At 38.8% G+C, this 67602-nt stretch overlaps 2 protein-coding genes and 1 pseudogene across 6 annotated transcripts in view; 2 read left to right on the forward strand and 1 right to left on the reverse strand.

The window, feature by feature from the left end:
• LOC144636712 (uncharacterized) overlaps positions 1–7323 on the forward strand; it is a 7896-nt pseudogene extending 573 nt beyond the window's left edge. Inside the window, exon 2 of the transcript XR_013567594.1 lies at positions 5622–7323. The product of XR_013567594.1 is annotated as an uncharacterized LOC144636712 (transcript). The remainder of the gene's footprint in view (positions 1–5621) is intronic.
• Positions 7324–27625: 20302 nt separating this feature from the next.
• Positions 27626–36802, reverse strand: LOC144636702 (uncharacterized). Of its 4 annotated transcripts, none has more exons than XM_078495892.1 (9): positions 36727–36802; positions 36523–36594; positions 36188–36332; positions 35032–35628; positions 33471–33580; positions 33182–33346; positions 31937–32095; positions 29154–29266; positions 27626–28100 (listed from the first exon to the last, which is right to left on the reverse strand). In XM_078495892.1, exons 2-9 carry the CDS (start codon positions 36523–36525, stop codon positions 27716–27718), a joined length of 1677 nt encoding a protein of 558 aa, XP_078352018.1. In that variant the 5' UTR covers positions 36526–36594; positions 36727–36802; the 3' UTR covers positions 27626–27715. The 4 variants fall into 4 exon arrangements, with proteins under 4 accessions (XP_078352018.1, XP_078352019.1, XP_078352016.1 ...); XM_078495893.1 differs by having other exon boundaries at positions 36723–36780; XM_078495890.1 differs by having other exon boundaries at positions 36523–36800.
• Positions 36803–36900: 98 nt separating this feature from the next.
• On the forward strand, positions 36901–57939 carry LOC144636700 (striatin-like). Its single transcript, XM_078495888.1, has 16 exons — positions 36901–37391; positions 39322–39425; positions 41380–41538; positions 42425–42685; positions 48358–48572; positions 49419–49622; positions 50256–50281; positions 50766–50850; positions 51523–51827; positions 52124–52179; positions 52667–52783; positions 53087–53134; positions 53894–54015; positions 55376–55543; positions 56454–56597; positions 57518–57939. Exons 1-16 carry the CDS (start codon positions 37227–37229, stop codon positions 57670–57672), a joined length of 2334 nt encoding a protein of 777 aa, XP_078352014.1. The 5' UTR covers positions 36901–37226; the 3' UTR covers positions 57673–57939.
• The last annotated feature ends 9663 nt before the right edge of the window (positions 57940–67602 follow it).

Genomic DNA, 67602 nt, shown 5'->3' on the forward strand with positions numbered 1-67602 from the left:
AAGATGCACCAAAGCAGAATTTTAACTGTTCATTGAAAGTTTATGTCAAGTATTAAGAAAACTCAGTCTTCGGGGAAGTCTCTTAGTAGTACTTAAGTCAATAAGCGAACGTTCCAGTGCTGCCTCCTCAATGTCCTTAACATCGGCAAATGGCTCAGTCGCCCGAGATTGGGTGGGGGTGGGCCTGGGGCTTATTAACTTTTCCTACCTACAGGGTGGGCACTTATTCGAGGTGGGTGCCTATTCGAGGTTGGGCGCTTAATCGCATAAATACGGTATGCCTTAGTTGGGCTGGCTAAAGTTACTTCCACAATAGCATGAATTTCAGTGAACAGGCCAGTTAAGAGTCAAAGCTCACCAGTTAGAGCACTTGATAGAGTGGAAGTTGAAAAGGATGTTTGTACTACTCGATTTGTATTGAGCTTATTTGAAGAATATGCTGAACCAATCAAAACACCGTAAATTTTTCAATAAGAGGTGGAGGAACATGAAAATTGTGTGATTTCTTTCTATTGTTGTCAAGGTTTTCATGTGCGTACATACTGTATTGTGATTTTGTCCCTGCTACATGCCCTCTCATTGTGAACAACACATAATCTTGTCTTTGCAACTTGTCCCTGCAACGTGTCCCTGTGCACTTGGTAGCAGGTATTGTCACCCCATTACACAGTCGCCCCAAGTTACGTCATTCCAATCCAGGACACGTCGCTGAAGTTATGTCGACCCATTCACTAAAGTGATTTCGCCCCCAAACAAGTTGAGTCGCCCCTTAACTGAAGTATAGTCTCTCAGTGTTTGAAATACCTTATATCATGCCGAACTTGTGTAGGGAAATAAGCAACAGCAATCTTATACGAGTCAGTTGCATAAAGTGCTGTGGAAGTATTTTCTGTTTTTACTGCGGGGTTGGTTTTATTATTATTATTATTATTATTATTATTATTATTATCTGGATGTTATTCAGATAAAAAGTGATGTTTGAACCCGGGGAAGGGGGGACTCCTAGGATATGAAAGGAGCGGGATGCTCTTTGGAAATTTTGAAAAAATAAAACCTAAAAGAGACCAATTTGGGTGTCGCTCAAGCTTTTCTTGACCCCGAAAAGATACCAAAAGCTAAGAATAGAATTTTTATGACAACTTCATCTCGATTTGAGTGTGTACCGCAAATTTTGCAGTCGTTAAGAATTCATATATTCAATCTATTGTTCTAGCTCATAACATATTCCCGCCGAGTAGTTTGCCAAGAATTTGGCATATTTCCGAAGAGCCTAAAGAGCGCAAACGCTTTGATGTAGGTGAGACTTTTTCCTTTTGTTTTGGGAAGTTCATTAAAACCTTTGGGACTAACTTGCCGCTTAAATGATTCTGAAATGTCACTGTTTAGCGTGCCGCAAGCCGGCGACAAGAAGCGAACAACTTTTGCGGAGAGTTTAAAATGTGTATATCAAGTAGTATTTAAAACAATGTTGGCTTAGCATACACTGTAACAATCCCGTTGTTGTCATTGCTGAAATGCACTGGACCTCGCAAAATAAATTTAAAGTGCTGTACAACAACCTCAGACTCAAACAATCGTCTTGCTCGCAATTGCAAATGTAAACATCAATGCTGTCGCTTGTGTAAATGAAATTTTCTCGGGCGAAAATAACCTCGATTTCTTGTCCATACACTTTGAGGATTTTTTTCTGTGAATTGAGAAAAAAATTTCCCTGCTTGTTTCACGGATAATTTCAGTTCCTTTGTTTTAACTTATCAAAAGCAAAACTTAAAACTCGAATTTCTGAATTGTTGACTTCATATATCGGCGCGACAAAAAGTCGAGGAATGTTTTTGAACAAACTTCAAGATTTGACACGAAAAATTAAACACCACCTTTTATAGAAAAGCATCCGTATTAAATAATGCCAGGTAACAGTACTTGAAGAAAGTAACTACATGTATTAAAATGTGATAGGTTACGCTTTAGTTGTTTGTTTAACTGAAGCGCTCACGTCGATCTTTCGCCAAAAAATATTAAATCCGGTTGACTCAACTCCGGTTGCATACAGGTTTCCACTTTTGGATTAAATGTAGTACGCTCCAATCCTCTCCTTTTGCTTCATTTTGGTAGAAAAGTCCACACACTGGTGACAGACAGGAAACTGCGCACAACGCAGACAATGCGATCCACCGCCACCACCGAAGTCGCGCACGTGGGCCGACAACAAGGCGCACGGGGCCAAAATCTCAAACTACTTTGACAAGTTCATTCACACAACAGTAAACAAAAGGATACTAATTCAACTGCCCATTTCATAGTCGCTTAATTAAGCTATATTCCTTCTCCTTTGAAATCGGTTAAATGTCTTTCCTGTAAATATCGCACCTTTTTTCAAGTCTGACAAAACGAATGGTACCGAACACTCTTCAGCGCAATGTTCGTAAACACTGAAGGTATTCCCTGAAGGAATAAAACGGAGCCCTCAGGGTAAAAATGCCAGCGGCTTCGCCCATTTCTGAATGACACTCTCAAATCGTTGTGAAGTTGTAATGTTGTGCAGCCCTAAACAAGACTATTATGGCTAAAATATTGGTGTTCGCCCGTAACACCTTTAGTGAGACCAAAAATCTGAAATTAACACCCCTAAGCGAGATGACGAGCAGCCATGCCCCTTTCACATGCGAGTCCCCCCCCCCCCTCCAGGTGTTCTTACTAACTTACTATGTTTCGTCTTCACGATCTGAGTTTTAGGAACCACCGCACCCTTCTTTGTCTGTTGGTCACTAAAAATGGCTCTTTTAGGAGCTGACAAATCATGATCAACACAAGTTGTGTACTATTAAATAAAGATTGTTGTTATTTCTCTGCAGGGAAATATGGGCTATACACTCATTTCGATAATTTGATTAGTGAGATCAGAAAAACATCAAAATGATCAATGAAAAAATAAGAATCTGAAGCACGGTCAGTATTGAACTGCAGTAAACAAACATTAATTTATCCACAACACTTAACACAATTCAGACTTTCATAAGACATAAGATTGGAATTAAGTCATAGGTACAGTCGAACCCTGTTATTTCAAACTTAAGTCGAATTCCCTTGGATTTACCCTTATGTTCTTAGTCATTTACTATCAGCTATTTCAAACTTCCCGCTATTTCAAACTTTTCTTTCTTTCCCTAGACCAAAAATCAACCCCGTTAGTTTGAACTTGTCAAGAACAGAATACTTCAGGGCACAAATAGAAATGTATTGCATTTTATTTGAACTATAGTTGGCGACTTGACAATGCTTGACTTGCATGCAGTGTCCATGACTGCTAAGAAATTCCAAGAAACTGTTATTCAATGACACAACAATACTCACTACATGTTGTGAACTGTTCCTCCAGCTCATACTCATGTACAAGCCCTGCTCTCCCTATTCTGATCATTCGACATTGTATTAATGTTCAGTATTTTTTTGGTGAGATCTGTTTCTCTTTCTCTGATTCTCTTGTGTGACAGTTTGTTTGCTGCAGAGCAAACCAAGATTCAACAGAAAACAAGCCAGCTGTCTTTGATGTTCAATGAAAGAATTAATATTCAAAGATTTTTTGTAGCAAGAGCATTTGCTGATTTATCTGACATATAATCATTGTTATTTAATCAGTTTCTCTTTCTATACTGTATTTCATATAAAATAATTTTTGTTTCCCGGCTATTTTGAAACCCCGCTATTTCAAACTTTTTGCCGTTTCCCCTGGGACTTCGAAATAGTGGGTTCGATTGTATTTCAAGCACTGGAAAACTTTAGTTCAGTTAAGGGGCAACTGAAACGTGTTTGGGGCGACATCACTTTAGTGTTTAGGGCGATGTAACGTCAGTATTGGAGCGACGTGTCCTGGATTAGGGCGACATAACTTGGGGCAACTGTGCAATGGGGTGACATCACCTGCATCCCCCTTCATCATGTCCCCTCATGTTTAGATGTTATGGTTCAATTTTATCATTGGTTCCAATTTTTTTCCTTCTTTTTGGGTGTTGCAATGTATGATAATGAGTTTAAAACAAAGGAAGATAAAATTTGAACAAAGGATAAAATTGAACCACAACATAGACGATTTAAGTCTCCTCATGGGATGTCACCCAATGCACCCCCCCCCCCACGAAGTGGCTGCTCACATCTGAGCCACATTCCTTTCCTGAATTAGCCAAACACTGCTAGGGTACCATTTTTCAAGAACCCTCTTGCCCCAGACTTGTCTTTGAGACTCGTCCAATCAGAAACCATTTCTTGTCCCTGCATCATTAGGATTGGCAGCACTTTATGAAGCTTTTAACCTATTGTCATCAAAGTTCAAAATTTCCATTGTAATTTTAACAATTTTCGTCATGAAAGGAAGATCTTGTTAACTTTCTTACTGGATCTGGGATGTCTTTAATTTTTCAGGCTTTTCCCCTTGTAGTTCAGGCAGATAATTTCTGGCGGAGCTGGAAAGAGACAAATATGTCATCTGTGATACAACACATCTTGCAACAGTGATTTTAAAACAGCCTGACCTGCACAGGGCTTAAAATAATTCCTGAAGAGTCTCCGGACACAGTGACCGGCCAAATTCATTTAAGCTTGGTCATACCTTGTTTCTGCTCGGACAAAATTGCAACATGTAATATTTTTCCAATAATTATTACATATCTTGAGGGAAAAATTTAGGGCTCGAAAATGTGACCCACTGCATCCCTGGTGGCTAAAACTCCTGGTTTTATTGTTGCCAACTTGAATGTGGCAACTACATTTCTGTGTTAAGATGAGTAATGGCCATTTTCTCAGGAATTGTGTCTTTCCAGAAAAATATATATTTTTGGAAGATCTTTGCTTCTAAAACCTTCAAAATAAGATATGAAGTCATAGTGCTCCAATCCATTGTTTTGCTTTGCTGTAAAATACTCCATCACTTCGTGCCGTGGTGCAAATGGCTGACCGTTAATGCCTTGCAGGCATTGGGTGCGTCATGTATGCATATAATTGTGTTTCTTAAAATGGATCCTTCAGGATCCTTCATATTTGCAATCCCCAACATTAGGTACAAAGTTAGTTGCCACAAAATCGTATATAATGTGTTTGTTGTCTTTGTGTTGGTTGTAAGATTATTTTCTTTTTCTTTTTGAATATTTATGTATTTTTTGTCTCCAAAGGAAGAACAATTTAAGATTTGCATATAATTAATTATGCAAATTACCTTCGGCCAGCTACTCAGAGCTTTGGGCTAGTAAGATGAGATAAGAGCTTGACCTTTCTATTTTCGTCTCTTGTTGCCATTGAACTTGACCAAACCCAATGATTGCTAAATTGCAAGCAAAAACCAGGACTGATCAGATAGCTGAAAATGTCTTCTTTAATGTGGCTCAGTAATTTGGTTAGACAAGGCTTATCTTAATCAGTACCCCCCATCTTTTCAGAGCCCCTCTCCCCCTGATTTCGTCCACCATTTATGACAGTGGCTAAGTGACCACTTGCCTAAGCCCAGCTATATACTTCGTGTTGTACATTTGCTAACAGATTTGCATAGAATGTTTATTAATGAAATCAGCATTAATTACATGTTTTTTGATCAGTCAATCAACAAAGCATCTGTTTTGGTTATTTTCAGAAAGAAGGCTGTTAACTGGGTCATAGTGAAGGTGCTTATGGTGAACAAAGAGACTTTTCATTGAAGTGTACATGACATACAAGATGAGCTTGTTAGTGCATCACAGTAGAAGGATTGCTTTCATGTCCATTAGACAAACAACTAGAAGAGCATTCCCTTTTCTCACTTCCTTGGTTTTGAAGCACCAACTTGGCAAAACAGCAAAAAGCTCGTACAGCACTTTCTGCTTATCAAACCAAACAGCAATTCTCTCAGGAAAAGTGACGTAATGCAGCAGAAATGTTTTGTGTCACAGCTTAACCAGGAATTCACAGGTGTACCAGCTTCTTACGTGAGAGAAATGGAGCTTAACAAAGAGATATTGTCTAAACCAACGGTTCAGGAACAACTAGAATTTTACCAGTCTTGGAAAGATCGAGCCTCGCTGACCAATGCAATAACAATGCTTCATTACATCGCAAAGATTGTCCAGAAATACAGAGGCGAAAGACAGGTTTTGCAAAGAGAAAGAGAAAAATCCATGGATGGGCATAAAAGCGCGTACATTGAAATCCTGGATTTCATTTCTAATAACATTCTTGCGTGTAAAACTCAAGGACTGGCTAATGTGATGTGGTCTTTGGGGAAACTCAGAGAACAAGACCACTGCCTGGTCAAAGTCTGTGAAGATGAAATTCTTCTGCACGATCTTGCAGTGTTTCACCGAGCTGAGATCTGTCAGATTGTAATTGGATGTACTGAACTGGGACGGAAAGACTCAATGGTGTTCAAGCGAGTCGAAGAAGACATTTTGAATGGAACACTCTGGTTATCACGCTGCGAATCGCGTCAAATTGCTGGAATTCTCACGTCATTTGTGAAGATGGGTTGCGGTAGCATGGAATTCTTTAAAACATTAGAAGCTGACATTGTGCGAAGACGTTTCAGGTCTTTTCACAATGGACAGCTCACCCAGTTCTTGCGTTCATTTGCTATCAAGGGCATCTTCTCTGATCAATTATTCAACAGCGCCGAAGACGAGATTCTCCGACGTACACCATTTAAGCTTCTGAGAACCGAACTTTTTACAATTTTACGAGCATTTGCAATGGCAGGCAAAGGGAGTGAAGAGCTCTTTGCTGCTTTTGATGATGAAATAGTCACTAGAAGAGTCAAAGATTATTACTCGTCCCCTCTTTGTTGGATAATATGGGCGTTTGCCACAAGAGGTATGACACGTAGCAGGGTGTTCAGAACTGTAGCGCAAGAGATTTACCAGCGAGGTTTACATAACCTAGAAAATGGTGAACTGTCACTTTGCTTATATTCTTACGTGTTGTCAGAAATTCCTTGTCAGGCGTTTTTGAAGAAACTCGAAGCAGAGTTTATGTCCAGAGACTTAAAAAACTTTCAAAGTGTTCAATTGTGTCAAGTGGTTTGGTCTTGTACAAAAGCAGGATTATTAAACCCAAAGCTACTTCAAGATATGGAAGGCGAGATTTTACAGCAGATTTCTACACAGAACGAAGGAAGTGTAATTGTTGAAAGTTTTCTCAATGCTAAGATGGGAAGCAAAGAACAATTTTCTTATTTGCAAAAAATGTGTGCTCTATCATAGAGCGTAGTCTCTTTTGTTTGTATGTGGTTTTCTTCCCCAATTGGTCTTGCTTTGGTTTCAAATGATTTTCTTCGCTTAGTTCTCAATAAATGATTTCAATGAAAAAAAATAGGGCCCCAATGGGTCCATGTGTTTTGCTGCTAGAGCAAAGTCTTAGGGAACATGTTGATGAAAGACAAGTGAGTCGAGATTGAAATCCAACGTCTTTTATTGTCTGTCACTTGTGTGCAGGTTAATAATTGCACTATATTGTAGTCACTTTGTGTTAATTCAATCCTGATAATTTTACTGATCAATGTTATGTTGAAATCAAAGACAGCAAACATAATTTAATTACTAGTAAGTTAACGTAATGTCTGACATGATTGTCTCTTTGATAAACAACAGAAAGACGGCGTTGAACGTAACGCAAAGTTCATTTTGAAAGCGAAAGTTTACAAATAATTACTATCATTCGTCAGTCATCCCTTCACGCATGAACACTCGTCGAATTTCAGTGTCTTCACAACAAGATCGGAAGATCGATAAGGACCAATTTTTGATTCTGCGAAAGTTCGTTTTCTTAAAGTTTTAGAAATTTGTGAAGTTGGAGGATTCACTGAGGACTGCGTAGCCGAAGATGCAGTGGCTCGCTGGACATCAAATTCTATTTTTCACGGCGTTTAATTAATCTTCCGCACAAAATAAACATGTGGCGCCAGCGCGTCTGGCAGTCAAAAATTCATTTTTCAAAAAACTTTCCCGTTCCAGCTATTTTAGCGGGGCTTATACTATAGTACCTACCTGTCAGTCGTAGAAAAGCTGAAATTTAAGGATGAACTGTTTATTAAATGAAGACCGTATTATTTTTTAATAACTAGTAAACAAACTGGTCGCCACGCATTTAAACACGAACTGACGAATGTTGCATCTGATGCAGTGAATCTGGTGAATGAGAACTTCCTTTAATATTTCTTTGTTTTCGACGGTGTGCACCACTGAATAAGTTTCTTTCCCATTGTGATGTTACTAGTATTAATTCGTTTCTAGCTGTCTTTTATATAGCTCGAATACAGCTACAATTAGCGGTGCAGCCTACCAGCATGGTATATTCCTTTCCAGCTGTCTTTGCGTGACAAGTTACACGTTCATACATTTTATTTTAAAATATGAAGTTCAGAGTTAATACAGTACTAGTATGCTGTAGACAGTGTAGACAAGGTGAGGGTAAGTTTATTTTCAAAGCGAAAGTTTACAAACTGTGCACTAACCGGTCCTTTGGAGAAAATATTTATGACCTTCGGCGAGGTTCCAAGTCTTCGCTCTTTTCGTAAATGATGAAAACTGCAGAATAATTTTCTCATAAAACTGGAGTGGTCGCGCCACAGTTTGTTTTCTTTCCCAATGCGATATACTTTTAAATCGGTTTTCTGTTTTCCAACGTGTCCAACGTGGTTTGCGTTCGAATACTTTGGCCCGTAACTTCGAATGCGATCAGCGCTACGGTTCATTGGTTTCGATTTTGTTTGTTCATGGATTTGATTGACATCGGTAGTTCAGATTTCTCCTCTGTTACGGCACTTACACCTTACGGCACTTACCACCTTACGGCACAAACTTCAGCTCTCAATGTGTTTTGCTTGCAGCCATTGCGGCTGCAGCAAAACACAAAAAGTTGACATGCTTAAGTTTGCATCAAAGTAGCCTGTTCCAGGCTCTCGGTAGTTGAATGAAAACGAAAAACGCGGCCTTCGTCCCACTCGTTTTTTTCTCGCTCGTCTGCGTTTTTCTGTCTCCCTCAACTACCGAGTGCCTGGCTAACATCAAAGGAGTGCGCACAGCGAACTTGAGTCACACCAGCCTCGTTCCCAGGGACAGAAAGAAGAGAGACCCTGGGAACTGGGTTGGAGCGACACGCGCGGAACGTGTGTTTCAATCGCGCTCTTCTGAGAACAGTGTGTGTTTCTTCTATTTCTGTGCGCAATTTGCCTAGGATTTGCAACACTTTCCAGTGAGACAACTAACTGCAGTCGACACTTGACTACCAGGTCATTCCTTTTCGTACAACTCTTTCTTTTTAACCCCTAGCGATCACCACGTAACCGGATGTGGTCAGTTTTTTTTAATCCTTCCTTTGTGGATTTATACCAACAGAAACAAACACCATAGGAAGGTCGCTATATATTTTTTATAAACTTTCAGTTGTTGGTCAAGAACACTCCCAAAATGCATGAATATATGAAGTTACTATTCAACAAATGCGCGCGCTGCCCATACATGGTCAAATGTTATTGATATCTGTCATCCGTACATAACAGATATCGTGTGATATACGTAGGTTGCGAAGATTCTTTCGAAGCCTTGTAAAGCGCTGCATAATTACAGTTTTTCTATCTACAAAATGTGTTTCGTTGACAATATGTTGAATAATAAAACAATTATCCTGCTCAATCTTGCGGAATATATTGTCTGATTTTAGCAAACTCGGCCTACGGCCTCGTCGGCTAACTATCAGATGATATTCCGCGCGATTTCTCAGGATAATTGTTAAATATCAGCACAAATTTATTTTCCGTCGACTGTATGCTAGCTAAAATCATTTCAGCATACAAAATCTTTCTAAGAAAATCAGAAGTCGAAATAGTTCTTCTTTTGCCTCAAGCACGATGTGGCGAGAACACAATTGAAAGCGAAGAATGTAACTGATCATGCAATGCTTGCGAAATTGACCTATGGCCGTTTTTATACTAGAGACGTGTTACCCGTCTGGACGAGCTTCGGAAAAAAAAATTCTCTGTTTGTCAGGTTATGCGTCTCCAGTACAAAGACGGACACAAGACGAGTTACCCGTCAAGCCGAGCTACTTTTCGAAGTGCGTCTTGAAAGACGGATAACGAAACCTTGGAAGCTCTTCTAGACACGTAACACGTCTTGTGCCCGTCTTTTTACTGGAGACGCATAACCACACGAACAACGATTTTTTTTTGCCGAAGCTTGTCCAGAAACGTAAAAGTACGTCTCTAGTAATGAATCTAAGTGGTGGTATTTCAACACAAAGGCCCAAAATCGTCATTTTTAGTAGCTCCTGTAGTACTTTCTTATTCGATTCTTATGGACCTCGAGTGATAATAAGGATTAATCCACGTGATGGCGGATTTCCAAAAAGGCCCAAACTGTACATTTCAAGTCTCATCAAACTGTCCGATTTTGATGGATCTGCAGTGAAAATGAGCTTTAATCTATGTTGTGGTAGTTCAACACAAGGGCCAAAATTGTTAATTTCAGTGGCTCATGTACCACTTTCTTGGTCGATTCTTTTGGACCTAGAGTGTAAATAAGAATGAGGCCACGAGATGGCGGATTTCCAAAATGATCCAAACTGTACATTTCAAGTCTCAAACTGGCCGGTTTTCCTGGATCTGAAGTAAAAATAAGTTATAATCTACGTGGTGGTATTTCAAGACAAGGGCCTAAAATCGTCATTCTTAGTAGCTCCTGTAGCACTCCTATTCTTTCTTATGGTCCTTAACTTAAGTGCTACAGGAGCTACTGAGAATGACGATTTTAGGCCCTTGTCTTGAAATACCACCACATAGATTAAAGCTTATTTTAGATTTAGCAAAAGCGTCTAGTTTGAGACTTGAAAGATCTTGAAATGTACAGTTTGGGTCTTTTTGCAAATCCGCCATCACGTGGATTTATCCTAATTTTCATTTTTTTTTTCAGGGGCTCATGTAGCGTTTTCGTATTCGATTCTTTTGGACCTGGAGTGAAAATCAAGATGTATCCACGTAATGGCGGATGTGCAAAAGGACCAGAACTGTACATTTCAAGTCCCAAACTTGCCGGGTTTTCTGGATCAGGAGTAAACAAAGCTGTCATCTGCGTGGGGGTATTTCAACACAAGGGCCACAAAACGTCATTTTCAGTGCCTCATGTAGCGTTTTCGTATTCGATTATTTTGGACCTGGGGTGAAAATTGAAATGACTCCACGTGATGGCGGATGTGCAAAAAGATCCAAACTGTACATTTGTAATCCCAAAGTTGCCGGTTTTGCTGGATCTGGAGTAAAAATAAGCTTTCATCAACGTGGTGGTATTCGAAAACAAGGGCTCAAAATCGTCATTTTCAGTGCTTCGTGTAGAGTTTTCGTATTCGATTCTTCTGGAACTGGAGTGAAAATTAAGATGATTCCACGTGATGGCGGATGTGCAAAAAGATCCAAACTGTACATTTGAAATCCCAAACTTGCCGGTTTTGCTGGTTCTGGAGTAAAAATAAGCTTTCATCTGCGTGGGGGTATTTCAACACAAGGGCCACAAAAGGTCATTGTCAGTGCTTCGTGAAGCGTTTACGTATTCGATGCTTTTAGACCTGGAGTGAAAATTGAGATGAATCCACATGATGGCGGATGTGCAAAAAGATCCAAACTGTACATTTGTAATCTGAAAGTTGCCGGTTTTGCTGGATCTGGAGTAACAATAAGCTTTCATCAACGTGGTGGTATTCGAAAACAAGGGCTCAAAATTGTCCTTTTCAGTGCTTCGTGTAGCGTTTTCGTATTCGATTCTTCTGGAACTGGAGTGAAATTTAAGATGAATCCACTAGATGGCGGATGTGCAGAAAAGATCCAAACTGTACATTTGAAGTCTCAAACTTGCAGGTTTTGCTGGATCTGGAGTAAAAATAAGCTTTCATCAACGTGGTGGTATTTCAACTCAAGGGCCCAAAATCGTCATTTTCAGTATCTCATGTAGCGTTTTCGTATTCAATTCTTCTGGAACTGGAGAGAAATTAAGATGAGTCCACGTGATGGCGGATGTGCACAAAAGATCCAAACTGTACATTTGAAGTCCCAAAGTTGCCCGGTTTGCTGGATCTGGAGTAAAAAAAGCTTGCATCTGCGTGGTGGTATTGCAAACGAAGGGACCGAAATCGTCATTTTCATTACCTCATGTAGCGTTTTCGTTTTCGATTCTTTTGGAAGTGGGGTGAAAATTAAGATGAATCCCTTGATGGCGGATGTACAAAAAGATCCAAACTGTACATTTGAAGTCCCAAACTCGCAGGTTTTGCTGGATCTGGAGTAAAAATAAGCTTTCATCAACGTGGTGGTATTTCAACTCAAGGGCCCAAAATCGTCATTTTCAGTATCTCATGTAGCGTTCTCGTATTCGATTCTTCTGGAACTGTAAAGAAAATTAAGATGAATCCACGTGATGGCGGATGTGCACAAAAGATCCAAACTGTACATTTGAAGTCCCAAACGTGCAGGTTTTGCTGGATCTGGAGTAAAAATAAGCTTTCATCAACGTGGTGGTATTTCAACTCAAGAGCCCAAAATCGTCATTTTCAGTATCTCATGTAGCGTTATCGTATTTGATTCTTCTGGAACTGGAGTGAAACTTAAGATGAATCCACGTGATGGCAGATGTGCACAAAAGATCGAAACTGTACATTTCAAGTCCCAAAATTGCCGGTTTTGCTCCCCCTTGCAGCTGCGTGGAGGTATTTCAACCCAACGGCCCCAAAACGTCATTTTCAGTGCCTCATGTATCGTTTTCGTATTCGATTATTTTGGACGTGGAGTTAAAATTGAGATGAATCCACGTGATGGCGGATGTGCAAAAAGATCCAAACTGTACTTTTCAAGTCCCAAAGTTGCCGGTTTTGCTGGATCTGGAGTAAAAAAAGCTTTCATCTGCGTGGGGGTATTTCAACACAAGGGCCACAAAACGTCATTTTAAGTGCCTCATGTACCGTTTTCGTATTCGATTATGTTGGACCTGGAGTAGAAATTGAGATTATTCCACGTGATGGCGGATGTGCAAAAAGATCCAAACTGTACATTTGAAATCCCAAACTTGCCGGTTTTGCTGGTTCTGGAGTAAAAATAAGCTTTCATCTGCGTGGGGGTATTTCAACACAAGGGCCACAAAAGGTCATTGTCAGTGCTTCGTGAAGCGTTTACGTATTCGATGCTTTTAGACCTGGAGTAAAAATTGAGATGAATCCACGTGATGGCGGATGTGCAAAAAGATCCAAACTGTACATTTGTAATCCGAAAGTTGCCGGTTTTGCTGGATCTGGAGTAACAATAAGCTTTCATCAACGTGGTGGTATTCGAAAACAAGGGCTCAAAATTGACCTTTTCAGTGCTTCGTGTATCGTTTTCGTATTCGATTATTTTGGACGTGTAGTTAAAATTGAGATGAATCCACGTGATGGCGGATGTGCAAAAAGATCCAAACTGTACTTTTCAAGTCCCAAAGTTGCCGGTTTTGCTGGATCTGGAGTAAAAAAGCTTGCATCTGCGTGGTGGTATTGCAACAGAAGGGACCGAAATCGTCATTTTCATTACCTCATGTAGCGTTTTCGTTTTCGATTGTTTTGGAAGTGGGGTGAAAATTAAGATCAATCCCTTGATGGCAGATGTACAAAAAGATTTAAACTGTACATTTAAAGTCCCAAGCTTGCCGGGTTTGCTGGATCTGGAGTAAAAATAAGCTTTCATCAACGTGGCGGTATTTCAACTCAAGAGCCCAAAATCGTCATTTTAAGTATCTCATGTAGCGTTCTCGTATTCGATTCTTCTTTAACTGGAGTGAAAATTAAGATGATCCACGTGATGGCGGATGTGCACAAGAGATCCAAACTGTACATTTGAAGTCCCAAAGTTGCCAGTTTTACTGGATCTGGAGTAAAAATAAGCTTTCATCAACGTGGTGGTATTTCAACTCAAGAGCCCAAAATCGTCATTTTCAGTATCTCATGTAGCGTTTTCGTATTCGATTCTTCTAGAACTGGAGTGAAACTTAAGATGAATCCACGTGATGGCAGATGTGCACAAAAGATCGAAACTGTACATTTCAAGTCCCAAAATTGCCGGTTTTGCTCCCCCTTTCATCTGCGTGGGGGTATTTCAACACAAGGGCCACAAAACGTCGACATTTTCAGTGCCTCATGTATCGTTTTCTATTCGATTATTTTGGACCTGGGGTGAAAATTGAGATGACTCTACGTGATGGCGGATGTGCAAAAAGATCCAAACCGTACATTTGAAGTCCCAAACTTACCGGCTTTCCTGGATCTGTAGTAAAAATAAGCTTTCATCATCGTGGTGGTATTTCAACACAAGGGCCCAAAATCGTCATTTTCAGTATCACGTAGCGTTTTCATATTCGATTATTTTGAACGTGGAGTGAAAATTGAGATGAATCCACGTGATGGCGGATGTGCAAAAAGATCCAAACTGTACATTTGAAATCCCAAACTTGCCGGTTTTGCTGGTTCTGGAGTAAAAATAAGCTTTCATCAACGTGGTGGTATTTCAACACAAGGGCCCAAAATCGTGATTTTCACTATCTCATGTAGCGTTTTCGTATTCGATTATGTTGGACCTGGAGTAGAAATTGAGATGAATCCACGTGATGGCGGATTTGCAAAAAGATCCAAACTGTACATTTCAAGTCCCAAAGTTGCAGGTTTTGCTGGATCTGGAGTAAAAATAAGCTTTCATCAACGTGGTGGTATTTCAACTCAAGAGCCCAAAATCGTCATTTTCAGTATCTCATGTAGCGTTTTCGTATTCGATTCTTCTGGAACTGAAGTGAAAATTAAGATGAATCCACGTGATGGCGGATGTGCGAAAAGATCCAAACTGTACATTTGAAGTCCCAAACTTGCAGGTTTTGCTGGATCTGGAGTAAAAATAAGCTTTCATCAACGTGGTGGTATTTCAACAGAAGGGACCGAAATCGTCATTTTCATTACCTCACGTAGCGTTTTCGTTTTCGATTCTTTTGGAAGTGGGGTGAAAATTAAGATGAATCCCTTGATGGCGGATGTGCAAAAAGATCCAAAGTGTACATTTGAAGTCCCAAAATTGCAGGTTTTGCTGGATCTGGAGTAAAAATAAGCTTTCATCAACGTGGTGGTATTTCAACTCAAGGGCGCAAAATCGTCATTTTCAGTATCTCATGTAGCGTTTTCGTATTCGATTCTTCTGGAACTGGAGTGAAAATTAAGATGAATCCACTTGATGGCGGATGTGCACAAAAGATCCAAACTGTACATTTGAAGTCCCAAACTTGCAGGTTTTGCTGGATCTGGAGTAAAAATAAGCTTTCATCAACGTGGTGGTATTTCAACTCAAGGGCGCAAAATCGTCATTTTCAGTATCTCATGTAGCGTTTTCGTATTCGATTCTTCTGGAACTGGAGTGAAAATTAAGATGAATCCACTTGATGGCGGATGTGCACAAAAGATCCAAACTGTACATTTGAAGTCCCAAACTTGCAGGTGTTGCTGGATCTGGAGTAAAAATAAGCTTTCATCAACGTGGTGGTATTTCAACTCAAGGGCCCAAAATCGTCATTTTCAGTATCTCATGTAGCGTTTTCGTATTCGATTCTTCTGGAACTGGAGCGAAAATTAAGATGAATCCACGTGATGGCGGATGTGCACAAAAGATCCAAACTGTACATTTGAAGTCTCAAAGTTGCCGGTTTTGCTGGATCTGGAGTAAAAAAAGCATGCATCTGTGTGGTGGTATTGAAACAGAAGGGACCGAAATCGTCATTTTCATTACCTCATGTAGCGTTTTCGTTTTCGATTCTTCTGGAACTGGAGTGAAAATTAAGATAAATCTTTTGATGGTGGATGTACAAAAAGAGTTAAACTGTACATTTCAAGTCCCAAAGTTGCCGGTTTGCTTGATCTGGAGTAAAAATAACCTTTAATCAACGTGGTGGTATTTCAACTCAAGTGCCCTAAATCGTCATTTTCAGTATCTCATGTAGCGTTTTCGTATTCGATTCTTCTCGAACTGGAGTGAAAATTAAGATGAATCCACGTGATGGCGGATGTGCACAAAAGATCCAAACTGTACATTTGAAGTCCCAAACTTGCAGGTTTTGCTGGATCTGGAGTAAAAATAAGCTTTCATCAACGTGGTGGTATTTCAACTCAAGGGCCCAAAATCGTCATTTCAGTATCTCATGTAGCGTTTTCGTATTCGATTCTTCTGAAACTAGAGTGAAAATTAAGATGCAAGAATCCATGTGATGGCGGATGTGCACAAAAGATCCAAACTGTACATTTCAACTCCCAAACTTGCAGGTCTTGCTGGTTCTGGAGTAAAAATAAGCTTTCATCAACGTGGTGGTTTTTCAACTCAAGGGCCCAAAATCGTCATTTTTAGTATCTCATGTAGCGTTCTCGTATTCGATTCTTCTGGAACTGGAGTGAAAATTAAGATGAATCCACGTGATGGCGGATGTGCACAAAAGATCCAAACTGTACATTTGAAGTCCCAAACTTGCAGGTTTTACTGGATCTGGAGTAAAAATAAGCTTTCATCAACGTGGTGGTATTTCAACTCAAGGGCCCAAAATCGTCATTTTCAGTATCTCATGTAGCGTTTTCGTATTCGATTCTTGTGGAACTGGGGTGAAACTTAAGATGAATCCACGTGATGGCAGATGTGCACAAAAGATCGAAACTGTACATTTCAAGTCCCAATATTGCCGGTTTTGCTCCCCTTTGCATCTGCGTGGGAGTATTTCAACAGAAGGGCCCCAAAACGTCATATTCAGTGCCTCATGTATCGTTTTCGTATTCGATTATTTTGGACGTGGAGTTAAAATTGAGATGAATCCACGTGATGGCGGATGTGCAAAAAGATCCAAACTGTACTTTTCAAGTCCCAAAGTTGCCGGTTTTGCTGGATCTGGAGTAAATAAGAGCTTCCATCTGCGTGGGGGTATTTCAACACAAGGGCCACAAAACGTCATTTTCAGTGCCTCATGTAGTGTTTTCGTATTCGATTATTTTGGACCTGGGGTGAAAATTGAGATGACTCCACGTGATGGCGGATGTGCAAAAAGATCCAAACCGTACATTTGAAGTCCCAAACTTGCCGGCTTTCCTGGATCTGTAGTAAAAATAAGCTTTCATCATCGTGATGGTATTTCAACACAAGGGCCCAAAATCGTCATTTTCAGTATCTCATGTAGCGTTTTCGTATTCGATTATGTTGGACCTGGAGTAGAAATTGAGATGAATCCACGTGATGGTGGATGTGCAAAAAGATCCAAACTGTACATTTCAAGTCCCAAACTTGCAGGTTTTGCTGGATCTGGAGTAAAAATAAGCTTTCATCAACGTGGTGGTATTTCAACTCAAGGGCCCAAAATCGTCATTTTCAGTATCTCATGTAGCGTTCTCGTATTCGATTCTTCTGGAACTGGAGTGAAAATTAAGATGAATCCACGTGATGGCGGATGTGCACAAAAGATCCAAACTGTACATTTCAAGTAACAAACTTGCAGGTTTTACTGGATCTGGAGTAAAAATAAGCTTTCATCAACGTGGTGGTATTTCATCAGAAGGGACCGAAATCGTCATTTTCATTACCTCACGTAGCGTTTTCGTTTTCGATTCTTTTGGAAGTGGGGTGAAAATTAAGATGAATCCCTTGATGGCGGATGTACAAAAAGATTAACACTGTACAGTTAAAGTCCCAAACTTGCAGGTTTTGCTGGATCTGGAGTAAAAAAAGCATGCATCTGCGTGGTGGTATTGAAACAGAAGGGACCGAAATCGTCATTTTCAGTATCTGATGTAGCGTTTTCGTATTCAATTCTTCTGGAACTGGAGCGAAAATTAAGATGAATCCACGTGATGGCGGATGTGCACAAAAGATCCAAACTGTACATTTGAAGTCCCAAACTTGCAGGTTTTGCTGGATCTGGAGTAAAAAAAGCATGCATCTGCGTGGTGGTATTGAAACAGAAGGGACCGAAATCGTCATTTTCAGTATCTCATGTAGCGTTTTCGTATTCGATTCTTCTGGAACTGGAGCGAAAATTAAGATGAATCCACGTGATGGCGGATGTGCACAAAAGATCCAAACTGTACATTTGAAGTCTCAAAGTTGCCGGTTTTGCTGGATCTGGAGTAAAAAAAGCATGCATCTGCGTGGTGGTATTGAAACAGAAGGGACCGAAATCGTCATTTTCATTACCTCATGTAGCGTTTTCGTTTTCGATTCTTCTGGAACTGGAGCGAAAATTAAGATAAATCCCTTGATGGTGGATGTACAAAAAGAGTTAAACTGTACATTTCAAGTCCCAAAGTTGCCGGTTTGCTGGATCTGGAGTAAAAATAACCTTTAATCAACGTGGTGGTATTTCAACTCAAGTGCCCTAAATCGTCATTTTCAGTATCTCATGTAGCGTTTTCGTATTCGATTCTTCTGGAACTGGAGTGAAAATTAAGATGAATCCACGTGATGGCGGATGTGCACAAAAGATCCAAACTGTACATTTCAAGTCCCAAAGTTGCCGGTTTTGCTGGATCTGGAGTAAAAATAAGCTTTCATCAACGTGGTGGTTTTTCAACTCAAGGGCCCAAAATCGTCATTTTTAGTATCTCATGTAGCGTTTTCGTATTCGATTCTTCTGGAACTGGAGTGAAAATTAAGATGCAAGAATCCATGTGATGGCGGATGTGCACAAAAGATCCAAACTGTACATTTCAACTCCCAAACTTGCAGGTTTTGCTGGATCTGGAGTAAAAATAAGCTTTCATCAACGTGGTGGTATTTCAACTCAAGGGCCCTAAATCGTCATTTTCAGTATCTCATGTAGCGTTTTCGTATTCGATTCTTCTGAAACTGGAGTGAAAATTAAGATGAATCCACGTGATGGCAGATGTGCACAAAAGATCCAAACTGTACATTTCAAGTCCCAAAGTTGCCGGTTTTGCTGGATCTGGAGTAAAAATAAGCTTTAATCAACGTGGTGGTATTTCAACTCAAGGGTTCTAAATCGTCATTTTCAGTATCTCATGTAGCGTTTTCGTATTCGATTCTTCTGGAACTGGGGTGAAAATTAAGATGAATCCACGTGATGGCGGATGTGCACAAAAGATCCAAACTGTACATTTCAAGTCCCAAAGTTGCCGGTTTGCTGGATCTGGAGTAAAAATACGCTTTAATCAACGTGGTGGTATTTCAACTCAAGTGCCCTAAATCGTCATTTTCAGTATCTCATGTAGCGTTTTCGTATTCGATTCTTCTGAAACTGGAGTGAAAATTAAGATGCAAGAATCCACGTGATGGCGGATGTGCACAAAAGATCCAAACTGTACATTTCAAGTCCCAAAGTTGCCGGTTTTGCTGGATCTGGAGTAAAAATAAGCTTTCATCAACGTGGTGGTATTTCAACTCAAGGGCTCAAAAACGTCATTTTCAGTTTCTCATGTAGCGTTTTCGTATTCGATTCTTCTGGAACTGGAGTGAAAATTAAGATGCAAGAATCCACGTGATGGCGGATGTGCACAAAAGATCCAAACTGTACATGTCAAGTCTTAAAGTTGCCGGTTTTGCTGGATCTGGAGTAAAAATAAGCTTTCATCAACGTGGTGGTGTTTCAACTCAAGGGCCCAAAATCGCCATTTCAGTATCTCATGTAGCGTTTTCGTATTCGATTCTTCTGAAACTGGAGTTAAAATTAAGATGCAAGAATCCATGTGATGGCGGATGTGCACAAAAGATCCAAACTGTACATTTCAAGTCCCAAACTTGCAGGTTTTACTGGATCTGGAGTAAAAATAAGCTTTCATCAACGTGGTGGTATTTCAACTCAAGGGCCCAAAATCGTCATTTTCAGTATCTCATGTAGCGTTTTCGTATTCGATTCTTGTGGAACTGGGGTGAAACTTAAGATGAATCCACGTGATGGCAGATGTGCACAAAAGATCGAAACTGTACATTTCAAGTCCCAATATTGCCGGTTTTGCTCCCCTTTGCATCTGCGTGGGAGTATTTCAACAGAAGGGCCCCAAAACGTCATATTCAGTGCCTCATGTATCGTTTTCGTATTCGATTATTTTGGACGTGGAGTTAAAATTGAGATGAATCCACGTGATGGCGGATGTGCAAAAAGATCCAAACTGTACTTTTCAAGTCCCAAAGTTGCCGGTTTTGCTGGATCTGGAGTAAATAAGAGCTTCCATCTGCGTGGGGGTATTTCAACACAAGGGCCACAAAACGTCATTTTCAGTGCCTCATGTAGTGTTTTCGTATTCGATTATTTTGGACCTGGGGTGAAAATTGAGATGACTCCACGTGATGGCGGATGTGCAAAAAGATCCAAACCGTACATTTGAAGTCCCAAACTTGCCGGCTTTCCTGGATCTGTAGTAAAAATAAGCTTTCATCATCGTGATGGTATTTCAACACAAGGGCCCAAAATCGTCATTTTCAGTATCTCATGTAGCGTTTTCGTATTCGATTATGTTGGACCTGGAGTAGAAATTGAGATGAATCCACGTGATGGTGGATGTGCAAAAAGATCCAAACTGTACATTTCAAGTCCCAAACTTGCAGGTTTTGCTGGATCTGGAGTAAAAATAAGCTTTCATCAACGTGGTGGTATTTCAACTCAAGGGCCCAAAATCGTCATTTTCAGTATCTCATGTAGCGTTCTCGTATTCGATTCTTCTGGAACTGGAGTGAAAATTAAGATGAATCCACGTGATGGCGGATGTGCACAAAAGATCCAAACTGTACATTTCAAGTAACAAACTTGCAGGTTTTACTGGATCTGGAGTAAAAATAAGCTTTCATCAACGTGGTGGTATTTCATCAGAAGGGACCGAAATCGTCATTTTCATTACCTCACGTAGCGTTTTCGTTTTCGATTCTTTTGGAAGTGGGGTGAAAATTAAGATGAATCCCTTGATGGCGGATGTACAAAAAGATTAACACTGTACAGTTAAAGTCCCAAACTTGCAGGTTTTGCTGGATCTGGAGTAAAAAAAGCATGCATCTGCGTGGTGGTATTGAAACAGAAGGGACCGAAATCGTCATTTTCAGTATCTGATGTAGCGTTTTCGTATTCAATTCTTCTGGAACTGGAGCGAAAATTAAGATGAATCCACGTGATGGCGGATGTGCACAAAAGATCCAAACTGTACATTTGAAGTCCCAAACTTGCAGGTTTTGCTGGATCTGGAGTAAAAAAAGCATGCATCTGCGTGGTGGTATTGAAACAGAAGGGACCGAAATCGTCATTTTCAGTATCTCATGTAGCGTTTTCGTATTCGATTCTTCTGGAACTGGAGCGAAAATTAAGATGAATCCACGTGATGGCGGATGTGCACAAAAGATCCAAACTGTACATTTGAAGTCTCAAAGTTGCCGGTTTTGCTGGATCTGGAGTAAAAAAAGCATGCATCTGCGTGGTGGTATTGAAACAGAAGGGACCGAAATCGTCATTTTCATTACCTCATGTAGCGTTTTCGTTTTCGATTCTTCTGGAACTGGAGCGAAAATTAAGATAAATCCCTTGATGGTGGATGTACAAAAAGAGTTAAACTGTACATTTCAAGTCCCAAAGTTGCCGGTTTGCTGGATCTGGAGTAAAAATAAGCTTTAATCAACGTGGTGGTATTTCAACTCAAGTGCCCTAAATCGTCATTTTCAGTATCTCATGTAGCGTTTTCGTATTCGATTCTTCTGGAACTGGAGTGAAAATTAAGATGAATCCACGTGATGGCGGATGTGCACAAAAGATCCAAACTGTACATTTCAAGTCCCAAAGTTGCCGGTTTTGCTGGATCTGGAGTAAAAATAAGCTTTCATCAACGTGGTGGTTTTTCAACTCAAGGGCCCAAAATCGTCATTTTTAGTATCTCATGTAGCGTTTTCGTATTCGATTCTTCTGGAACTGGAGTGAAAATTAAGATGCAAGAATCCATGTGATGGCGGATGTGCACAAAAGATCCAAACTGTACATTTCAACTCCCAAACTTGCAGGTTTTGCTGGATCTGGAGTGAAAATAAGCTTTCATCAACGTGGTGGTATTTCAACTCAAGGGCCCTAAATCGTCATTTTCAGTATCTCATGTAGCGTTTTCGTATTCGATTCTTCTGAAACTGGAGTGAAAATTAAGATGAATCCACGTGATGGCAGATGTGCACAAAAGATCCAAACTGTACATTTCAAGTCCCAAAGTTGCCGGTTTTGCTGGATCTGGAGTAAAAATAAGCTTTAATCAACGTGGTGGTATTTCAACTCAAGGGTTCTAAATCGTCATTTTCAGTATCTCATGTAGCGTTTTCGTATTCGATTCTTCTGGAACTGGGGTGAAAATTAAGATGAATCCACGTGATGGCGGATGTGCAAAGCGATCCCAAACGTACAGTTCAAGTCCCAAACTGGCCGGTTTTGCCGGATCTGGAGTAAAACTAAGCTTTAATCTACGTTGTGGTATATAAACACAAGAGCCAAAATTTTTTATTTTCTGTGCCTCATGTAGCGTTTTCGGTTTCGACTCTTTTGGACCTGGAGTGAAATTTAAGATGAATCCACGTGATGGCATATTTCCAAAAAATATCCAAGTTGTTCATTTCAAGTCCCAAACTGGCCGGTTTTGCTGGATCTGGAGTAAAAATAGGCTTTAATCTACGTGGTGGTATTTTAACACAAGGGCCCAAAATCGTCATTTTCAGTGTCTCATGTAGGGGTTTCGTAACGATGCTTTTCGACATGGAGTGAATAACAACAACATCCTCTTTATTTCCTTATCATTAAATTAAATTACAGGATTATTATATAAATATATTGCTAAAGATAAGGAGTTCTGGCAACCCGAAATGACCACTAGGTTAAAAATGCCGGGTTGCCAGTTTGCAAATTGAGTAGTCAAAGTTTGGCCGGACACACACACGTACACACGGAATATTAAGATGAATCCTTGTGATGGCATTTTTTCACAAAATCCAAACTGTACATTTTCAATTCCCAAACTGGCAGGTTTTGCTGGATCTGGAGTAAAAATAAGCTTTAATCTACGTGGTGGTATTTAAACAAAAGGGCCCAAAATCGTCGCGTTCTGTACATGTGGCTTATGAAGCACTTTATTATTCGATTTTTTTGGACCTGAAGTGTAAATTAGGTTGAATCCACGTTATGGCATATTTCTAAAAATATCCAAACTGTACATTTCAAATCCTAAACTGGCCGGTCTTTCTGGATCTGGAGTGAAAGATGGTTAAATTTACGTGGTGGTATTTCAACACAAGGGCCCAAAATCTTCATTTTCAGTGCCTCATGCAGCGTTTTCGTATCGATGCTTTTGGACCTGGAGTGAAAATTAACATGAATCCACGTAATGGCGGATGTGCAAAAAGATCCAAACTGTACAGTTCTAGTCCCAAACTGGCCGGTTTTGCCGGATCTGCAGTAAAAATAAGCTTTAATCTACGTGGTAGTATTTGAACACAAGAGACAAAATTGTCATTTTCAGTGCCTCATGTAGTGTTTACGTATTCGACTCTTTTGCACCTGGAGTGAAATTTAGGATGAATACGCGTGATGGCATATTTCCAAAAATATCAAACCTGTACGTTTCAAGTCCTAAACTGGCCGGTTTTGCTGGATCATGAGTAAAAATAAGCTTTAATTTACGTGGTAGTATTTTAACTAATGGGCCCAAAATCGTCACATTCTGTGGCTTATTAAGCACTTTCGTATTTGATTGTTTTGGACCTGGAGTGTAAATTGGGTTGAGTCCACGTGATGGCTTATTTCTAAAATTATCCAAACTGTACATTTCAAATCCCAAGCTGGCCGGTTTTCCTGGATCTGGAGTAAAAATAAGATTTCATCCATTTGGTGGTATTTCAAAGCAAGGGCCCAAAATCGTCATTTTCAGTGCCTCATGTGGCGTTTTCGTATCGATGCTTTTGTACCTGGAGTGAAAATTAAGATGAATCCACGTGATGGCGGAAAGTCTCAAACTTTCCGGTTTTGCTGGGTCTGGAGTGAAAAGGAGCTTTCATTTACGTGGTGGTATTGCAACACAAGGGCCACAAAACGTCATTGTCAGTGGCTCATGTAGCATTTTCTCATTTGATTCTTTTGGACTTTGAGTGAAAATTAGGATGAATTCAAATCCACCTGATGGCGGATTTGCAGTAAGATCCAAATTGTAATTTCAAGTCTCAAACATGCCGGTTTTTCCAAATCTGAAACAAAAATTAAGCTTCAGTATAAAAATGGTCAATGCAAAGTTCACTCGTGACAACTTTAAAAGGATACAACTTCCGTAGGCACACGGTGGCTGTTCTTGAAAACCTTTGTAAATAGAGCATCCCGTGTTTTGACCTTCTCAAAATTTAAAGCGCACGCTGGTGATTTTTTGGACATTCTAGGATGGAAAACTCTAGCTCGTCAGCGGCAAATTCAGAGAGCCACAATAGTTTACAAGTCTTTACAGAGTATCTGAGAAACCGCGTACAACTTAAGTGACTCTGAGAACAAACTAAATGTTCCATTACCGCGCACTTACTATTACAGAAACAGCTTTATTTATAGCGGCGCGATCTTATGGAACAGTCTTTCTTCCAATGCAAGACAAGCAGAGTCCCTTGGGCAATTTAAATGTTTAATAAAACAAGTACTTTAAGGCACGGCATTCGTGGAAAGCAGCTTTATCTTTGAAAAAGTTTATCATTAAAATTTTAAGGGACTGTGTCTTGAATTTTAGCCAAATTCAGTCACTGGAAATGCCCATCAAATTCGGTGAAAAATATAAATAACTGCTTCAAACTGTGAAAAAAACATTAGAATAACACAGTAAATCCAAAAGAAGGTACGGATGGCCAAAAGTGACAAAGGAAGTAGTAAAACACTCCGGTGCTTCCCAGCTGGCAGCTCCAATCCTGGATCCAGCTCGGACGTCGCCAGGAGGAACCATGAGAGACAGTTTCGGCCCCTACTCCTCGACTGCCTTCTGCCATGGCGGGGCCCCTCCCTAAGGAGGCTTCACAAGAGCTGGTGCTGGTTGGGAAATGATGAGTGAAAAAATGAAAAGCTAGCCTACCACACGTTTTCTTTACGTTTCAACCAGATAAAGTATGAGGCTTTCTCTGCTGCCTGTTGCAGAGCGGCTACCAACGTTCTCTGTTCTCTTGTGGTGAATCCAAACCGACCACGTATCACGTTTGCCAGTTCTTGGCTAACATACCCACGGCAACCCACGGGAAGTAGGTAATACTCTGGATTCCAGCCAGCCTCTTTTCAAGCGTCAATAAGTTCCTCGTACCGCCTGAATTTTCGGTCCTCTGCATCTCCAAAGTTGTCTTCCCACGGCACTGTTAATTCAAGCAAGGTCACTTGTTTGGCATCGTCACTTCACACCACAACATCCGAACGTTGGCTTGTTGTTACAATGGGGAAAACATGGACACTGTCCAAGTCAGCCGCCACTTTCCATGTTCTCTGCCACCTCTCGTCTACCACTTGTTTCTTTGGGGATGGTTTTGTTGCTTCCTTCTTCCTTTCTTGGTGAAAGAAAACTTTGTGTTGGCATTCCTTCACAGGCAGCTTCCCTTGATAAATATCAGCTACCTTCATTTCAATGGCTTCCACGATGACCCTCAGTACCTGGTTTTGCCGCCACGTGTATCGATCTTTTTGACTCATGGGGCAGGCAGACAAGATGTGACGCAGTGTGCCATACTGTCCACACTGGCATTTGCTCTCTTTAGACACTTTCCAACGTACAAGATTGGCTGGAGATGGTAGCGTGTCATACGTTGACTTAACTAAAAAGCTCAGTCGCGCCGGTTCCCATGCCCGCAGCTCTTTCCAGGACAATTTTCTTTCAATCACGAGCTCTTCCCACCTCAAGCATTGTCCTTGCTGACTACACTGTACCAAGTGCACGTACCTTCTCTCGCGTTCAACCCGCTCCACCTCGTTCACAAGATTGAAATAGATTGCGATATGGGTTTTTGAAATATTGTTAGGCTTAACAGTTTTCAAAGATGGTCTCGTTTGCTGGTAACTTTAAATTATAACGCCCGGGAGACACATTTGGTTGCAATGAAGCTATGGTTTTGTCATTTAGATCCATAGAATTAATTTCATACCAAGTATTTGGCAAAACTTAACAACTCATTTTCCGCCCAGCCCCTGAGGAAGGTTTGTTTTGCAAACCGAAATATAGGGCAAAGTTTGTTTCAATATATTCTAGTTTTCTTTCTTTCTATCCACTCTGTTTATTTTTGACCGCTTTAGCCGTCAGCATCAGTTTGCCGTCTATATTTTACATTTTAACTAAGTTACTGATCCAGGTCTTCAATAGATCCGGCACCACTCATCGGTTTGTCGCTGTGATATTGCAGTTTTTTTTATTATATTATTTAAGTATTTATGTAAAAAAAGTTTAAATTTTTAGCTAATGATTTGACCGTTTCCTTTTATCGTGAATTATTTTTGTACTTTGATCGAATGATAGTGCTTACAAAGAGCGAACTTGTATTATCACAGCAAAGACCGCTGGGCCAATGTGCTTTTTTCGAATCTTTCCCAAAGAAACGCACGGATCATGAATCCTAAAAATCCGGAGTAAGATATGATCACTCGGAGTGTGGATTTTAATCCATTTTCGGATATAGGCAAAGAAAAGCAAAATCCGTTTTTGGATCGAGTGTGAGAGAAGCGATAAACGGGCGCCAGGTATTATCAAATGGCTCGATGATTTTATGAAGAAGAGGAACTGCGAGCAACTGGTGACACTTTATCTACCTATCTATCTACCCCTTCCCCTGCCCCTTAACACAGTCGGGGGAACAAGCATTAGTTGATGGCGACATCACTTCTCCGAGAAGTGACTGAGCCCGCGGTTTTCGCTCCAGAGGTTGCTCAGCAACATGACGTATTTATGCGCGCTAAGCAACATGACGTATTCATACGCGCGACGGTTTTCAGAGTACTCGTGAGCGCTCGCACTGTTACTTGATTGGATGAAATAATTCGGAAATTATGCGTGTCCTTCAACAAAGATTTACCAAAACTGGCACTTATTCCCCGGACTAAACAACATAACATGTTCGGATTGAGGTTTGTAGAGGAAATTTTTTTCTTATCTCACCCCCTCCAAGAAAATAATGGTCTGTCCCTAAGCAACATCCACGTACTTTCGACCTGAGAAGCTTCACTGAAAAACCGAAAGTAAAGACCGTTGAGTTTGATGGTACATCGTGAAGTAGATTCTCACCAGGTCCACCCAAACAGAAAGCCAAATGTACCCAGATGCACTAAGATATGGGAGAATCGGCCCGAGGCTTTGCGAGTCGGCAGACTATGAGAGAATATGTTCCATCGCTGCGGGGAGGGGGGTGGGGCGAAATCTCCTAGCAAGGGTACCGAGACCTAAACTTTACTGAAACTGGCTGAATTATCAAGCCGGCTGCTCTTAAATAGAAGGGTGAGGTCTGTGGGAATGCCGTGTACTCCCCTGGGTCACGCTGGGAATTTTAGGTAGCGCATCGTGGTTAATTTTGGCTTCTGTGCGTGTTTTCCCTAGTGAGAATAATAAGTAAACACAACGACACATTCAATATTAATGGTGAATTATTCATTTTTTTAAAAAAAAAAAACAACAGAACAGCGCATATCACAAAACAGAACGCAACGTACTCCACAAATATGTGGCGCCCAAATTATAGACAATCCCTTGCAGTGCCAAGAATCGTTTTACAGCGTTCCTCTAGATCTTGTTTTCCTTGTTCATTAAGTATGGAAAGATCCCGTGACCTTCTAGTTTTTCTCTTTTTCTTCAAAGTCGCTCGGTTAGTTCTTACAGCCCAATTGCCAAGTGTTGTAGTTGAAGTTGTCTTGACAACTGCGGATTTCGTCCTTAATTTAACATTTTCACCAACTCTCGGCGACTTCAAGATTTTTCGATTCTGTTCTAAAAGCGATGCTTTTCTAGCAGCTTGCATTCCTTGTCTGACCGATTTTGTGATCTTTGGTGTCGACTTGTCCACATTTGCTTTCATCAGTGGAGCAGCCAGAGAACATGCATACGCGTAATCCACAGCACATCTGCAATTTAAATTGAGTGATCAACATCTCAATTCCCATTACAATATTAACATATAAGGCAGGCAGGTAATGAGAATTAAAAATCATCAGCTTAGAACTGACGCTAAAATAATGTGCAACCCAGTGACGGGTTGAAGACGTTTCCAAAAATTTATCGTAAGTTTCTGCAAACGTAAGTATTCAACGAATTAATTTGAGAAACGATTCAGTGGTTTAAATGAAATGCTTCCTTAATGTTTTGAGGTTTCAGCTGCATTTAATCCGCCGAGAAAGAGATAACAGTCTCGAAACGTCAGAGTTTTGGGGATTAGATGGGATCTGAGGGGTGCTCATGGGTATCGGGTTGGATCCCCAGGTCATTATGTTGTGTTCTTGGAAGCCTGTATAGCTGGCGGGATTAGCGTGGCTCGAGAAAGATCGGGGGCGAAGCCCGCGTGCAACTCGACTCCTCCTCAATTAAATAGTTACATACATATATAAAATTCCCTCGCGGCTTCGCAGCTCGACTCTGCCGTTCGCCGTAAACAAAGCACTCGGTCGCAAATCCCGCCAGCTACACAGTGCCTCACAGTACTTCTCTCTAACCAGGTGTATAAATGGGTGCCTGCAAATCGTTAGGTCAACCAGACAGAATGCCAGGTGAGGGGTGGGGGTGGGGGTGGGTGGAGTGATGGACCAGTATCCCAATCAAGCGAGTTTCTTTAATTTTTGTTAGCCCTGTGGGCGTGGCTAAGCGGACACCTCGATAAATTGCACACTGTCGCTATAGAGCGTTTTCATGATTATAACGTCACGGCAGCCATATTAATTTCCAGAACGAAGAAACAGCGGCCATATTAGTGTACCAAGCCATTCCTCTGGGAATTAAACTCTATTTTTATGTAAAAATTGTCTTTTGCTATATTTTAATATTTGATTCGTTGATAACTTTCAAAAACCAAAAGACATGTCGAGAAGGTTGTCAAAAAAGATCACTTCTAGTGGCGACTGCATTAAGATGGCAAAATTCTTAAAAAGAGAAAAGGGATCAATAAAACTCAACAGACAACTTACAGTTTTTTAGCAAACACTTGCTTTTCACAGTTCATCACTTCTTGTGCAACTCCAGCGGTCGATAAGGAAGACTTTACGATAATGTTCCACATATGAGAAATACACTGACGCACCTGAACGCACACACAAAAAAGACTTGTTAGTACAGGCCATTTTAATTTAATTTTCACCCCTGACCACCCTGCAGTGCAAAGAGATCTCAGGGGGTCGTATTGGGTTGGCACGTGAGAGTCATTAACCGTGCGCAGCCGGTTCATAATTTTGCCGGCATTTTGTCGTTGTCGTTTTTGTTTTGTCGGTAAATCGTTCCAGACCCACGCGGCCCAGCCGGCTCCTTGGTCACGGTCACGCAAGATTTGATGTTTTACTGGCGATCATCACTCGTTTAACATGAACACTCTGCCCTCTGTTTAGAGTGAAATGTATATTTGTGTGTCATGACATTCGAGTGTTTTACCAGAAGAGAGGACTGAAGAACCACATAGCGAAACCAAAGACCGCTTGGACATGTCCAAGCTATTTTAAATAATCATTCACCTATTTTAAAAATAGTTACGAATACTCTGCGCTCTGTTTGTGTGAAATATTTATGTTTGTGTTATTCAGGCGTTTGGCTCGGAGCGAGTACAAGTCGTACAATTTACCCGGAACGTGTTGAATATTGGAAAACAGCGACTTGTTTTCTGGATATTCCAATATTTGTTTTGAGTTTATTTTGGGAATCGAAACGTAAATTGCAAGCTCAGCAAGAATGTGTCAAGGCACGGAATACACGTCATCGCTCCAGGGGAATTACCTGTGCAGTCAGGTTTGCTCTATTTATACTTCCAAAAGCTCGTCGAACGACGCTAAACGGAAAAATACATCAAGATGGCCTTAGTCTACTCTTTATTTTGGCGTGAAATGGACTTCTTTTTAATGCCATTCATGAACTGGATTGGGTACATTTTATTGAACATTCGGAACAAAATAAATATTTGCATGCGTAAGCAGGCATTTATCCGGCTAGGCATGTGGATTTTAAAAGCAAAAGATGACGCGGTGAAGGAAATTCAAGTCACGCACAATCACGCAAGCACGACTTGTGTGTTTCTCAAGTGACTGCTTTTCTAAAGATTTTTTATTGTCCGGCGCTGTGCCTTTCTAGCCAAAGAACTGAAAAAGGTGGTCACACATTAATCGCACGGTTATAAACTGCTTGCAGGTTCTTGTTTGCTCTAAAGATAACCTGTTTCAGGTATTTGGTTAGTTGAAGAGCTGTGCGAAAAATGGTGAGTGAAAAAATGTAAACTTAGATGAAGGTCCGCCTTTTCACCAACCGACACGAATTTTAAGATCTGCCATCAAAGGACTAGACTGGTACAGCCAGAACGTGCTCTGAGGACTTATCAGTTATGGCAGTAGAGCTCTTTCCTAAACTGCCCCATTTCAGATTTGTTTAAGCATGCTTATAATTTTTACTATTACTATTACCATTATTAGTAAATAATAAAGATGGTAAATTTTAAGCTCGGTAATTAATAATAAAGATAAGATGTTCTACATGACACGAGCATGGGACAAAGAAAAATTCTGAGTCCCCGACGGGAATCGAACCCATGGCCTCCCAGAATACCGGTTGGGCGCTCTAACCAACTGAGCTACGTGAGACTCGTTGTGAGCTAGGCCATTTTACTAGGTTGATATGTGACACGCGTCCTGCATACTGCTAGGATCAGCAATGTCGAATTCATCAAGTTTTGTAGTAAATAATAAAGATGGTAAATTTTTAAGCTCGGTAATTAATAATAAAGATAAGATGTTCTACATGACACGAGCATGGGACAAAGAAAAATTCTGAGTCCCCGACGGGAATCGAACCCATGGCCTCCCAGAATACCGGTTGGGCGCTCTAACCAACTGAGCTACGTGAGACTCGTTGTGAGCTAGGCCATTTTACTAGGTTGATATGTGACACTCGTCCTGCATACTGCTAGGATCAGCAATGTCGAATTCATCAAGTTTTGTAGTAAATAATAAAGATGGTAAATTTTAAGCTCGGTAATTAATAATAAAGATAAGATGTTCTACATGACACGAGCATGGGACAAAGAAAAATTCTGAGTCCCCGACGGGAATCGAACCCATGGCCTCCCAGAATACCGGTTGGGCGCTCTAACCAACTGAGCTACGTGAGACTCGTTGTGAGCTAGGCCATTTTACTAGGTTGATATGTGACACTCGTCCTGCATACTGCTAGGATCAGCAATGTCGAATTCATCAAGTTTTGTAGTAAATAATAAAGATGGTAAATTTTAAGCTCGGTTATTAATAATAAAGATAAGATGTTCTACATGACACGAGCATGGGACAAAGAAAAATTCTGAGTCCCCGACGGGAATCGAACCCATGGCCTCCCAGAATACCGGTTGGGCGCTCTAACCAACTGAGCTACGTGAGACTCGTTGTGAGCTAGGCCATTATACTAGGTTGATATGTGACACGCGTCCTGCATACTGCTAGGATCAGCAATGTCGAGACCCAGGGGCAGAGCGAAACGAAGTAGTAAACTGGGTAGAAATTGTAAGTGACAAAAGTTTTCCACCCTTCTTAAAAACTTTCGTTGCTGCAATTTCTGCCTGGCTTATTACTTTGTTTTGCCCACACTAACTGCCCTGGGCTGTCCGAGGATGAAGAGGATGCAGTGCTATAGAAATTTATATCATCATCATCATCATCATCATCATCTGGCCTTGCCTTGTTTGCAAAAAGTATAAAAGGCAGCAAATGTGCGTTTTACTGACCCTGACCGACCGCGCACCCCAATCCTGCATCTTCTTTTCTGCCTCCACTGGAGTGATGTTACAATTTATAAAGAAAGCAATCAGAGTGTCTGCCACTAAACAAGAGAATGGAGTAGGTCTCCACTGTGATTCAGCTGGGTCCACTACACAGAAGAAACACTGTAAGGCAACATGAGAGAGAAAGATAGATCCAGAGGTGCGAAGTGCTTAAAATGGGGGGGGGGGGGGGAAGCATAGGGAGAGTGGAGTGAAGGTGTGATCCTGGAATAATAAAAGCATAAGGACCAAGGCCCCCTGGGCTCCTCCCCTTAGTTTTTTTAATGGCAGAGAAGTCTATTTCAGAGAATGGAAATAAGTAAGTAATGAGTTAGGATGATTTTTCATTTATTGATTGTCGAAGGGTATTGCGTGCTTGCCTTAGTTTTGAGCTGAGATCTATAGTTTATAGTGCTGGAATTATTGTTAGAAATGCAGTGCTTTCACAAATTATTGTTTTTGTGCATATTATGGTTTTATGTTTTCACAAGTTTTTGTGAAATAATTTTTCTTACTTAAAAGGACATGTGTCCTTCCAAACTTTTATTTTGAACGCACATATTAAAAAATTGGTCGGACATCAATTCGCATTTTAAATCAAACACATTAAATTTTCCAAGACACAGTCACATAATTCTCTGACATCATGTCTGAACATATTGCAAAATTGGCCAGACATTTTGGCATATCATTTTGATCGGACAATGTCCGATGACCGACAGTAATTTCCAGCACTGTATGTAATTATTGCGTAGGTGTATAAGAATGTAATTTTCTGTGATGTATGTACTAATTACATGTGTGAACCTTTCCAAAAAACGTTTTTTTCAAATCTGATTGATTTACTATACTACTTGTATTTGTTTAGAGGGCAAGTTGAGTTATAGCCCAAGGACAAGTTCTTTTCAGGGGCAACAGGTGAGTGGTGAAGCTGCTACTTTTGGTAAACATAGGGAGCTGCGGAAGTGAGGAAGTGAGTGGTTTCACTTTGCTTGCACACTTGCTTACTTAGAAGCGGCTCGCTTCGCTCATGGATACATGTGGCTTTGCTGCTCACACGTTGCCCCCAAAGAGCACCTGCTTTCAATTAAGCTAGCTTAATTTTAACTTTAATTTGACATTTTGTTTTTTTCTTCCTTTTCAAACTGGAAAAAAAAAAACTAATAGACTGGTCCACTAAAGTTGGTATTGAATTAAACTTCACATTACCTGCTGCACTAGGAGATAAAAATATGGCCGTAGTCTATTGTAGTTCACTCGAGCAAAGTTCACATTCAGGGAGTAGCTTGACGGAAGTTGAGACAGCCTTGATTTGAGAACTTGACATGAGTTCCAGTGAGCTCTACGCAAAAGTTTTAATGTTTTCTTTTCGGCCTACAACAAAATAGAGAGCTATCACACTATTTTAAAAAAAATAGCATATTAACTAAAAATCGCCAGATAAATTGCTTAAAAGGCTAGGTCATTTCCTAACACCTCCTCTTTTAAAATGTCATACCTTAGTGTGTGGTTCATGTTGAACTTGAAGCTTCTTGCTCACATTATCATAATAAGCTCCATACTGTTTATAACTCTGATCAATACTGCTCTTGTATCTCCAGTCATTTCCTGCAGATAAAATCAAGTTGTTATTTAAGAGATTGTCAGTGGCAGATCCAGACCTTAAACTAAGGGGGTGCCTTTTTTGCCTCCTTTTTTGTGTCCACCCAAAAGATTTTTAGCAAGGGAAGTCATTAAAAAAATGTGTTACCAAAAATAAGGAGGGCCCCCGCCCCCCAACCCCTCCCCTAGATCCGCCACTGATTGTCACACTATATTTGGGGCTTCTTCTTAAAAAATGGACCTTTTCATTTTTAAAGGGGTCTGGGCAATTTTTCTTTGCAATAGTATTTTCACTATTAATTAAAGCAAGATTTTTTCCCCACTATTAGGTATCTTTCCTGTGGTTTGTTGTGCTTGAATTTTTTCCTACGCCATTTCCTGTATTTTATGTCCTTGAGATAAAATGGTCCATCACCTGCCTCGTACCCAGGCGCTACGCTTTAGACGGAATTATATGGAATCGCAAGGGATCATGGGAAGGGCGAAATATCACGCCTTCCCTTGACCCTTTGCGTGCTTTTTCACGCCTTCCCTTGACCGTTTGCGTGCTTTTTCACGCCTTCCCTTGACCGTTTGCGTGCTTCGCCAAAAGCTCTCGCGGCGCCTGGGTACGAGGCAGGTCCATCACTTGTTTTGTTTTATTACTTGAAAAAGAAATACCAGTAAATAAATGTGAACAGTAGACTGTCGTGGGAAATTATAGTAGAAATCATAGGAATTTCACAAATTGAAGTATCACTGTCGTCAATAGAAATTTTAGCTGCTGTTGCTGTGAGGTTTTCATTGTAACAGGGAACTATGTGTGGCCAAAGGCTGTGTAACTCAAATCTCTCTACTGCAAATGCTTTTGCAGCCGTAACACTTGCTTGTGACACTCATGACAAGTGTTATGGGTCCAACTGAGAACCCTAAGTATATAAAAGGGTAGAAAATTTGTTACTTAGATACTAATTTAAAAAAAAGGACCTTTTAAAATATCTTGAACAAACCCACCAAACAGTTGATTCTTTTAAGTATTTCAAGGGGTTTTTTAAGTAAAAAATTGCAGTTTACCCTTCTGTGGGTTTCCGTATTTACCCGTGTATACTGTGCACCCGTGTATGCTAATGAGAATGTGACCAACACTAAGTTCTGTGTATAATACACACCGCGAATTTTAAGATTAATTTTATGAAAAAAGGTGCGCATATCACACAGGAAAATATGGTATGTGAAAGGAGTTCTGTTTTCTATCAGTCTAGGTATATGAAAGGGTTGCCTTTTCTCTCAGAAATGGTAAATGAAAGGGTAAGGGTTTGGACCGCAGTGTGGAGTTTTCCTGTTTAATTTTTTTTGAGTACCTGCTCCCCCCTGGGGGGATTAAAAGCTTGCAATGTGTGCAGAGGACAAAATTAGCTATAACAATTTGCAGTACTACTAATTTGTAAGAAGTTATTATGCACATGATTTGTACCAACCTTTGGTGTGCCTGTTTGGATGATACACAAAATCAAATCTGCACCTTCCTTTGAAGACGACATGTACTATTCTATCTACTGCTTCATGCACCGCCAAATTTGCATTAACAGAAGTAAACCCTTCAATTGTACTGCTCTCTGAATCATCAATTTCTTTTCCTTTTGTTGGATTATGAATATTGGAAGTAAATGTTGGTGACATTGAAGATATATTTGAGGTACGACATGAAAATTCTGGGTCAGTTTCATTCGGAATGTCTTGATACATATTTACAGGCTGTGCTGTTTCAAGTGTTTGTTTTTGAGCACTGTAATCTGGTACGTCTTGGTGTAATGGCTGCCGGGAATCAGGGAACCATTGTAAATTTGGCAGTCTGCTATCTGCTGATGCCAAGCCAATGCTATCATTTTCTAAATATCCAGCAAACTTTTTCTGACGATAACTTGTTTCAGTGGCCAGCAGATTCTGCGCATGTTTATCTGATGGTTGACTGGTGTTGTCTCTTTTAGTTGGTTGGCAGCTGTCAAATGATGACGGGGGAGGAGACAGTGGCAAAGGTGGCAACATTGGATACTCTTCATCTGAAACATAAACAACTATAAAATATTATGTTTTCATCAGAAATTCATTGGTCAAAATCCAACCAGTTGGATCCTTTAACGACTTTCTGGCAGTCGAACTTTTTAGCATAAGTGGCCACCCCAAATGTCAAGCAATTTGTGGTCCCTTACAGGAAGTGTGACTATAGGGGGTTAAATTGTGAGGATCATGTTTACTTTAGGTAATTCTCCTCCAATATACTGTATTGATCATTTATATATATCAGTCAACAGGTGGTTGACAAATCAACCAATAGTCGGCCAATAGCGGGTTGACACTTACTGGTAGTTGATAGTCAGTTGATATATCAGTTGATTATCGGCTAGGTGTCAGTAGACTATTGGCTGTGTGTCGACCAACTATCAGCTGACTATCAGCTGACTCTGGACCGATATGTCAGCTGATAGTTGGTTGACTATCAGCTGATGTATGGTCACCGACATATTGAAGACTCCTGTAGTTAGTTACGTGATCCAATTTTAAGTCATTGCCTGTATTCATTCTAGAGGAAGAGATGCGTTCATTTGGGTCTAAGCACAACTTTACAGATTGTACCTGGCAAGGGTGGCGTCCAATGAGATTTCCTGCATTTTTTCTTGAAGCGACATCTGCCATATTTGATAAACAACAAACACATCTCATTTCCAAAGGAATCCAAGGGTACAGCTATTCCTGATTTGGTAAATTTTTTTCCGGTCGACTTCAAAAAAGAAACAGAAAAAACAATTAATCTTAAGCTTATAAAGCTAATGTTAAAATTTATAGAAAATGTTGTAGTTTGCAAATGTTATCTGTCTTATCTACTTTTGAGAGGCATATCTTAAATTAGCTCTGTTTCATAAAATTAATTCTGGTAATTTTTGACGAAAAGGAAGCTTTTTGTTACTTACCATGTAAAATAACTGCAAAACGTTAACTTCTCGCGTTTTCTTTGCCGCGTTATGAAAACTGTCAGGCGCCGACTGAAGAAACATAATGACAACCAACATGAAGTGTGCCACTGACCAACCATGTTCAAGCAAAAAGCGACCGAAAAATGGACAATTTACCGCAGAATACTTTGAAAGTTGGGCCCAAAATTTTGTTTTACCTACTTATTTACAGTCTTTCTTCGTATTCCACTGCAAAATAGAGCTGTATTCAAGCATTTATAAACACACTTTCCTGAATACTGTAAAGAAGACTAGAAGAGTGCGGGCTCGATATTTAATCTTCGGTAAATCTTCGGTATCGCTTCGGTAATGTTCGTACTTCGGTGTGCTGGAATTTGATAGGGTGATGGTAGAGAGAAGATGTCATGTGATCTTGAATGAAGGCAATCTAAATGTCTTCCATTTTTGAGAGGGGATTATCATCGAGATAGCGGTTTTTTCGACGGAGTAAGCTTCTACTTTTGGCCCATTACAAGGAAGAAGGTATATTCAACTGCGTCCAGTGTGAAAGAGCCCCCATTGCTTCCGTTGTAGGAATAAATGGAGATCGAATGACGGTTTCTTTGGCGCCTTCGGAGGGCCTCTTGCACCGTCGATCGATTGTCGCGTGCTAAATGTAATGGCGGCTTTCATGGAGTAGAAAGTTGAAGCTTCAAGTTGACATGGAAAACGACAATGGAGGAAAGGTTCCGGTTTCTTCTCAAATCCAAGAGAATGATTCAGGAACAAAGTACACAATTCCGGGCATTTTACATTTTATTCAACATGAGTGGGCCCGATTTGAAATGGATCGAGCACATTGGGACGTTGAGAAAGCTGAATTGCAGGTACGCTTGAAAATTTTTTTTATTAGCCCTGTTTTCGAAGATTTCGAGGGTGACTTTCGCCTTCCAACCCACTATTTGGGCATGTAATGCCTTCCTTGCTTCATGAAACCGATGTTTACGGGAACGGAGGGTTGTTTGAAACCTCTGTTTCAAAGTGTAACTCTTCGCAAAGTGACCTTCGAAGTTGAGCTTATCTTCGCTCTGTTTTGATCCAATTTAAGGTCTACTTCCGAAATGTTTTCTGTCATTTCGTGTCTAAACTGATTTTAATAGTCATTATTTTTATTTTTAGGGAGAATAGGTGGGTTTTTTGGTGTATTAGGGTTAGAAATTCAACTTGTGTTTATGGCAGAACGTAGAATCGGAGCTCGTATCGGTTGTAGTAACTGGTCTTTCTTGAACACTTTACGATCAACGCCTGTTGAAGGAATCTTGAGATATTGGGCTGTAAAAGATTCTCCTACAAAGTTGCGATTGATTATGTTTTAGTTGAATGTTAAACCTTGCCTTTTTATGTTTTGACAAAGTGTACTTTCAAAGGCCTCGGAATACAATCTAAATAATAGAGATGGTGTTTTTATTTGAATTTTATTCGTCTGGCTCCCTGTTCGATCTCGAATGCTCTTTCGATAATTGAATTACCTGAAGGTTGTTCCTTATTTGAACAAGACACAGTCGGCAAACTATTTTTTCAAAAAGCGAATGTTTGGTTTGTTGTATCAAAGATCGAGTGCTAAATCTTAATTCTACAGTGTATGTTTATATTTTAGTAAGAATGGGTTTTATTTCGAGTTGATTAGACATGTCACATGCATGGGCTAGAATTCCGCTGGTTCACAGTTTGTGAGCATTTCTTTAGAAAATTATTGATCATCTCTGGTATAGCATTTAAACAAAACCCTACGTTTTATTGAATTGTTTCAGTTAATTTCGAAAATCTCGTTTGTAATAAAATCCAGACCTTGAAACAGACATGAAGACTTGTCTAAATTTTATTCAAATCTGATTTCGTCCCATGGCGATATTTGAACACTTTTATGTTTATTATTAAGCTTGTATCTCCCTGTAGCTTTGTTGATTTTGTTTACAAACAACAGTATACTATAAAATACTTCACAATTCAAAGAATAATCAGGGACTAATGACCAATGACATGTAGCACAATGTATAAGTCAAGGTGACTTTCATTGTGTAGTTTCCAATGGCTAAATAAATAATTCAGTATCAAAGGTAGTTCAGGATCAGATGTTCTAGAACCACTGATCAGTTGCCAATGTGAATACCTGTTGCATTCAGCGGTTTTCAGCCCTCTTTAAGAAATGATTACTTCCCGTTGAATGAAATACCTGTCAAAGAAAGCCATATTTAATTTTAGTATGACACAAATATTAAGCTGCTATTGTTAATAAGTGTGAAATAATGATGACTGATAAATTTTTGGTTCAATATTGTTGTTATTTTCATGGTGTTAGGTATGACCCAGTAATAACACCTCCTTTCTCTGTTCAATTTACCATAATCTGTTTCAATATTTTCCTATTCTTAAAGAGATTTCCAAACTTTACTTCCTTGTATCACTCTCCTCACTCTTATGGTAATTTGTGCCTTGCATATATGTTCATAATGCAGCATTTTTGTCATATTAATTTATTATTCACAGTTACCCCGAGGAAAAAAAAGCCTCAATTGTACATGTACATGTACATTGTTATCATTCACTCTTTAACAGATTCATGAGAGAATAAAAGCAGTTTCTGAAATATATTTTGTTTCTTGTTAGCTAAGTTAGTCATGTGTAGATTCATACAATGTACATTTAGATTTAGTTATGGTGCCTTAAGCACAGCGAAGTTTACATGTAATTTATTCTTTCCTGCCTTAACATAGTTTAGATATAAAAGCATGTAACCATGTATTGTTCAATTTGCAGGCACGTATCGCATTCCTACAAGGTGAAAGGAAGGGGCAGGAGAATCTTAAACATGATTTAATAAGAAGAATTAAGATGTTGGAATATGCTCTTAAACAAGAAAGGTAAACTTTAACATATTTGTTCAGTAGACTGTGAGTAAGAATATGTTTATACTGTCTAGTTCGTCATCAGGGGTGCTTTCCATTTTCAAAGTGGGACCCGTCAGACCAACAGGAACTGTCCGTTGTAAAATGGAACGACATTTTCCGCTTAATCCAGGCCAACTGAGTAGAATGGTCCTTTCCATTTTGCATTCGTTCTCCCAGTTCCCCGCATCCCAAGGTGGTCCTGAATATTCCGGTCAGACCAAACCAAAATGGACCTTTTCATTTGACTTATGACCAAAATTTTTCGAAAAATTTGGCCTAATGGAAAACACCCAAGTTGTCTATATGCAGTCATCAAATAAACTTTCAAAGTCTTTGAACAAACATATACGTGTACATATATAGTATGATACAACATCAGAGTACAAAGAAATTCAATTTTCCAGCTTGCCCTTGGGGTAAGCTGTAGCCAGGATGCACTAGCCTGAAAGTCATTTTAACTGGCCGGAAAAAATCTTTAAAAGGGTAATTTCCTCAAAAGATTTCCCCGAAACTTTCACTTGCCCGTCGGGCAAGTAAAGGTTAAAATCCACTAGCCAGGCCGCAAAATCCACAAGCCCCGGGCTTTTGGACATGCACTTCTTTGCACACTGAACATGCAAAGGAAGCTGTAGAGTAGAGGCTGGTTTTCGCTGTGAACAAGCATAAGCACATTAGAAGAATGAACACACTTGTTCTTCTTATGCTGTCCTCACTAGGAATCATTTAGAAAAAAGCACAAGAGAACAAAATTGTTCAATGTTTTTGTTGTGGAGATTTGCTGGTGATGACAGCATAAGAAGAACGAGTGTGTTCGTGCTTCTTGTGTGCTTATACTTGTGCTTGTGCCCAGTGATAACCGGCCTAAAGCAATGGGACATGGTTGTCAAAATAAGCTGGCAGCTGGCGAAAATAACTTGCTACCTCAGGGCTCGAGACTAACTTTTTCGCTAACTAGCCTAGTGGCTAGTGACACCTTTGATTTCACTAGCCAAAACCAATAATCTACTAGCCAGAACTTTCAAGCATGGTTTTTGTTTTTTTTTCCCAAGCCTGCAGAGACAAAAGCCAATGACAAATCGGACAAGATAGGTTTTTCTTCCTAAATCCATGGAAAGTCTGTGTTCCACGAAGGCAAAAACTTGCGTTTTCACGGAGGCACTTTGCTGTCTTCATTGGGTCTTTTCCTCCCTTTTTTGTTCCTACCCACTGCAGAATAATCTCGGGTATCCAACGGAACCGAATCTTACATGTGTACATGAAAGCTTTTTGAAAGCTTTCACGTACACGACTTCTCACCCTCGTTGTTCATGCAACCTTACCCTATCACTGATTAACGTTACAACCACCACATAATGATCGATTTCCCAGGCCATCTATTCAAATAATTAGCAGAAACAGTTTTCTTTCACTTGTCGCTTTCGTCACCAGAAAGTCCTAAAAGAAGTTATCAATGATCGTTTGTTCGCTTTTCATTCACTTTAACATGTCCATATTCTTTCAAATATGTCAACACTATACTTGTTAGTTCTGTTCTCCAGAGTCGATTTCAATTTGCGGTTTCTTTTCACAAAACTGCCACGAAAATTACCACGAGCCATTTTGGCTAGGGAATGTCCAAAATCGACTAGCCAAAACATCATTTCTACTAGCCTTTGGCTAGTTGGCTACCGTTAGTCTCGAGCCCTGTACCTGTACTTCAAGTTTTTTGGCCAGCTACTCTGCTGGGATATCCTCTGATTCTTTAGTTAAAAAAAGAGAAATTCAGCCATCTAGCTTCTTCAACAATACAGCTGCCTACTTCAAAATTTTCTGACAACCCTGTGGGGCGGTGGGGGTATAAAAAGAACAAGTTATATCATTTGTTAAAAGCTTTAGAGCTTAACCCTGACTTAACATCCTTGATTGTCATGGTTGATGTCTCTTACAGAGCAAAATATCACAGATTAAAATACGGCACAGATGTGTCATCAGAAAAGGTGAACAACAAAGAGGAAGAAAATGCAAATCAAGAACCTCACAAAGATGGCACCACTAACAACACAAAACCAGGAATGAACTGGCGGCAAGGTCGACAACTTTTACGGCAGTAAGTAGCACATTTGGTTGAACCTTTCAACTATAGGGAGCTTTGCACTTTTGTTTTAAATAAGTTACAAAGACTGTACAGAGTGATGATGAGGTATTTTGAGATCATAAGTAAAGATATATACTGTAAACTGGTGAGTTGTTGAACAAAGCTTTATTTTCATTCAGGAGTTTATTGTGTGATCCTGTGGGAGGCGCGGTGGCCTTATAGTAAGCGCACCGGACTCCGGATCAAACAGCCCGGGTTTGAGCCCTGGATAGGTTGCCCTAGAAAAGCGTACAAATATACATGCAGATTGCCAAAATGTACCGACAATGGATTATAGTGGTAATTCTCCACCGCTTGCTTGAAGTTTATAGTGTTTCTACATGTATTTGATAGAAAAAAATTGTGAATCTGATGAACATTAAATTATTTCTCTTTCCATCGCACTGAGACACCATGAGCTTTAATTGAGGAGTGGTGAATTACCACTGCCCATAACACCCTTTGGCACTGCCCTTTTGCCTTTTGCTTTTACGCGTCCAGCCTAGTGGCATAAGGCTGGAGCTTATCTTGGTTTCTGTAGCATGAATTGACAAGGAGTATTTCTACTCCTCCCTGGATGGGATGCTAGTCCATCACAGGGTTTCCCCTTCAGCACTAAATTCGCCGGTACCCGTAGAGTGGCACTGTGAGAGTCAATTTTCTTGCCCACGAGCACAACACAGTGTCCCCCAGCCGGGGCTTGAACCCGGTTCACTCAAAAAAAAAAATCTGGCGCGCTTACCATTAGGCCAAAGCACCTCTCTCTTAAAAACAGTTATAGACAAGAATACATGTAGAACCTAAAAATTGGTACAATGGTAAAACCATGGTGACTCATTTGCTTGAAATGTTTCAACAGATACCTTCAAGAAGTTGGCTATACAGACACTATTTTAGACGTCCGCTCATCACGGGTAAGATCTATTCTTGGCCTATCAGTAGCCGATGCTCCAGCACCAGACCACCATCAGCCCAATGGTATTTCAGGGAAGAGCAGAGGAAATGAATTTGCAGTAATTGAAGAGCACGAGAGGTCTCCGAAAAGAAATGACTCGACCTCAAGCAGAAAATTGTCCAGTGAAGAAACTGATGGTGTTCTCTCCATAACTCCTGGAAAACGGTAAGAGATTACACTCAAATCGAGCCACGTAATTCTCTCAATAATTAAGTGAAAAATTCATTAAAGCTCTCTTTCAGTGTTATGTGCATAGTGACTTTATTTCCGCCTGATCTTTCGACATGCATCTTTTGGCATGCTTTGTAAACAGGCTGATGATGTGATACATGTAGTTCACCTACATGTTTTGTAAACATGGCAGATTTCACAACTGTTTTGATGGTAAATTAGGACTGCTATGAATTTGTTGGGCCTTCCGATTCCATGAGCAGAAAGCCGAGGGGACTAGTCATTTATTTGTGTTTTTAGTGAAACTGTGGATGGGAACACAAGTGGACAGCCATTAAGTTTTAACCACTTAATCATGAAATTGCATTAGTTGATCCCATGGATGTTGCAATTGTCAAGCGAATCAGTCAAAACCAACCTGGTTATAAAGCATGTAAAAACAGATGCATATGAAAAGATCAGGTTGAAGGATATACAGTACCGCTCAAAAATAAGCGTCCATCGTATACGCACCTTATACGCACATACGCAGACGCAGATACGCACATACGCATACGCGCGTATGCAACGAAGCATAAACACATACGCAGTTCTTTGTTATTCATTCCTCTAAGTTTTCTTTGTGTTGTATTATTGGGAAAAACAAAAGAAAAATCTTTGCGAGAAAAACTTTAAAAGGCGGCAGACGATCGAGTAGTGTTTGTCTTGCCTTGAAGTACGAAGTTTTAAGACGATTATCGTTCGGCATTTCGAGACAAACAGACGAGAGTTTTGTTTACGTTACATGTAACAAGATTCAGCCGCTCATAAACGTGAATTTCCCGATAGTTCAACCTCGAAAGGGTCGCTCAAGTGTTGAAACGAAAGAAAACGATGTGCTTTTATTCGACAACAAATCGATATGAAATTATCCGAGTTTTGCGGGAGACAGCTTTTGACTTCGGCACGCGCCATCGTGAAGCGAAAATAATTATATCTCTGGTTCTAAGAATCCACGCGCAGCGAAACAACATTTTCCTTAAGACACAACTATGTAATAATATTGCAAAACAACAAATCACTGATAAAAGATGAATTTATTAATAGAACCGTACATACGCGTGACGAAACATTCACCTGAGTTCAGAATCCCTTCTCAAACAATCACGCGTTCTTCGAAAGAATTAAGCAGTTATCGATCATCCTGCCAAAAGCAACTCGATTCCAAACAACTTAACCTTCAAATTGAAAGTTGTTGCTGAGGAAGAGGCCGTCCAGAAGAACTGCAAAATCGCCAGAGAACCTGTAGTTCGTCGCAAAGTCGCCAGAGAACAAATCAAGCAAGCCGCGTGAAGTTTAAATGTCATCAAAACGGAACACGATGTGCTGTTATTTGTCGGAGTGTATCCTGGATCCAATAAATTAAAACTCATTAAAGATGTGAATATTGTTCATCGTGGTGTAAGATAGGTAATGAACGTTTATTCGTTTGTCTCACGATAGAATCGCTTTGAGATGTTGATCGCGACGTTTCGACTGCAATACTGCTAGTCTTCATCAGGCGATGAGGTCGATTGTTTACGCGTCGCTATTTATGCACGTTGGTTCGCTGTGATTGGTGCATTTCGATCCTCATTATTATTCCGACTAACAGATGGTGTTCCCTCATAGGTCCGCTTCGTAGTTGAACGGCTGTTATGCTTTTTGATCGTAGGTATCCATGCTTCAGGAATTTCAATTCCGCTATCTCTATTGATGTTATTAGAATGAAGTCTTATTTGGATAGCCTCTTTGACCCTGCTTGTGTATCGGTGAGGGTCACGATTGATAAACTTGACTTGATTCCATAAAGGAAAGTATATATAGGGGAAACAGGGAGAGCGATGCAAGACAGGATAAAAGAACACGACAGAGACATAAGGCTTGCTCATACACAAAACTCCGCAGTTTCGGAGCACGCAAACGAAACGGGGCATATTCCTTTATGGAATCAAGTCAAGTTTATCGATCGTGACCCTCACCGATACACACGCAGGGTCAAAGAGGCTATCCAAATAAGACTTCATTCTAATAACATCAATAGAGATAGCGGAATTGAAATTCCTGAAGCATGGATACCTACGATCAAAAAGCATAACAGCCGTTCAACTACGAAGCGGACCTATGAGGGAACACCATCTGTTAGTCGGAATAATAATGAGGATCGAAATGCACCAATCACAGCGAACCAACGTGCATAAATAGCGACGTGTAAACAATGGACCTCATCGCCTGATGAAGACTAGCAGTATTGCAGTCGAAACGTCGCGATCAACATCTCAAAGCGATTCTATTGTGAGACAAACGAATAAACGTTCATTACCTAAATTAAAACTCGTCTTAAGTGGTTTCTTCAAGCAGAGAAGTCGTGTTATTATAAGTGTTCGGTTTTGAACAAGAAATATTACATCCAGCCGACTCTATCAGATCGCGTGTTACAATGTTTACCAAGCGCGTGAGAACGACCGCTTCTGATTAGCCAGTCTCTGGTGTCGCGACAACAAGTCAAAACAAGATTGATTTCTTCTCTCTGGAGCCAGAGAGTCACACAAGCGGTGATTCTGCAATTTAACTCAACTTTAAAAGGCGAAGGAACAGAAACAGCCTCGGACCGAAATTGTAGAAGCGATTGCCAGGAAATTGTTGAAGACATGCGGGATTTCGAATGCTCTCGACAGTTCAAAAGACGATCACGTACGCCGACAAAACAACATTCCAGAGCGAGCCGATGAACGCGACGACGAATAGCAAAGAAAAGACGAATAAAAACTTCGTTCTTAACGTTGGTTCATTAAACTAAATGTCCTTTAGGAGCCAACACTTAAATAAAAGGTAATGACCAAGAATGAATTACAAACGCTTGTTAATTTTCGTTTGTTTGCTTGTTGAAGTGTCACGGCATGTAGCGAAAATAACGAAATCTCTGGCTTTACTCGGTTCTATTTGGGATAAATTAAAACGATGATTCAAACGAAAAGAGAAATTTTCTCATTGCAGTGAAAACTTGATGACTAGTGTTTCTGATGTATTGTGTATTATATTAAACGACAGTCAACTGCAGTATTTATTGTAACAAAACGGAACGCATTTTATATTTTTGTAAAACTTGCGGTGTTGATCGCTTTGGCACGACATGATTTAGTCAGTCTTCCTTGTATTTAAATTTTACATGTAGCAATGTTAGGCCATTGAAAGAACAATCAACTATGGACAAAAGAAAACACAATAAGCTAGCTCATACATACTAATGAGCATACACGTATACTGTTATATGCAGATTCGCAGACGCATATACGCAGATACGCATACGCGTGTATACGCAAAAGCATACGCGTTTTTCGCGTATGTTTTGGGACGCTTATTTCTGAGCGGTACTGTATAGCCAGGATAATACATGGTTACGTGGAGATATGAAATTTATCTTGAGTGTGCAAATCAATATGTCACGTGTGAGCGCAGCGAATGAGTGAGATATCGATTTGAACACGAGAAGATCAATTTCATATCTCCAAGCAACCATTTATTATTCTGTTTATTATGTAAACCTACTAATAACAAGGTTTTTGACGATTTTCCGAAGATTTCCAATGATTTTCAAAATGTTGTCCGAAGATCGTAAGAATGTTTTCGAACATTTTCCGAAAATTTCCGAAGATTTCCGAAGATAACCGAAGATTGCCGAGGAAGATCGGAAGATGTTTCGACTTAATATCGTTAAACTTTGGCTCAATGAGCATTGAACATGGCAAACTCTTCGAGCTGATTGGTCAAAAATGATATCACACATGCGTGGATATCATTTTTGATACAATTTTTATTGATTTGCTACCACTCACTAATTAAAAGCACTGCAGTTTATATAATAAAGTAGTTTTGTACAGAACACTGAAAAGGGCTGTTCATTCTTTGATTCCATTCTTGAAAAAGTCAAACTGAAACCCTGCTCAAAACTTGAATGTTTATGGGATTTCAGTATGTCTTATGTCACAAAACAGGCACATGGCGTTTCATTCTAAATTGCATTTTTTGGCTATTTTGTCAACTGTCAAATATCACACATGGCATTTTTTCGACTGAATTTATTCAGGAGTTTAGTAGCTAGCCCAATGGCACTTGTCGGTTGGTCGGTCGGTCGGTCGGTCCATCATCTGTAAATATCTCGTTGCAACTCCGCTGACCAGTAAATAACTAGAAAAAAGAGTGTAGCAAGGCGGCCGTATAAAGGCGGCCTTTTAAATTTAAAGGGGTTTACAAGAAAAACAAGAAGCAAAGAAATAAAATATGGCTGACTATTATGTGTGGAAAGTATTCGACCGCCGAAAAAGTGGAAATTGAGAGCCACAAAAGCGATGTAATGATCAATCTCTTTCGTATATATCTGTCGAGCTAGCGTCGTACATGTAGGAGCATTCGAAAACTAAATCGGGTTTCACATAAGCTTCATTAACGATGGATCTATCTAGAAACCAGAGCATTGGCTAAAATCAAGTGGGTGGCTGCTTGTTCGCAAGAAAAGGAAAAGCTTTTCAGATGAAACAGCACAATTTATACATTTGTACCTGAATCAGTCTATATGTTCTGATATATTTATTTACAGTGTTATTACTTAACGGCTTACAAGTAAATTATTCTGCAATGCATACCTATGGAGTGATATAATAAACAAACCATTTTAGTGCTTCGGGTTAAAAAAAGAAAAAAAAAGAAAAAAACTGTCTCCTCTGGGATTCGAACTCGCAACCTCTCGCTTCCCAGTAAGATGCCTACACGGGTGTGCTATTCAGACATACTGAGTCACGTAGGACGAAAATATCTTATTAGACATTCCGCCGTTTATCTGTTACCATGTGCATCAAAGAAATGTTTGAATCACCTGCTCATACATGTATATTTTCAAGGAATGAAAACTAAACTTTTAAACTTGGCAAAAAATTCAGTCGTGGCTCAAAGAGCTCTTTTCCCTCATTCTATTTACTGCCAAATTGTATTAAGTAATAAAATCATAATATTATAATTTTATTCAACTCCTCATTTCGATTTAATTAATAGACAAGTTTAATATTCAAACTGTAACTTGATTCAAAACTCAAATCTTGATTAGATTAAGGAAACATTGTTCCTTGTCATGTTTCCTAGGTGGCTAAATTAGCGGGAAGCAAGGAAAATGTTTTGCTGCCCAAGTGGCTAAACTAGGAAACAATGTTCCGGGAACAAGCTGTCACACATGCGCATGAACTAGTCGACATTGTTTCCAGGGTGGCTAAACTGGGCAACATATGTTTCGGAAGCAAAATTTGTGTCCGGGAAGCAAAAATGTTTTTGACTTGATCGAGGCAAAAACATTTTTTGTTTCCGAGAAGCAAAATTTGTTTCCGCAACATGTTTCCCACGTGCCTAAACTGGGAAACAGTTGTGTCCACAACAATGTTTCTGTAACAATGTTTCCCAGTTTAGCCAGGCCTTTAATGTCTGACTCATGACCCACAAGATATGGTGAGAATTTGAAATAACCCTTATTTAAAATTGAAAACTTGATCAACAACACCAATTTACAAATAATTTTCTACTTAGCCCTACATGTACATGTACGTGTTAGAACAGTGTAAAATTAATGTTATCCATTTTAATGTTTGTTCTTCTCCCAATAGGGTGCCAGTTCGACCTGTTGTTAATTCAAGACCTCTTGATGATGATCTCGAAACAGAAGCCGCAGTTCTTGCAAACTTTGACTTTCTTCAGAATGACGTAGAAGACGAGGAAGACAATGATGATGAGTTAGATGACGGTGGAAGTGCTGATGACGAATCTGAGGACAGAGATGACATGAGACTTGGAAGAAGAATGGGCAAGAGGGGAAAACCAGGTAGGTTAAGTAAATCAATAAATTAATTACTGTCAAACCTGCTGAAAGAAGGCACCTTTGGGACCAGAAAAGTGTCAACTTGGGAGAAATATTGATGTTAAAAATGTTGTGTTTGTATGTGGCTGGGGCCATGAACACATGTCCAGCTGGAAACAAACTCAGGGCTGCAAATAATTTTTTTCACTTGAAAGGACATAATTTATGCCCTACTACCACACCATCTTGGTCGGACATAACAAAATAAAGGTCAGACATTTTTTATTCATCGTTGCCATAGAATGATTTATGATAAAAAAATTGACCGGACATTATGTCCGACTACACTTGGGATTTCGTCAGACATGAGCAACTTTTGGTCGGCCAATGTCTGATGATCGACTGTTATTTGCAGCCCTGAAAACTGCACAACCCCAATCTCACATCATGGCACATGTATGGTCCACTCATCAGCTGCCGCTGACCAGCATTGGCTCGACTTTAACTTAGCCTAAATTACATTTAGCCACATTAAACGCTTACTCATTGTGCCTTCCCTGCTCCTCAATAATGTGTTGGTTGAATACAATATATTTTGAGAATATTGTTTTCTAAATTAAACTTAAGCACACACTTGAGATTCCAGTGGGGGCTAGTGACAGCCCACATTTTGGAGTTGTCTCACATACAGTGTACAGTGTACAGTAGTATTCATGATGTACATGTACTCTCAGTGGCTTATCAGACCTCACCCCCTTACTGAAATCCACTTAGTATTGACAGAGGTCATGTCTATTCTTTGGCTGTATTTAATACTTCTCCAGTGAATGATAAGTAAATGAAAATGTTTCTTTTGTTGCTTTTGTGAAGAGTTGAATAAAGATGCCGTTGAAGAAATGCTCACTGCAGATGACGACGAGACAGCTGATGCTCTTGCTGAATTTGATTTTGTAATGGGTGAAGACTCTGGCTCGGAAACTGACGTTACAGTGATTGAAGTTGAGGACAATGACGAGATGTTAGAAAACGTGGATATTGCCATGCCAGAGGAACCAGATTATCCTGTGACACAAGGTATGAAATTTTGATACACTGTACTGGTATCTATTTTGGGGGGAAGGGCGACAGAATTATTTCCTTACAATGGCAGCTAGTTGTTTAAAAATTGTGTAATTGTACATGTAGTCCAGTAAACTTATGTTCCTTATGTTCAAGGAATTTCCGAAAAGATTTGTCGCATCTTAAGGCAACAACAGGTTAACGTCGCCTACAAACCGTCAAATACTGTCCACAATTTGTTTCCAAGCCCAAAGGCTCAAAATGATGATGTCCGCCCAAAATCTGGCATAGTGTACACAGAATTGGATCTTGTCGTTGTTGTACAATTACACTGTCATGACATAATTGAAAAGCATTGTAATTTGTATCAAACCCATTACAACAACTACCCCGTTAATTAAAAACACTTCATGGCCAAAGTTTTTTGGCCTGTCAGTGGCCGTTTCACTGTACATGAAGTACTGGTTTGGATGTGGAGGGGGTACATGTATTCAGTAGGTACATGTATACGTGTAATATTATTCTAAAATAAATAAAAGGCAAGTATGAGAAATAAAGTATCTGTTAGTTATCAGTGATGTAAGAAATTGATTCTAAGATTTCTTTCAATTAATTTTTTATGCTTTTTGTATTTTTTATTCCTTATAGACACCAGCGATGGACCCAGTGCCCAGGTGTGTGATTTGTTGATTTCAGTTTTGTCCTCATGGCAATGAATTCATTGGGACAAACCAAAGTTCTGATTTGAACTTGTCACATAATTATGGCTTTTGTGACGTACTGCATGCTTCATGCAAAAAAACATGTACAATTTTTGTCATATAATGTGGCCTCACCTACAACCAGAACAAAGAAAAATACCAAATTGTACCAAGGGTAAAATTGAACGACAATGTTGTTCTGAGAATTAATACCATCTCTTCTAGATGTCATATTTTTCTCCTGGTTGACAGACTGTGTATTGATATTGTCAGTAAAAAAAAACTGCAAGTTTACATATATTAAGATAATTTCTGTTGATCAATCTTGACATTAATTTTAGGGGTCATAAATCAACTTCGTTAAATTCTTATAGTTGTTACACATATTTCCAATGAAAATGCTGTGTGCTTACATAATTTTAACATCATATTGTGTTGCTTGCTACTTGTGTTTTAGAATGAGTGGGGAGTTGATTCAAACTTGCTGGCCAAGTTAAAAGAGCAGTACAAGAAGGAGAGAAAAACCAAAAAGAGCCAAAAAAGTTAGCAGAAGTTTATTTATTTGTAAAAACATTAGCTTGAGTTCATACAAGTTTCTCTTTGCACACTCAATCATTCTTCCATGACAGCTCTATAGAGACAACTGAGATTCGGTTATCAGTAAAGAATTTTTTGGGTCAAATGCTGGAATTGCCTGGGACAGGGTAAAAACAGAGCAGCTTTTTTATGCTAGAACGATTGAAAACATTAAACTCTTCAACAGAAGATGAGCTTGGGGAAGGTGCCTGGAAAGATGGTGACGCCACAAGCAAAAGAGCCGAGTGCGTAGGGTAACCATGACAACCCTGTGAGGGGCAACCACCAGGCACTGTCACACTGTAAAACAGTGGAACAATGATTCTTACCTCAGACTTACCATAAAAGAGGGAGGTAGGGCATGGAGAGAAATCGCCGAGCCTGGTCGAATAGCGGGATGCACATGAAATGATTTGACCTCAAAAGCCACTTGAGCTGTTAACCACATGAACCCCCTGCAGCACCCCTGGCCACTCTGCATGCCTGCCTTAAGGGGCTGAACAGCATTGTTTTGTGTTTAATTTAGCCTAAATTCCATTTAGCACCATAAAAATGTGATGGAGTTTTTTGGTGTGTTTTTTTTTTTTTTCCTTTTCTACATTCTCTTTCCTAACATTAGTACATTTCTTTCAACACAGGACCACCACGGTCAGCTTTACAGGCCATGCTTGCAAACCTAGAGGGGGAAGACGAAATGCCGCCATCTGCACCTGCCCCTAACATCATAAACGTCCCTCCACCTGTCAGACTGAGTGGATCTCGTGCCACTTCCGAGATCCCACCCATAGCAAGCGTGTCTGTACCTAGTAATGCAGCTGCCGGTGGCAAAGGAGCTGCAGCCACTCCCATCGCCACACCAGATGAACCATTTGAGAGCGCCCTTGGTCTTGGTGAATTGGCAAGTCTTACAGTTACCAATGAAGCGGAAGCTCTCTCTTATGAAGTAAGTGTTCCAGATAGTCAAGAAAGACAAACACAGAATTTAAATTGAAAACCAGTGTGAGACTTGAAGCCTGACTTTGTTCAGACTTTCTTTGCAACTGCTGTAGTTCAGTAGTAGATTATTTGCAGTGTATCGTAGAGGTCAATCCATAATAGCTTTAAATCCTATTGAATCCTGTGTATTTTTTCGCACTTTCTTTTCCTTCAATTGTTTGCAAAGCTACATAATTGGAAAGATATCTTTCTTGGTAAAACTTAACTTTGCTCCAATAACTAACTTGACATTTGTTTCATTAGGTGAACACAAAGGAAGAGTTTAGAAAAACGTGGAGCCCAAAGTTCACATTAAGAAGGTATTTGCATGAGTTCCTTTCATCTTTTTTTTGTTACGAAAATTGTCTGAGTGTTGCTTGTTTAGAAACATCCAGAACTCGACAAGAGAACTGACTGAATTCAGTTGTCACTCAAACCATTCTGGAACGTTTTACATGTAGCATATGTTTCAAAACGTCTTGTAGAAAGTAAGTGTAGTAAGCTACTATAATTATACAGATCTCTATTGTGTAATGCAACTATAATTAGTCATTTGGAGAATATTTTAGACCAGGTTTGTATATAAGAGCAAGACTTTCATTTGCACATGAGAAAAGAAGTGAAGTGTTGTAACTTGAGGAGTTTATGTCTTGTAATGAAACTTTTTGTTGCTGTTCAATCAAATTTAGTTCTGTGAACAACCAACCTGCTCTTCAGCGATACGCGCAACAGTTCCTTTTATGTTTAATTTGCCACATGTACTTCAAATGTTAATCATATTGTTTTTCTTTTGTTGTATTTTTTTAGTCATTTTGATAGCATCAGATCATTGTACTTTCACCCCACTGAATCAGCTCTCATAACAGCCTCAGAAGATCACTCACTTAAATTATGGAATCTTCAGAAGACTGTACCGCAGAAAAAGTAAGTACCCTGAAATCAACTGTCAACCTGACAAAATGTTTGGTATAACCTGGACTAGATTCCAATCAGAAGAAATAGTAATACTCCTTGTCACTTCATGCTAATGAAACCAGGATAAGTCAAGCAATGTGGGCGACTTTGGCCCAACTGTAGACTAACCCTTTTTTCTGTTGGCTCTGAAAGATTTGACTGTAAACCACAACTACATTTCACTGTATTTGGGTTTTGGTAGAGTATGTCTGTACAGTCAAAGATCCCAGGTCGTGTCGCTTACATTGCATGTTGCTGTTCTTTTTCCTTCAGGAGCAATATATTAGATGTGGAACCAATTTACACCTTCAGAGGTCACAGGTAGGTTAGAGTTATGTACATGTAATTTATCTCTCGTGGATGCCATGTTTTTGCTGGCTTGAAAAAGCAAATGTGTTAAAATCATTACTGTACTAGCCTTTTCAGCTCGTACTGTATGGGGAAATAAAACTTGTTTTTATTTCACGAGTTAATAGACCTTGCCTTTGAAATACATGCAGATATAATATCTTTCTAACAGTGCAAAAGTCACACAAAACTTTGCTCCAGACACATACAGTACTGGTTACTTAACATTTACCCAGAAAATTCTGGAAATTTCGGTTGGCATTTAAATGGTAAGACTATTTTGTTTTGCCCGACTGGAAAATTTCCAAAAGAAACGGAAAGTCTTGAAAAGTAGTGCAGAATTCCCGACCAGAATTTCCAAGCAAAAATCTGTGTACCATTTTCTTTTATCTACCAGTTCCAGCCCTTTCGCCAGTTTTGACTCGGTACAGCCCTACCTATTTCAGTTCCAGGCGCTCTGAGTAAATTCCGGTACCTGTAAATATATCACTCTAAATTTTATACAGAATTTCCCTTCAGGGTTTTTTCTCACCATTTTCCCAAACTGTAAAGCTACTGCTTTCCCCCTGTAAATGGCAATCAACCACCAACTTAAGAAATTGGGAAATGGCATATCCCAAGTTTAAACCCAACTTTTCATCAATGCATTTGTTGGCCATCACCTACACTAAGATTAAATTCCACTATACTATACACTGTAATTTTAGTTAATTTACTCTCTTCGTTCCCCAGTGCTCCTGTCCTCTCAGTTGTGATCAACTCCACCAGTGAAATGTGTTTTAGTGGTAGTGCTGACTCAACAATCATCTGCTGGAGTATTCCATCTCTTGATATAGACCCATATGGTCCCTACAGTAAGTTTTGTATCATTAATATTATTTATTTTTTAATTCTCTCGAGAGTGTGAAACAGCAGGGTTCAGCTGTATTGTTAACAGCTCTTTTCCAAAAGCTAAATTATTTCGCTATGCGCTTTTTACATGAGCGTCTGGCTTGGATAGAGAGGGCAACCTCATCCCGCGCCATGACATTAATAAATTGATTGATTGATTGATTGATTAAGAAAACCACCCAAAAATGACTATAAACCAAGGAAAACTACAATGGCCGAAATGAGGACGGGTTGCCACAAACGTTACGCTAAATTGATTCACGATGTACTATCCCTGGCGGATCTTCTTAATTCATACCAGTTAAGTAGGCTTCAATTTAGGAAGAAGGAGAACAACCAGAGCCGTAACTAGCAAGAGGCAAAACGTCTAGATTTCTACCCCTCGTCTACATTTCTACCCAAAATTAAAAATTAAATATGTTTTGTTGGGAAAATAATCCCAATTGAACAAGATTGATTTTTCTCAAGAAATTCGAAAGAAATGCGTCAAGAAAAATGTCTTTGAAAGAGTTTCAGAGCTTCTAGATTTCAAAATTTTCCGGAGGGCCTGCCCCCATAACCCCCTAGCAAGATCTTGCCTCGTCTATGGCAAAGGTCTGGTTACGGCGCTGGAACAACTGAAGTAGAGAAAAGGAAACTTATGTCAACTCTGTACCAACAGAAACTGGAAAAGAATAAGCAGCGGTAAAACAGACAGAATTTTGTCACAATCAAACTGAAGCAAAAACGCAGCTTTCTTTTGAAAATGGCGAGAAACAAAATACAGCTAATGCTAGAGTCGTTAGGTAAAGCAAACAGACCTGTTTCTTTGTGCACTCCATTATTTTCCCGTAAGCGAGAAACGTCTGAGACTCGGCCGAAAAAAATAGGCCAGGCTGGTGACGTAGCTCTACATAGTTCCATGTACTGTCTCTGATTGGTTGTTGCTCAGTTTTGAATTTTCGCGCGCAAGTAACAACCAATCAGAGACAATGCACGGATTTTTGAACGTCATCAGTATGGAATGTTTTGGCCAAACCAAAGACGTTGATCGCGTGAGATCAGAATTAAGCTCAGAAATAGAGAAGTCTACTCACTTAGCAGGGTTTTCATTAAGAATTGTAATAGCAGGAGAATAATGTAAAGTAACCGGAGAATGATTTCTAAAGGTTCCACATCTTAATAAAAAAAATAGGTACAGGCCTTCGAAATTCAGCCGGAGAATTCTACGAAGTAGGGGGAGAATTCTCCGATCTCCGATACCTAATGAACACCCTGACTTAGGATACAGAATCGTTTCATATCGCTTACTGTTCCGCGTGTCTTACTAATTTTTTTTTTCAGATTCGGAAAATCTCAGCGGCATCCTTGTAGCACACACAGATGCAGTGTGGGATCTCGCGGTCCAGACAGGTTCACTGCAGTTACTGTCCGCTTCTGCAGACGGCACCTGTCGGCTTTGGAGTCCAACATTAAAATCACCCCTACTAAATAGCTACATTCCAGAACAAGGCAAGTACAGAATTTTTTTGCAAATGTTGTGGTAGCTGGGCCATAGAACACTACTACTTACCAAACATTTGTACTTGTATTTCAAATAAATGGTGATCTCTCCACCACTTGGCTTTAAGGCTAAGAACGATTTTCGGTTAATGTCGTAAAACCAAAACCAAAACCATAGTTATCACTCTAGTCAATGCAGAGAACATACACAATCCAGTGAACCAATCAAAACTCGAAGCAAATACATGTAGCTGGCACGAAGTGCGGGAAAACGTGTGTGAGCGAGTCGCGATTGATTGAGAAAGTGGCGCGAGATGTTTTAATCCAACCACTAAGCGTAGTAATGCAAAACCAAAGCAAATGCAAATTACTTTCAACGCTCAAGTGAAAATCGCTCTATACTTAGGTTATCAGTGTGGAATTTTTAGGGTCTGTAGGAGCGAAGTAACTCGAAAAGAGAACATTTCACGGTTCTGCGTTAACATATCTTATGTTACATCACTGCATACTTTTTTGCGTCTTGCAGTTCATTGGCAAGCCCTTTGGGCGAGTCAAAGCGCGAATGATGAGTTAAAATATAAAGCGAGACTCTTCTCTTAAATGCCTCATAAAAGATCTTTTGTCTAACGATTTCTTGGCTTGAACCCTTTTTTTGGCGCTTTTACGCCGTCAGAAGAAATAAGAAGTCTCCTAGAGTACAAATATCGTCGGATCTTCGTAGTCGTTTCGCGCGTTGTTTGTACGCCGCCGAGTGGTGTTGGTTAATTATACAATTAAACGAGACTTACCTGTAAGTTGAAGTTTGATTAAGATTCTAGCTTCTCATCAGTCCGGAACGAAGGAGTCACACTGCGTAGTGACGTAGACTGATGACTAATGACAAGATAGAATTAACTAATTTTTGATCTTCCCTCTGCAGAAGGTTATGGTGTTCCCACATCAATCGACTTTATCCGCACGGAGACATCACAGATGGTCGCTTCGTATTCGTCTGCTCAGTGTGTTATTTATGATCTGGAGACGGCAGCACCAGTAGTTACACTCGACAGCGCAAAAACATACAGTAAGTATGCGGATGATTAGCATTACCTTATTATAGGAAATCAACGCCCGTGTTTATTAAAGTATTTGAAATTAACTCGACTTTAATTAACGCGAATTGGAGGGAAACTCGCTCCTCAATAAAAGAAATTAACGCGAAAGAGTCCTGACGTAAATTTTGAAAATGAAGGAAATTAACGCAATTAACACAAGAAAGCGTAGTTTCTGGCCGAAATCATAAGAAGATGATGTGTCAGATGTCGAACTGTCCTTCTGAAAGCAGGCATGAACTGGAAATATCATAAAAAAAGAATGAAATACAAGCCAATACAGTTTGCAGAAAAGGGAGAATCAAATATACCTGGACAAGATCTAGATTAATGGAAATTAAGGTCGCGAAAATTAACGCTTCACTTAATGTCGCGGAAATTAACACTGACAAAAATTAACGCGAATTTTAAAATTCGCGTAATTTCCTATAATAAAGTAAATATCTTTCACAGTATTTCTAAGCAGATAAGCAACAGTTAATTTTGCATATTCGTCGTGTGGAAGAAAACAAGTTCCGTGTTTGTCGGATCTGCGTTGACTCTCACGAAGAGTTTCCGATTCTCATCATCCAATTAAATAATAGCACGGACACGCACGAGTACTCCGAAAATTATCACTTCAGTATGACGCAAAGATGACACGTCATGTTGCTTAGTAACGTCGGGGGCGAAAACCGCGGGCTCATTTAACTTTTGGAGCCGTTTATTCGCCAGTAAACTGGTAAATGCACTGGCAAGTCCGTTAGCTGCAGAGAACTCCTTAAAATACGCCGCCATCAAACAAGAAGTTCCAGTATAAAGTGACTGGGATATATATACATCTGTGGAGTACTCATCATTTCTGAAGGTGTTCTCGAAATTGTTCACAAGACCACATATTTTTGCCTTTCAGATAATTCACCGTCAACTCAAATAAACAAAGTAGTTAGCCACCCCACCCTCCCCCTCACAGTCACAGCTCACGAGGACAGACATATACGCTTCTTCGACAACAACACAGGTGAGATCCGTGAAAATCCTGTAATCTTATTGGTTATCTGTAAATGAATTACGTCTTAAGCAGCTGCAATGTTCAAAATCGCGTTTCCTTCAAGGAACTGTGTCCCGGCTACGTTTATTCTATTTTATTAAGATTTGCCAAATACTCCCTTTGGAACTTAGTCTTAACGAAGGAAACACTTCTGTGGATCTAAATGACTAACCCATAGCTTCATTTCAAACCAACATGTCTCCTGGGCGTTATAATTAAAAGTTACATGCAAAATAGATCGATTCTGAAAACTTTTGCAGCCTAACAGTTTCCCAATACAATAACACAATCCATTTCAATTTTCTGGAATTTTTGTCCATCCGTACCTTGTCCAGTATTTGCTGTGTTATCGAAATGTTCCTTCACTTTTTAAGTAGATATTTTTATATTTTTACTCAATCTGATTGCCATTTTGATAAGTCTTCATTTGGCTAAAATCCGTGACACAGTTCCTTTGTGGAAGGTAATTTACTGTTCAGAAGTGGCTTGTTGCTTTCCTAGAGATCGTGTAGCGACTGCTATGTATTTTGTGAATTGTAACTTGATTTATTTAATTTGAATTTTGTTAGAAACAATTTATCAGTAATATACTAAACTGCCAGTATCACACAAAGTGCTCGAACGCTTATTTAATTTGCCCACACAAAGCGAGCAGTTGTGTAATATATCAAACACGAGAGAGAGTGTTTTATGACATTTCCAGTCACCGAGCAGAGAGCTGAAAATACGGCGCGCAGCGGAGTATTTTTGTCGAGCTTAAAGGTGTTTGAAAACGTGATAACAACAGCGTTGCCACAGGTCAGGAAATGGTCAGGGAAAAATAAAATTCTTAAAGGTCAGGGAAAAGTCAGGGGATTTAATTTTGAGTCCGGAAAAATTTACATTTTGAAGAAAAGTCTGGGAAAATTGGAATACCGCTGAATTTGTACAATTGATGGCTGGAAGAAACATTTCAGGTTAGTCACAATGTGATCTCAGGGATGTTTATTTTTTTGGAAGCAGAAGCTGGAGGCCGCTTCTTTATCTGACATTTTGATTTTTTTAGTCAGGGAAATTTTATTTTTATCAAGGAAAAGTCAAGGAATTTTGAAAACTGATGTTAGTGGCAACCATGGGCAAGATATATCAAACACTCTCTTGTGCTTGATATATCTTCTCAAACAAAGCTAAAACTATAGAGTAAACGGGCAATAAAATGGGGAATATCTATTCTTAAGATCATGTTTGGAAACCAACGTCACCGTTGATATACTTTGTTTTTATTGGATGAATTATTAATGAATTTGATAATTACGATTTCCCGCCACGAACGCGGCTGCACCAGTATTTTCCCGCCATTCTGCAGGTGTGTGGTTTGCTTTCGGCTTGGGTCAAAATTGTACCACTAGTATTTTCTGCCATCGTTTTTCCACATTTACCTTCTTTAAACGATTGATATGTTCGTTTTCGTGTTCTTTGCTGAAAGATGATAACTATATAAGTGTTTTCTCGCTGGCCTTCTGTGTAGGCGGTAGAAATTTCCCTTTTTGACAAAAGAATAAAGACCGATCCTATTCTGTCTTTTTTGTTTTTCTGTAAACCCACGGTTTAGAGAGTATAAATGAGCATACAGTTAGTGAATTATTTTCTTTCAGTTCATCAGAGCAGAAATTTTCAGTTTTAAAACGTTTAAACGAAGAAATGACGAAATAACCTTTTAATCAGCTTGCCAGGAAATTGCTTGCTTTGCTTCGCCAAATTGCTTCCTTTGTTGTGCTAAATTGCTTGTTTTATTCCGCCTAATTGCTTGCTTTAATGTGCTAATTCATTGTGTGTCTGATAAACGCGGTTACGTGTGCCGTTCGGAAATTGCCGCAGTTTGAACAATAGTAGTGACTTAAGAAATTAGGAAAAATAAACTTCAAAAATAGCGTGTTGGTAATTTGACATGCAACAAAAACTTTTGGTTGGATTCTCTTCTTTACCATTTCGCAGCACTGAATATACGCCAGAATTTTACGAGACCTTTGAAAGACTGTTTTTATGTTTTTAATTACTCATTTACACCTACATATATTTAAAAATTCAATTGACATCACGCTAATAAAAGGCGAAGTAATTATAGCGTCAATAACTCAGGATAGCGGTGAATGCGATCTTTTAAAATACAATTAGTTTTCCGAAGCCGCCTCAAAAGTATGAAATTTGTTTCAGTTGTCCAAAAAGGAAACTCTGAAAATTTTTAGCAGTTTTCATGGTAGGAGTTGCTTTCGTTGAGGTTACGAGCTTTCACCTTGTTGATTTGTTATTAAATGTTGTATGTTAAATACAGATTTTATAGTTGGGCAGTGGTACAATGCACACCTGATGTTGAAAAATCTATTTAACCATGTAGTTGTGATGTAAATTTTGTCAATTTTTCAGTCGTACCAACAGTATTTTCTCGGCGATTTGTCGGCCCGATTTGGCCCAGATTTGGTAAGAAAATGAGTGCACATTTACAAATCGGCCCGATTTCTTAAAAATCTGTTGCAGTGTCACAGTTTTTAGAAATCGGGACGATTTTCATCCTTTCTATTTAATAGGCAAAGAAAAGCCGGCCGACGGATCGCAGCGTGTAAATTTGCTTGGAACAAATCGGGCTGGCAAATCGTAACGTGTAAACCGGCCTTTAAGCGGTTTGAAAAATCCCTGGAAAAGTTTGAAAAGCTTCGTGTAAGCATAAATTAGTGGTATTTAAATTTGATTTCTTTTAAGGATTATGCAACGCGTCATAGAGAAAGTGCTTGCGTCTTCCTTTTTGAATGGTAACGGATGACGATCATCAAAGGGGAACTTCTTTCCTGGCAATTGAAAGGATTGTTTGCTTTGAGGAAATGACGTTTTTTTTTTATTTCACAAGCAGAAGAACTCTCGGAAACACGAAAACAGTAGTAATGTACTACACTCTGAGGCAAATTTGCCTTAGAGATGTAGTACATCACTACTTCCAGTGCTGGATACAAAATATGGGCCAAAAATGGATTCAAATATTGGAATCAAATATTAGAATCAAAAACTGAAATTCAAACCCTAAAAAACCAAGCCTGTAAAACCAAGCCTGAAAAACCAACCCTAACTCAACCCTAGGTTCAAAATAAAAAAAAACTTCTTATACTCTTTTTCAAAATTTTGGATACAGTGCTTTTAAACAAGCCGAGTTTTTATGCTGTTGTTATTATCATGGTAAATCTCTTGTACTGAATATCTGTTGTGAATTATCTTCTAAAACGATTATGATTTTTGTTATTTTTGAATTCATTTTTTCTTTTTCAAGGTCGGATAATACACTGTTTAAATCATTGTAAATGTTACATAGGTATTTACTTGTTTCATTTTCTTCATTTAATAATTTTGTTAATGGCTTGCAATGTCCATCTTGTTTTAGTTTTTTTTCTAAATATACTAAAGTGTCTAGATTTTCATATACCAAATCTCCGAGTTTTGATAATTCTTTTAATGTTACGATATACTTCAGTGTGTTTATTGCGTCATCAGACATATTTTTGAATGTATCTGCTTTGAAACATATTTTCTTTAAATTTTCCATGTTTATTTTCATGTTGGTCATTTATCTATATATATAGTGTATGTTTTTATTTTTATGCGTTTTTTCATGAATCTCTTATACTCTTTTTTAAAAATCTTGCATCTTAGTGCGTTTAAAACAAACCTCGTTGACATAATGAAAATCAAAACCTAGGATAAACAGATGAGTTTGTCTTTAATATCCATAAGGATATGTTTCTATACAGCATAACAGCCCTGATCCTAATACCTATGATCTATTGTCAGTATCCATGTCATGGATAATGCTATTGTTGATATGTTTTTGTGTTAAAAGATGTCTCCATTTACCTGCCAATCTGTAGTCATATCCATTACATATATCACATATCCATGATTTATACCGCATGTAACGAGTCTTGCTTCTCCTAATAGCATCCTGTCTATCTTTTTCACAAAAATATCTTTGAAATCTAACCATTTATACAAATACTTTATATATTTTTATTTTCTTATGTGATGTTTTATAGTGCGTTTAAATTTGTTGTAAATCCTTGAATGGAATCCAACTATTGAAATCATTACTATAACCCTTCCATTTGACTAAAGCTTGTTTCTTCTTATAATCCCTCCGAATGACTTTATCAATTCTGAATACATCCTGTTTTGCTTTTAATAATTCAGGTTCATAAAAGCTACCTTGTATTTCCTCATTTCTGAGGTCTTTCAATTTGTATGTAATGGGATTAGTATGTTGGATCTTAGTAATTACGAACATTTCTTCACTCCAATTCGGTGTATAACCCTTATCGAAAACAATTCGTTTATACTTAGATATTCGGACCTTGTCACCAACCTTAAATTTTGGTTTAGCTGATAATGGCTCCATATCACCGTATAGGTTAAAGTATACAGTTCCTTCATTCTTTTTCTTTGAAGCTTCTATGGGTGTCATTTTGATAGAGCTATGTTTTGTATTATTATATTCTTTTACTATTTTTGGAAGTATTTCAAGATACTGTGTATTACCTTGAATAGTAAACTGTTTGTACATTTTATTTTTCAAAGTTCTATTAAATCTCTCAATAACAACAGCTTTACCTTCATTAAAAGTGGAATACATGTTAATATCATTTTGCTTTAGCCATTCCTTGAATGTTTTGTTATAAAATTCAGATCCCTTATCGACCCAGAGATATTCAGGTTTACGCTTGTCATTAATGACAATATTGTTGAAAGCGTTAGTTATTGATGCACCTTTCTTATCTTTCAATTGTATAGCCCAAGCGAATTTACTGAATACGTCAATTATTGTCAATAGATATTTATAACCTTTATTCCATTTTGAAAGTTTATCCATAAAAACTAAATCAGCAGACCATATCTCGTCAATTCCATTTGATATTACTCTTCTAGTTTTAAATTTTCGTCTGATTGGTTTATGTAACTCATCGGCTAATTGTTGAGACCAATCATTTTTACTCAACGCCGTTTTCCGTTTTTTGGCTTTTTAACACCGAGCCCTATTTTAGCCTTGGTTGCAATTACATTACGAGCGACAGTATGACCCCATTGACGTTGAGAATAAGGGGTAGAGTCGAGCTCTTGGATCATTTTTTGGTCAGCTTTATGCTTGCAACTTAGTTGTTTAGATTTTGCTTTATTTCCACAAACGCTGTATGCAATATCATGCCTCATCGCTATTTCATCCGTTCTGCCTGTCGGTTTTTGAAATATTTGAAGTATTTCACCTGTATTTGGATCATATTTCACTTGTTTTTCGAGAGGATTATAAGGACCCAAAAAGGCATAGCCATGGGGTACCCAGCCGGCTTTTGGTTTTGGCAATTTCCCAATCAATTTATGTATATCAAGAGCGCCTCCTTTAATGAATTTGCTTTTTTTCTTCCTGCATATTTGACAAACTGATTTTTCCATAAGCCGACCATTTTTAGCTTTTACCTTTTTAGAGTTTAATGATTTGGTTTGTTTTTTACACGATAGACAATACGATTGGCACATTATATATATTGATTAGATATTTAATCGCAATAATGATTTATCCATTTTCCATTTTTATACTCACTGAAATTGCATTTTGGGTCGAGATTTTCATTTTTATATGCACCAGCGGGCTTCCAAAAATTAGATGTCTGAATCCCGCTTTTTTTATTAAATATACCTTTAGCAAAGTCACCGCGCTAATATTTTTTAAATAGATCTTTATCAGCTCCCGTAACTGACATGATACCCGATGCTAAGTCTTGAGCCTGTTGAAAAAATGGAATTTTATCACCAATCTTTTTATTGATCGTTTCACCAACTCCTAGTCCCTTTGTCTTTTTATTATCGCTTACAAAACGGGTTTTAGTGATCCCGCATTCGACGCATGTGCATTTCATCATAGTTCGACCATTTTTGGTTTTAACAAATCGTGCACTTCCTGAAACGCATTCAGTCTGTTTCTTTTGTTTCACGCAATACGACTTCATATATAATATGTTTACATATTTTTGAAATAATTGCTTATAAAACGTTCATTGTACATTGTGTCAGTCATTGATAATTGCATTAATATATCATGATACTCTCTATCATAAACCAATGCTTGATGCAAGAAATAAATACAATAATAGCCACAAAGTACTGATTTGATATTCTGATATTGTGTGTTATTATACAAAACTTGTTTTATCCCATCTTGTTCAGCCCGTTGTTTAAATTCATCGGTATATGGCATGCCAAATGAATCGAAGTACCACAATATGTCTTTTTTAACACTAGGAACACAGGCAACCCAGTGGCTACCAACACCTTCATAGCTGTCTAAATTAATGATACACGGGCTATGTGTTTTAGGCATGTGTTGGTCTCTGCTGTATATCCCTGTGATATTAATTTCTAAATACTTACACCATCTCAGGAGATCAATATTACTCAGAGGCTTTTTGACAAATGCAGGCTTTCTTACTTTCTTTTCGGTTTTAAGATTTTTTTTTTTTGGAAGCACTAATCCACCTGTTCTAAGAAATTTATCATATTCACCCCATGATCCTATTACTGGAGGAGATCTGTAAGATAATACATCTTTCTTACTTGGTAGTTTAATTTTACCACCGTTTTTTGATCTGTGTTTCCTAATGATTTGTGGTGAATAATAAGGGTATTCTATTTGCATTCCTGTCCCTCCTTGAGGGGGAGTGACTTGAATTCCTTTTCCAATTACCTTTCGCATTTTACTTATTTGTGTTTTAGATAAACTCAATGTAATGCCTTTACCCTCACTTTTTACTTTATTATACCGTGTTATTTGTCTTTCTGTAAGGTATAACTTAGTATTACCATTCTTTTTGATCTGATGCTTATCAATCAATAAACTCACTTCACTTGAATTTTTGATTGCTCTGGCTAGCTTTTTCATTTGGCCTTCTGTTAAAGGAATATATGTTGAAATATATTTTGTGCTCATAGTCTTGCTCTATATATAATAGTGTTAGATTAAATATTACATAAAGATAAGTTCATTCCCAATTTTGTCAATTACAATTTTTTCTTCATAAAGAACTACAGCGTATATCATATAATCGTCAGTAGCTTGTACATTCAATCTGTAATGAAACAATAACTGTTTTGGATCATCAGTAACCGATTCCTTATGATTTCTTAAATCGAAATAGATAACAGGAAATAATTCAGAATAATTTTGTAAATTTAACTGAGTTCCTGTATTGTAGTCGTTGGTTCTGAATGCATATTCTTGAATGTCATTATATAATCTTGGTTTAAAATCACAATCATACTCTAGTTCTGGAGTAAAATATGAATTCCCAAGTTGCAATCGACAGGTAGATAGTGTACATGCATTATCACCCGCATTTATTTTAAAAGTATCAAAAATAAAGGGATTTTCTAATTCATTATTTGACTTGTTTCTTTGCAGATATACAAAAACATGTTTTGCATTTTTAATAGCTGGTGTAATTTGATATATCCCAGAAATAGCAGTTGTTGGTGATGAATGTTTAATAAATTCTCTTAAATATGTCCATTTTGTTGCTGTTAAAAAACTACTATTCACTAATTTTTGTCCTGCTGATGTAAAGTTCAAACGTGGTAACCATAACTGAAAATCTAGAACCACATATCGTGTTTCAGCACCCCCAACTCTGAAAATAAATTCTCTATCATCATTTAGTGTTATGTTTAGTTCGATTTGCATAGGTGGTATCATTTTATCTCGTAGTTCTTGAAAAATGGAAAACCTATTCAACGGAATACACGCATATACGTCTTTTGATTGTGCGCACAATTCACCTCTTTTAATTGCTCCTACTTTTGGGGCTGTTGTCAAATTGCCCACTAATACAGCTCTATCGTCAAGATACCAATTAAAATTGGTAGCTACTGTACGGCTATAGTCATCAGAAAATTCAAGCAATCCTTTTATGAAACAGATTTTATGCAGGTCATTACCATCGTAAGGTTTTTTACCTCCTGAAGTTATCATAATGTGATTTATAATACTGGTACTATCATTTATCGTTGACGTTAGCACAGGTGTTTGTAGAGCATTGGCATCGATAGCTGTACCATCAGCCTTTTTTTGAAGTTTGTATTTGACGATAAAGTATCCGTTATACCAATCGAACCATGAAGAGCGATCGGTCATATTGAATATATACCCTGTTTTTTCCTGATATAAGCCATTTGCCGGCTGAATAATGGGTGTTTGCAGATTGAATCTGAGATAATCAACTTTTTCAACATTTTCTATGCTTCTGAAACTCATTTATATTATTAGATTAGATAATTTACTTCAATTGTGCTAATCGTTTCAAAATAAGATCCCCAGCTTTTTCACTTCTATTTAACACGGTTTTTAAACTTTTCTTTTGTGCTTTGATTATTGGTGATTTATTGATATCTTTTATCATTTTTTTAGAATATTGTCCGATATTTGATAAATCATTAGTTATTAAACCTGATCCTTTATGGCGATATTGATATAAACCTTTTTTAGGGTTATAAAATTTTGTCCATTCATATACTCGATTCATTTTATATTATTAGTTTAGATTAATTAACCTCTTTGATAATAACATGAAACGCAGTATCGATTTCATTAAGATCAATGGGTCGGTTATAAGAATCTGTAATATATATTCTAATTGAATCAATGCTATTTTTATTAATTGGCGAAAATTTCAATCTTCTTGGTTCAAGAGTGAAAGGAAATGACCTACGAATTCCCTGTGCTATAATACTAAAACAAAATAAAACGTCTCTTGATTCATCTGTCAAGGATCTGTTAGTCAAATCGCAATGAATACATATCATATCAACGCTCCTTGTTAAATCAGGTATTTTGTCACTTATATTACTCCCCGAAGTTAAAATTTTCTTTTCAAAACCCAGAATAAAATTAAAGTCTGATACAGATAGATCTAATTCATAATTTGGCTGTATGGTTATTATTGTTCTAAATAATGATAAATCAAACGTAACTAAAAATGGATAATCATCACCATCTTTACCAGTTGTATTTTTTAAAAAAGTATCAATGTCACTATATGAATACATGCCATCTGGAAAAACGATATCTTTAAAACTTGTATCACTACCTGTTGTTTTTCGATATCTAATCTTATTATTGGTGAATGAAGCCGAAATATTATACCAGCTATACGTCATACTGATTATTTCGTCTAGTGCCATCTCATAATTTTTATTTGGATCTAGGAATAAAGGCTGGTCAAGATAAATTGTAAAATCATGTGCTTTCTGATTATAATTATTGGCTTGTCTTTTCGCCCTGAATGAACTAAGTATCAAATGTTTTTCCATTATATATTTAATTTAGATAAAATAGTTGTTATAAATTTTTTCATATAGACGCTTTGTAATTCTTTTCACTCTTAACAGTTCATCCAATATTGTAACACCTTGGTTTTTTAATTCATAACTCGTATTTCCAGCGGATATGCTTCCACAAATTATATCCAATTTTTCAATAAGTTTTTCAGGGTCTCTGTAATAAATAGCCTTATAATTATGGGCTAGACCACTGCCTTCCCACTCATCTTCTTCTCTATCAGAATCAGGCGCTGTGTCCCTCCTCATACCCTCTATCTTATCATATAATGATTTTTCTATAGCTGGTTTTTTCTTATATTTAGTTTTACGGGGGGTCTTTTTTAATTTTTTTGATTTTTCCTGTAAATCCGAAGCTGAGAAAGGAACTTTTTTGTATTCCATCCTTTGCTTTTTTTGACTAGTAAGTAATATCTGATTTTCAATTCTATCAATTTGTTTTGTAAAATCTAAAGATTTTCTCAACAGATCATCATATGATTCTCCTTCATACTTGCCAGATTTGATAAAAGCTTCGCCACTCTTTTTTAGTTTACCTAACAAAACGTTGA

This window comes from Oculina patagonica, chromosome 13, assembly GCF_052425735.1.
Source record: "Oculina patagonica isolate OP01 chromosome 13, crgOcupat, whole genome shotgun sequence".
Classification (NCBI taxonomy): Eukaryota; Metazoa; Cnidaria; class Anthozoa; order Scleractinia; family Oculinidae; genus Oculina; species Oculina patagonica.

What these genes read in the sequence shown, in the direction of transcription:
- LOC144636702 (XM_078495890.1), bottom strand. Translation starts at nt 36,621, where the DNA reads ATGTTGGTTGTCATTATGTTTCTTCAGTCGGCGCCTGACAGTTTTCAT. An exon ending in AACATGAACCACACACTAAG is followed by an intron (nt 33,347 to 33,470) that starts GTATGACATTTT and finishes ATTTTGTTGTAG; the next exon opens with GCCGAAAAGAAAACATTAAA. An exon ending in GGGGTGCGCGGTCGGTCAGG is followed by an intron (nt 29,267 to 31,936) that starts GTCAGTAAAACG and finishes GTGTGCGTTCAG; the next exon opens with GTGCGTCAGTGTATTTCTCA.
- LOC144636700 (XM_078495888.1), top strand. Translation starts at nt 37,227, where the DNA reads ATGGAAAACGACAATGGAGGAAAGGTTCCGGTTTCTTCTCAAATCCAA. An exon ending in AACCAAAAAGAGCCAAAAAA is followed by an intron (nt 50,851 to 51,522) that starts GTTAGCAGAAGT and finishes CTTTCAACACAG; the next exon opens with GACCACCACGGTCAGCTTTA. An exon ending in AAGACTGTACCGCAGAAAAA is followed by an intron (nt 52,784 to 53,086) that starts GTAAGTACCCTG and finishes TTTTTCCTTCAG; the next exon opens with GAGCAATATATTAGATGTGG.